This window comes from Lolium perenne, chromosome 5 (genome assembly GCF_019359855.2).
Source record: "Lolium perenne isolate Kyuss_39 chromosome 5, Kyuss_2.0, whole genome shotgun sequence".
Taxonomy (NCBI): Eukaryota; Viridiplantae; Streptophyta; class Magnoliopsida; order Poales; family Poaceae; genus Lolium; species Lolium perenne.
Genome location: NC_067248.2, coordinates 218,607,251 through 218,679,339, shown reverse-complemented (window position 1 = coordinate 218,679,339; position 72,089 = coordinate 218,607,251). Strand labels below are relative to the sequence as shown.

The following is a 72,089-nucleotide window of genomic DNA, read 5'->3' as shown; positions in this document are numbered from 1 at the left end:
TTTCCAGGTGCAGCTGAATTGACAACTCCGCTGTTAAGGCTTTCAAGTATTCTTTGTCTCCCCTTGTGTCGAATCAATAAATTGGGTTTTACTTCCCTCGAAGACTGTTGCGATCCCCTATACTTGTGGGTCATCACTAACCCTAAACCCTAGCTAACCCTAAAACCCTAATTAAACCCTATGTATAGGCCAACGACACTTAATTGTACGTGCATTGAGCAGGCCAGGGGGTGCCTCGCGGTCCTCTAATTAAATTAAATGTGCCATGCATTAACCCTAAACCATATATATGTAACTAACCCTAGCTAGCTAATCAACCCTACTTAATTAAAACACATAACCCTAAACTATACTAGCTAGCTATAACCCGATCTAATAAAAACATGCTCTATATGTAGCAGCTAGCTAGCAAACCGTAGATTAACACCAATTAAAATATACATGGCCTATATCGATCATGTTGTATAACATATCCCTGAGATTCATTAATTAATTATATAATTATCGTGATAAATTAATTAACTTGAATTTTGACAAGTTCTCTCGAATGAAAACACATTTGATTAAGTTGCCTCATAATATATATATATAATTAGTGTGCATGCATGGCCTACAATGCATTCGTGCATATATTTTAATGTATATTTGAACATATATATTCTTGGGGATTTCAGTCTCGATCTCTCTCTCTCGATCATCTATATATCGTTCGTGGCCCAAAAAACACACATATATACGCATGCACTTTATGCGTAAAGGCGCGGGTGCCTCTAATAATGTGTGTGCGCACTCGATCGATGATCCCTAAACCTTAAACAACCCCTAAAACCTTAAATCCCTAATCCCTAATAATCCCTAATCCCTAAACCCTAAACACCCTAAACACTAAACCCTAAACCCTAGACCCTAAACCCTAACCCTAACCCTAACCCTAACCCTAACCCTAAACCCTAGCTAACCCTAAACCCTAAACCCTAGACCCTAAACCACCCTAGACCCTAAACCCTAACCCTAACCCTAACCCTAACCCTAAACCCAAGCTAACCCTAAACCCTAATTAAACCCTATGTATAGGCCAACGACACTTAATTGTGCATCGAGCAGGCCAGGGGGTGCCTCGCGGTCCTCTAATTAAATTAAATGTGCCATGCATTAACCCTAAACCATATATATGTAACTAACCCTAGCTAATCAACCCTACTTAATTAAAACACATAACCCTAAACTGTACTAGCTAGCTATAACCCGATCTAATAAAAACATGCTCTATATATATCAGCTAGCTAGCAAACCGTAGATTAACACCAATTAAAATATACATGGCCTATATCAATTTTAATATATATTTGAACATATTCTAGGGGATTTCAATCTCTCTCTCTCGATCATCTATATATCGTTGTTGGTGGCAAAAAACACACACGTACATATATACGCATGCACTTTATGCGCAAAGGCGCGGGGTGCCTCTAATAATGTGTGTGCGCACTCGATCGATGATCCCTAAACCTTAAACAACCCTAAAACTCCCCTAAACCCTAAACACCCTAAACACTAAACCCTAGACCCTAAACACCCTAAACACTAAACCCTAAACCCTAGACCCTAAACACCGTAAACACTAAACCCTAAACCCTAAACCCTAAACACCCTAAACACTAATTAAACCCTAAACCCTAGACCCTAAACACCCTAAACTAAACCCTAGACCCTAGCTAAACACCCTAAACACTAAACCCTAAACCCTAAACCCTAGCTAACCCTAAACCCTAATTAAACCCTATATATAGGCCAACGACACTTAATTGTGCATCAAGCGAGGCCAGGGGTGCCTAGCTCGCGGTCCTCTAGTTAAATTAAATGTGCCATGCATTAACCCTAAACCATATATATAACTAACCCCTAGCTAATCAAACCCTAGTTCATTAAAACACATAACCCTAAACTATACTAGCTAGCTATAACCCGATCTAATAAAAACATGCTCGATCTATATATAGCAGCTAGCTAGCAAATTAAATGGTAGATTAACACTAATTAATATATACGACATGGCCTATATCGATCATATGTTGTATAACATCTCCCTGAGATTCATTAATTAATTATATAATTATCGATGATAAATTAATTAACTTGAATTTTGACAAGTTCTCTCGAATGAAAACACATTTGATTAAGTTTCCTCATAATATATATATAATTAGTGTGCATGCATGGCCTACCATGCATGCATTCGTGCATATATTTTAATATATATTTGAACATATTCTTGGGGATTTCAATCTTTCTCTCTCTCGATCATCTATATATCGTTGTTGGCCAAAAAAACACACACATATACACATGCACTTTATGCGCAAAGGCGCGTGTGCCTCTAATAATGTGTGTGTGCGCACTCGATCGATGATCCATAAACCTTAAACCCTAATTAAATAAACCCTAATCCCTAATCCCTAAACCCCTAAACACCATAAACATTAAACCCTAGACCCTAAACCCTAACCTCCTAACCCTAAACCCTAAACCCTAATTAAACCCTATATATAGGCCAATGACACTTAATTGTGCATCAAGCAGGCCAGGGGTGCCTTAGCTCGCGGTCCTCTAATTAAATTAAATGTGCCATGCATATATATATGTGTTTAATTTGGGGATTTCAATCGCTCTCTCGTATGTAGATCTCTCTCTACCTCTCTCTCTGTCTCTCTCTCTCTCTCTCGTTAATTGGTGGCCAACAACACACACATGCACTTTGTGCGCAAAGGCATGCGCCTCTAATAATGTGTGCTAGATCGATCAATCTAGTTTTGATTAATCATAGCACACAAATAAAGAAGTTGTATTTGAATCCACACAACCTAATCTAAAACACATAACCCCTAACATGGCCTAATTAATTAACCCCTTCTCTCTACCTAATTAGTGGAAATTGCACAAAATCAAAAGGGGTCCCTCACTAATTGTGCATATCTGCTAGATTGTGATAAACTTTTGCCCCATATGTATTTGGTGGATGGGTGCATCTTGGCATGTAAAACAATTAGTGTTTGCAAATGGCGTTGTCAAAATTTATGTACAAATGATTTCTTTCCATCCAAAGTGCATAAAATGGGAGTTTTAATGAAGAAAGTACAAATAAAACAGCTCAACATGCTTCCACACCCCGATTTCCACACGAAGTAGAGCATATTTAAAGGATAATTCCAGAGTTTTACTATTTTTCAAGAAACTTTGCTAATTTTCCCCCACTCACATGACTTTATGTCGATTTAATGAAAATATGGCGAATTTAAACTACATGGGCGGGATAGTTTGAATTGTGCGCGCGGCAAAGGGAACCGCCTATTCCTCAACCTTGTGCACGGCAAATTACACACGCAACTCCATTAAACGCCACCTACCGACCTTAATTATCACCCGGCGGCCCGGCCGCATGACCCCCACCCACCCCTACACAACTTATCCCCGTACGTGCGAAGAGCTTCCCCTCCCCGTCCCGTCCGTGCGAAGAAGAAGCATCCCCTCCCCGTCGTTCTTCTCGAGACGCACCGGCGGTCAAGTTGATCCACGGTAGGGCTGCTATCTCTAGCTCAATCATGTATCGGGCAAGACGGCCTAACGATTTATATTTTCTTGATGCTGCTAAAAAAATTCGTCGGTATGCTCGAACTAATTGGCACTTTATAGTTTTCCGCTCGATTTGTCATCGATCAATTTGTTCATTTGCGTGGGCATATAGAGTCGGTTACGCACTCGATCCGTTAATTTGCTGAAATGCCATGGCAGAGTTTTGTACACGATCTGTTTGCTAAAATGTCGATGGGCATTTTTTGTTTTGTACTCGACATGATTGCTGAAATGCATAATCATGTAGTATAGTTTTGTACTCGATGGATATACATTTCCTACTTCGCCTTAAATTAATCACCAACCACTGTATCTCATAATTAAACAGATGGACAGAACTTGGATACTGCATGGACACTTATGTTCCCCTTCATATATAAATGGTGTTCAACCCTTTATGGGGTTTATTAGAGCTCATGAAGGTCACAACCTGGACGTGTATTGCCCGCGCTGCACATGTATGAATGGTGAGAAGAGGCCTCACCCTGTAGTGGCGAGATCATTTACACATTTTTGGGATGGACCGCACATATGTTAGGCGGGTTTAGCATGGTGAACCATATAATGATCCTTTAGCAGAGAAGCGAGATCTTGCTCACACTGTATGTGTGCTGGCATATGTAGTTAATTATTTATATTGATGCTGCCGCTGTTTCAATCAATAGTTTGCATTGCTGTGCAAGGTTCTGTACTCAAATTTAACTTGTTGCAGATGGATGGACGGGAAGGAGAGAAAAAGCGCTTGCTTCAGGAAACGGATTTCAGCTCTGGGACATGTGCTGTGCCAGATGAGAAGGTAAATATGTAAAACGGCATTTGTTCAGGTTGCATCCCTTAGATGTTTGTCTAATCGGTTGATGTACTAATTGCAGAAGCATAGAGTTGAAGAGGTCTCTCAGTTTGATGGGAGATTTGAAGATGAATCTCAGTTTGATGCACCTATGGATGGTACTGATGACGAGCCTTTCATAGACGAAGGTCCTGCACCTGAGATTATCCAGCCTACAGAAGGAGGCCGTGGACCGAGTACACAGCTTTGCGTTGAAGTGGATGCACGCCGGAGATCATCGGGCGTCCGGGTAGTCTCAAGACCACCCAGCCCTGATGCACTGTGGATGATACCGATGACGAGCCTCTCATAGACGAAGGTCCTGCACCTGAGATTATCCAGCCTACGAGAAGGAGGCCGTGGACCGAGTACACAGCTTTGCGTTGAAGAGGATGCACACCGGAGATCATCGTGGGCGTCCCGGTAGTCTCAGGACCACCCAGCCCTGATGCAAAATGTTGAGCTACTTTATGATTCGTACTCTTATGTTCTGGTGCTGTAGTATGTTATGATTTGTACGCCTTTGGCGCTAGATTAAGCATTCAGTGGATGATCGTGTTGCAAAATTCAACACCCACACAATCAGTTCATCGTATGAGTAGTAGCACAATTACTTCTACAGTGATTCCTGCCAGCGCATTAGTTGGTAGCATGAAACACTTTCAGGTACTCCCCTCTGATTCATATTAATTGACTCAATTCTGTCTAGATATGGATGTATCTAGATGCATTTGTTAACTAGACTAACAAACTTGAGTCGATTAATATGAATCCGTGTAAACCGCCCTTGATCCTCGAGCAGCTAGTTTATTGACTCTGGACTCCAAGCCTCTCGCGGCAAGCCATCGACGAAGCTTTGACCAGATCTTGGCCCGCAATTTTTTGTGTGTGGCGAATAGCAAAGCTTTGACCAGTTCCTCTCGGGATGCAGCACGCCGGTGAGCTTGCACGGTTGCCATGAGCACTTTCCGGCGGAACTTCCTCTTCAGCGCCCTCAAGCCGCTGCTGCGAGACAGCACGCAGTGCCTCGAGGTGGACGGAATTCTGGATCTCAGGGTGGGGGGTCCGCATCGTCCGGGAACGATCTCCAGCGGGTTAACGAGGACATGCATGGCGGCCAGGGGATTTTTTTTTTTTTTTGGTTTGAGCTTGGGATTTGGGGTTTTTTCGGATAGGGGAGGAGGAACCGAGGAAGAGGAAGGAACAGCCGCGTGCTTGGCGCGTGGCGGTGTGCTTGAATTTTGAATTTTTGTGAAATGTTTCATTTCCCCGCTACAATTCGGGGGTTTCTTGACGCGCCAATGCATCCCGCCGGGCAGCTTCAAGTGAATTTGGGGTGCCACGCTATGGGCCCTAGTTTCAGTGAGACATGTAATGACTAGTCACATCAGTAAGTTCACTGTGTAATAAAATATGTTACCCCTCCCCTTTATGTAGCACCCCTTCTCTCCCGATCGAGTGCCGATTGCCGACGGATGCAAGCCGCTAGCTCGATCCCCTCCTTTCGCCTCCACCGTCCAGGCATCCAGCTTGGAGGGGCAAGCTGCATCTAGACCAAGCGGATTAGGTAGGACTAGTAATGTTCTTTCCTTTCTCGAGATCGGTTCTTTTTTCCTCTCCTCGATATCTTGCGCATCTCTTTCCTATTCTGGGCGAAGGGGTGTCTTTCTGGTCACCCTCGAGCTGGGAGTGATTGATGGGGGTGGGGGCGGGGGCTACCTTTGCTTGGATTGGGGTGTTCTTCCTTTATTTGTCGACATTTGCAACCTTTGTAGTTTCTGCTGATCCTCACTGTATCTTTTGTCAGCTTGTACAGGAAAGGTAAGACCTCGGCGGTGGGGGCAATGGAGCGTAAGGCCACCACGCATGTGGGCAGTTGGCTGAACCTGAGCTGCTTCCCCAGCCCAAAAGCGGTACTCCGTTTGCTTATCCACTCTTTACCTTTTAAGTGTCTCTCTGCATCCTCAATCTGTTCTGTTCTGGAATATGCTTAAAGTAGCACATGTCTTCGGGTGTTTGTGCGTAAAGCCTCTGTGACACCATGCTCTATATTCTCTCGTATCGGGTTGGTACCTCCGGGTTCCGTCTTTGAGGCTATGGGGAACGAGAATAGCGCCCCACCTGCTGCAGAGCATGGCCCGATCTGCAGCACAAGAAGCGAAATGCCACTGCCGAGCTGGGCAGGGACCGCCCAGGGGTAATTTTTTTAACCAACTTACCATGATGTAGTCTGAATCGATACTCCCTCGGATCCAAATTAATTGACTCAACTATCTGTAGATACGGATGTATCTAGATGTGTTTTAGCTCTAGATACTATCGCCTCCATCCCAAAGCTGTGGGCTTATATTATTTTTAGAAAGTCAAACTATACCATGTTTGACTAAGCTTTTACCAAAAATCAGTAACATGCAAAATACAAAATTAATATCATTAAATAGATAATAAAATATATTTTCCTACGGTATCTACACGGTATTATATTTGTTGATAGAATGTTCTAAAATTTTGGTCAAACTTTGCTTGTTTTGATTTCTCAAAAATAAATAAGGCTTAAGCTTTTGGATGGTGGTAGTACATTCATATCTAGACAAAGCTGAGTTAACTAGTTTTTTGTCTGTCCATAGCTAGTGTTCACGCTGCAAAAGGCTAAGAGCATCCACTATATGCATCGGTCTATCTCATACGGTAATTCAATATCACCGCCGAGGTCTGCCTTTTGTTTTGCTATTCATATGCAGACCGAAACTTTAGGGCCTTTACTCAAAAGGAAGATCAAAACTGCGGCTGATCGGGCTGCCGGTATGTTGATGCCGCCCCATCTTCTAAATGCCTCTACAAGCACAAGGCCGCGCGCCATTTGGTGGTGATCTTTTAATGAATATGGTATATTTTCTTAATCCACAAAATATGCCTTGATTTTTCTCTCGTTTATTGTCGGTTTTTTCTATGCTTGCCAAAAGTTTACAACAACAACAACAACAACCAAGCCTTTCAGTCCCAAACAAGTTGGGGTAGGCTAGAGTTGAAACCCATAAGATCTCGAAGCCAAAAGTTTAGAAACACCAAATTCGTTTGCTTACAATCATCATACAGTAATGTTCATCTACTCCAGTTCCCTAACCCAACAAAAAATGATGTTAATTACGATTTTTAGATTAAAAGAGCACCATTAGGCGCTGTTAATTACGACTTTGAGATTAAAATGTCATTTGCAATTGTTAATTACAATTTTGAGACAAATGGTTAGTTTAACCTCGATCTCTTCGCTCTCCATTTATCCCAACCGAACAAAAATTTAACCATTCCATTCCTCCTGAAATGGAACCATTCCATTCCATTCCACGCTGTTTCAGAACCGAACACACCCTTGCATTGTTGTGAACTGTTGTCCATACACGGCCATACCCTTCCACTTACATCCAGCACTATATGCATCAGTCTGTCTCAGAGTCATTCAATATCACTGCTGAGATCTGTTCCCATTCTTATGCAGGCTGAAAGCTGCCGCGCCTTTACTCAAGTGGATGCAAAATGAGGCTAATGAGGCTGCTGTGAGGACGATGGTGCCGGCACCATCTTCCGAAAACCTCTACAAGCACGAGGCCATGGGCCAGTGGGTGGTGACCTTTTAATGAATCTGGTATATTTTCTTAATCCACATACATGTTTTCATTATTATCTGTTTAATTACTGTTGGCTTTGTCTAATGCTTACCAAAAGTTCGAAACACTGCGTTTGCTTACAATCATCATACACTAATTTTTCACTTTTCACTGTCTCATCCAATTACATAAACCGTTGATTTCCATTGGCTTCTTTTGTAATCATTTGCATTGTTGTCAACTGTTCTCTATGCACAACCCTATTCTTCCACTTACACCCGCACTATTTGCATCAGTCTATCTCATAGATTTATTAAATATCAATGATGAGTTCTGTTGCTATTCATATGCAGGATGAAACTTCTGTGCCTCTACTCAAATGGATAAAAAATGATCCCGATGAGGCTGCTTGTGAAGACGATGGTGCCGCCACCATCTTCTCGAAAACCTCCTCAAGCACAAGGCCACGGGCCAGCTGGGTGGTACCCTTTTCGATAGCGGTATATTTTCTTAATCCTCATACATGATTTGATTTTTGTCTGTTTATTGCCGGCTTTGTCTAATGCTTACCAATAGTTCGTAAACACACACACCTATTCTTACACTTACATCCAGCACTATATGCATCGGTGTCTCATAGATTCATTTTATATATCACCTTGATGTCTGTTGCTCTTCAATTTTCATATGCGGTGAAACTGCTAACCCTTCATTGGTCAAAAGGATTGCAAGCTGCTGATGAGGCATCTGCAGAGGCTGCCACCAAGTTCTTGTCAGCCCCACCTTCTCGGATGCTTATATAAGCTCAAGTCCAAGGACCAGCCGGGCCGTAACCATCCAAGGGTTCGGGTATATTTTCTTAAGCCACATATACATGCCATGATTTATGTCTGATATTATCACCGGCTCTGTCTAATGCTTTTTGGAATTCGGAAACACCAAATTAGCATGCTTATATTCATCATACACTAATTTTTCACTGTTCAGTTTGTAACATAGTGTTATGCACTCGCTTGTCAACATTTGCATTGCTCTGAACTATGCACTTTACACAACCTAATTCTTCCACTTACATTCAGCACTACGCACCAGTAGTACCTCCCATGTTTCCTTCACCATCCCGATGCCGAGCTTGCGGGAATATGGCGGGCCCATGTACATACCCCGCATATAACACCTCCTATGGCTCTATCTACCTTTCTAGTAGCTCCTTCACGTAGTTACAGGTATGTATTCTCGGTGGTTTAGCATGAATTGGCATATAGTAAAGTCTTGTTTTTAGTCTTCCGCTTCTTACATTTGTATCAATTTTCACATGCAGACTGTACCTTGTGAACTTCGTCCAATGATTAACCAGATGTGTCCGCATGAAGGGTCTTTCACTATGCATGGCAATGGCAAATTGATAAACACCTACACGGTCTATGAGGTGTATGTCTACAAGACGCAGGCCATCACATATTTGTATGGACATGATTGGAGAAAGTTTGCTTTTGACTACGGTCTGAAGAAGGGCGACGAGCTGAGGATCAGAAACTCAAACGGGCGGATATACGTAGCGCTACGAGTTGGAGACACTTCCAAATATATAATATGTAACTTTTTTCTACTCATATCTTTTGATAACCGTTTACGAGCAGTTGTTCTAAACCAATCCCTCTGTTCTAGCTTGCTGGGTTTAACATGATCAAAGCTGCAGATCCCCTCATGGAACATCAGCGGATCTCACAAGGGGCAACCACACCAGCACCGGCACCGGCTTCCCACTCTCTGCATCGGCACCGGTTCCTGTACCAGCTCCGTTCTTGCATCTACCCAGCAGTCCCCTACATCAGCATTGGTTCTGTAGAGGCCCCATATACTACACACCGCCCAGGCTCTGCATCAAGACTTGGTTCCTCTAGCTGCACCGTTCTTCGCACCTTGCCCAATGAGTCTCTCTGCATCAGCACCGGTTCCTCTAGAGGCACCGTTATCGCACCCGCCCAGCAGTCTCCTGCATCGGCACTCAGCTCGTGTACCAGCCTCAGGCTCCCGCACCTGCCCCAGCCAGATCACCGAGGTCTCAGCTCATTGCTGTGGCCACCCGTGTGGTGACCAGGACGCATCTGAAGGCTATGTTCGTGAGTATATGACAGCATAACTGCTCTTATCTTGATGTCTTCTTTGCTCAAAGTCTCACATGGTTCAGTGCATTGGTGCCATTGACTTATTTTTGGTGGTATCTCTTGCTTTGAATCAGAAACTGCCTAAAAGTATCTCCAAGGATCTCAATGCTGGCCGAAGGGGCAAGATATCCCTCGTCATGGAGAGTGAAGGTCTCACCGTGGAGGGACGGTACTCCGTCAGTCCCACAGATGGCCGCTTGGCTGTTACTTCCAGGTGGAAAAAGTTCATTGACGGTGCCAAACTTCGCATTGGATCAAAGTTGAAGGTCAAGATCTTTCGATGCCGATGTGACATGCTGGTCATAAAGTTCGCGGTTGTCTAGTTCTGTTGCCCCATGAGCCCTTAGCAAATGCATTTGTAGTTATACTTATATAAGGTTATCTTATCTGAACTGCTAATTAATTGTATGGGTGGTAAAACTCTGGCAAGCTTTTGCTCTTAGCAAGTATGTATGTATGATCAGCTATTATGATAACTAATGTTTGTGTTCATCTTAATTTGCATTTCTGTTTTAGAAAAAAACTTAATTTCTATTTTGGCTGGCCTGTTAGAGAACTATCAGATTGAACCCACAACATGATTCAAATAGATTCATTACACCGAGCCACATGTCTTGACCTTGCTATACACTACTTCCATTAATCAGTGCAAGAAGGCTTACCTGAGCTGCCTGAACCATGGCAGATTCGAATCCACCTTATCTATCTAGAAATACAACCTTTGCAGAAAGAGGATCTGCAGTATGGGGAAGCTGACATTGGGGACCCATGAGCCAGCAGCGTCGTCAACGTTTTAAAGGTGGCAGGAGATCGAAAGAAAAAATAAGCCAAAAATCAGTTGGTAAACAAATTCAAGAAAAGAAACATTTACCTTTCTGAGAGGATGACATGCGGGACCCATGAGGCAGCAGCATCCTCAACTATTTCAAGGCGGCAGGGGATCAAAAGAAAAAAGGAAATAGCCAGAAATTAATTAGGGTCAAAAATAAATCCATCAAAGGAGACTTTTATTGTTCATAGAGGATGACATGTGGGACCGACTTGCCAGCTGCGTCATCATCGTTTCAAAGGGGGCAGGGGATCAAAAGAAAAAGGTAAATAGCCAGAAATTAGGGGAAAAAAATAAATCCAACAAAGGAAACTTTTATTGTTCATAGAGGATGACATGCGGGACCCATGAGCCAGCAGCTTCCTCAACGTTTCAAAGTCGGCATGAGATTGAAAGAAAAAGGCAAGTGACATAATATCAGGAGCCAAAAATAATCCAAGAAAAGAAACTTTATTGTACATAGAGGATGACATGCGGGTCCCATTTTGTAGCAGCGGTCTCAACGCTTCCAAGGCGGCACAGGACCGAAAGAAAAATGAAGTAGCCAGAAATCAGGGTGTGAAAAAAAATCCATGAAAAGAAAGATTTCAATTGGGCTGTATCTGGACATCTGGGCCTTCGAACTATCCTGCTGGGCCTTTTGACTCGTACAATTTCAGCCCACTCCAAAACAGGAAAGGTCGGATTTTTCTCAAAAAATAAAAAACAGGAAAGTCCTATGCTTAGCAAAAACAAAAAAAACAAGGAGATTCAACATATAAGTTTGTTTATGTAGATATAAAGATTTAATTTATCCTTTTGCAATAGCTCAGAGCGAAATACAACGTTTATTGTCTGCAAAATAAAATATCACATGTTTCTTGTACGGGGAGGCTGACATCGGGGACCCATGAGCCAGCAGCGTCGTCAACGTTTCAAAGGCGGCAGGGGATCGAAAATAAAAAAAGCCAAAAATCAGTTGGTAAAAAAATACAAGAAAAGAAAACATTTATCGTTCTGAGAGGATGACATGCGGGACCCATGAGGCAGCAGCATCCTCAACGTTTCAAAGTCGGCATGAGATCGAAAGAAAAAGCCAAGTGACATAATATCAGGAGCCAAAAATAATCCAAGAAAAGAAACTTTATTGTACATAGAGGATGACATGCGGGTCCCATTTTGTAGCAGCGGTCTCAACGTTTCCAAGGCGGCACAGGACCAAAAGAAAAATGAGGCAGCAGCATTCTCAACAATTCCAAGGCGGCAGGGGATCAAAAGAAAAAAAAGGAAATAGCCAGAAATTAATTAGGGGTCAAAAATAAATCCACCAAAGGAAACTTTTATTGTTCATAGAGGATGACATGTGGGACCGACCTGCCAACAGCGTCCTCATCGTTTCAAAGGGGCAGGGGATCAAAAGAAAAAGGCAAATAGCCAGAAATTAGGGGTCAAAAATAACTCCAAGAAAGGAAACTTTTATTGTTCGTAGAGGATGACATGCGGGACCCATGAGCCAGCAGCTTACTCAACGTTTCAAAGGTGGCATGAGATCGAAAGAAAAAGGCAAGTGACCAAATATCAGGAGCCAAAAATAATCCAAGATTTATTGTACATAGAGGATGACATGTGGGTCCCATTTTGCACCAGCGGTCTCAAAGTTTGAAATGCGGCTTCAGATCAAAAGAAAAAGAAAGTAGCTAGTAATTAGGGGTGAAAAAATCCAAGAAAAGAAAGTTGATGGACATAGAGGATGACATGCGGGTCCCTTGAGCCAACAACTTACTCAACGTTTCAAAGGGGGCAGGGGATCAAAAGAAAAAGGCAAGCCAAAAATCAGAGGGTGAAAAAAAATCCAACAAAGGAAACTTTTATAGCACATAGAGGATGACATGCGGGTCCCATGAGCCAGCAGGTTCCTCAACGTTTCAAACGTGGCATGAGATCGAAAGAAAAAGGCAAGTGACCAAATATGAGGTGCCAAAAAAACTCCAAGAAAAGAAAGTTGATTGCTCATAGAGGATGACATGCGGGTCCCATTTAGCTGCAGCGGTCTCACTGTTTGAGAGGCGGCAGGGGATCGAAAGAAAAAGGCAAGTGACCAAATATCAGGAGCCAAAAATAATTCAAGAAAAGAAAGTTTTATAGTCCATAGAGGATGACATGCGGGTCCTATTTAGCAGCAGCGGTATCACCGTTTGAGAGGCGGCAGGGGATCGAAAGAAAAAGGCAAGTGACCAAATATGAGGTGCCAAAAAAATCCAAGAAAAGAAAGTTTTATAGTACATAGAGGATGACATGCGGGTCCCATTTAGCAGCAGCGGTATCACCGTTTGAGAGGCGGCAGGGGATCGAAAGAAAAAGGCAAGTGACCAAATATGAGGTGCCAAAAAAATCCAAGAAAAGAAAGTTTTATAGTACATAGAGGATGACATGCGGGTCCCATTTAGCAGCAGCGGTATCACCGTTTGAGAGGCGGCAGGGGATCGAAAAAAAAAAAGGCAAGTGACCAAATATGAGGTGCCAAAAAAAACTCCAAGAAAAGAAAGTTGATTGCACATAGAGGATGACATGCGGGTCCCATTTAGCAGCAGCGGTCTCAACGTTTCCAAGGCGGCAAGGGATCAAAAGAAAAAGGAAGTAGCCAGAAATCAGGGGGTCAAAAAAAATTCAAGAATAGAAAGAATTTTGGTTCATAGAGGATGACATGCGGGACCCATGATCCTGCATCGTAAACGGCTCGATCGGAGAACGTTGAACGAGATGGCGCGATCTAGAAAAAAAACAATGCCAGAGAGGCTACCATCTGGGCCCTACATCCCTCGGCGGTGCGGATTTGCGTTGACTCGGCCGGCGAACCCGAGATTTCGAGATGCACCACGTCCCGGGCCACCATACGCGACGTTTTGGCCGCTTTCGTCGGGCTAGGTGGCCTCAAAAACGAGAAAAAAAAAGTTTTGACATGCACCACGGAGGGACCCAAAATCGTCGGCCATGGTACACCAGCAACCACGGCGCGACTTCAACTTCGTCGGCCATGGCAACTTTTCTTGTAGTGGTACATAAGATGTGACCGAATAAAAATATAGTTTCAAGAGAAGAAACCTGATAAATTGTTAATGAGGAAGGGGATGCCTTGGGCATCCCCAAGATTAGATGCTTGAGCCTTCTTGAAATATGCAGGGATGAACCACGGGGGCATCCCCAAGCTTAGACTTTTCACTCTTCTTGATCATAGTATATCATCCTCCTCTCTTGACCCTTGAAAACTTCCTCCACACCAAACTCGAAACAACTCATTAGAGGGTTAGTGCATAATCAAAATTTCACATGTTCAGAGGTGACACAATCATTCTTAACACTTCTGGACATTGCCCAATGCTACTGGAAGTCAATGAAACAAAGAAATCCATCCAACACAGCAAAAGAGGCAATGCGAAATAAAAGGCAGAATCTGTCAAAACAGAACACTCCGTAAATACGAATTTTTTAGAGGCACTGGACTTGCTCAGATAAAAATGCTCAAATTGAATGAAAGTTGCGTACATATCTGAGGATCACGCACATAAATTAGCAGATTTTTCTGAGTTACCTACAGAGAACCCTGCCCAAATTCATGACAGACAGAAATCTGTTTTTGCGCAATAATCCAAATCTAGTATGAACCTTGCTATCAAAGACTTTACTTGGCACAACAATGCAATAAAATAAAGATAAGGAGAGGTTGCTACAGTAGTAACAACTTCCAAGACTCAAATATAAAACAAAAGTACTGTAGCAAAATAAAAATATGGGTTATCTCCCAAGAAGTGCTTTCTTTATAGCCATTAAGATGGGCTCAGCAGTTTTAATGATGCACTCCCAAGAAATAAGAGTTGAAGCAAAAGAGAGCATCAAAAAGCAAATTGAAAACACATTTAAGTCTAACATGCTTCCTATGCATAGGAATCTTGTAAATAAACAAGTTCATGAAGAGCAAAGTAACTAGCATAGGAAGATAAAACCAGTGTAACTTCAAAAATTTCAGCATATAGAGAGGTGTTTTAGTAACATGAAAATTTCTACAACCATATTTTCCTCTCTCATAATAACTTTCAAAGGCATCATGAACAAACTCAACAATATAAGTATCACATAAAGCATTCTTATTCACATGCATAAAAGTATCATTACTCTCCACATAAGCATAATCAATTTTATTAGTTGTAGTGGGAGCAAATTCAACAAAGTAGCTATCATTATTATTCTCATCATCAAATATAGGAGGCATATTGTAATCATAATTAAACTTATCCTCCATAGTAGGCGGCACCAAAAGACCACTACCATTATAATCATCATATATGGGAGGCATATCATAATCAACATAAACTTTCTCCTCAATACCCGGAGGGCTAAAGAGATCATTTTCATCAAAACCGACCTCCCCAAGGTTAGAATTTTCTATATCATTAGCAACAATGGTGTTCAAAGCGTTCATACTAATATCATTGCTACTAGCATGCAAATAAGATTCCATAGGTTTTTTAATTTTCGCATTAAACCATTCATGTCTTGACTCAGGAAATTGTTTAAAAAGCTCACAGATGTTTTCCATTATGCCTTACTAGTGTTTAACAAGAAACAAAAAGATGCAATTGCAGGATCTAAAGGAAATAGCTTCGAGCACACACACAACGGCAACAGAAAAGTACTTAGTTACCTGGAACCGGAGTATGAGTGCCTTTTACCTTACCTCCCCGGCAACGGCGCCAGAAAATAGCTTGATGTCTACGGGTGCTTCTATTCTTGTAGACAGTGTTGGGCCTCCAAGAGCAGAGGTTTGTAGAACAGCAGCAAGTTTCCCTTAAGTGGATCACCCAAGGTTTATCGAACTCAGGGAGGAAGAGGTCAAAGATATCCCTCTCAAGCAACCCTGCAAATCACGATACAAGAAGTCTCTTGTGTCCCCAACACACCTAATACACTTGTCAGATGTATAGGTGCACTAGTTCGGCGAAGAGATAGTGAAATACAAGTGGTATGAATGAATATGAGCAGTAGTAACGGCGCCAGAAAAGTGCTTGCTGGCGTGCAGTTGATGGTAGTAATATTGCAGGAAGTAAAGATGCGATAAAAACGATAAACAAGCGATGATTGCAGTATTTGGAAACAAGGCCTAGGGATCATACTTTCACTAGTGGACACTCTCAACATTGATCACATAAATAAATAAGTTCTCTTCCTTTGTGCTACATATACTCTTGTTTGATAATGAACACCATTCGTTGTGTAGGGCTACAAGAGCACCTCAATGCCGGAGTTAACAAGCTCCACAACATTCGACATTCATATTTAAGTAACCTTTAGAGCATAATAGATCTTTGCAATTTAAACCGAGTACTAACATAGCATACACACTGTCACCTTTACACTATGAAGGGGGAATAAATCACATCAATACTATCATAGTAATAATTAACTCCATAACCTACAAGAGATTATGATCATAACCTACGCCAAGTACTACACGATGCACACACTGTCACCATTACACCGTGAAGGAGGAATAGATTACTTTAATAACATCACAAGAGTAGCACATAGACTAATAGTGATACAAAGCTCATATGAATCTCAATCATGTAAGGCAGCTCATGAGATCATTGTATTGAAGTACATAGGAGAGAGATTAACCACATAGCTACCGGTACAGCCCTTAGCCTCGATGGAGAACTACTCCCTCCTCATGGGAGACAGCAGCGGTGATGAAGATGGCGGTGGTGTCGATGGAGGAGCCTTCCGGGGGCACTTCCCCGTCCCGGCGGCGTGCCGGAACAGAGACTCCTGTCCCCCAGATCTTGGCTTCGCGATGGCGGCGGCTCTGGAAGGTTTCTCGTACCGTGGCTTTTCCGTCCCGAAGATTTAGGTCAGGGAGCTTTAAATAGGCGAAGAGGCGGAGTCGGAGGGGGTCTGGGGCCACCACACAACAGGGCGGCGCGGGCCCAGCCCTGGCCGCGCCGGCCCCATGTGTGGGCCCCCTGTGGCTCTCCTCTGGTGGCTCTCGGGTGTTCTGGAAGCTTCGTGGAATTCTAAGATGCTGGGTGTTGATTTCGTCCAATTCCGAGAATATTTCCTTACTAGGATTTCTGAAACCAAAAACAGCAGAAAACAGGAACTGGCCCTTCGGCATCTAGTTAATAGGTTAGTTCTGGAAAATGCATAATAATGATATAAAGTGTGAACAAAACATGTAGGTATTGTCATAAAACTAGCATGGAACATAAGAAATTATAGATACGTTTGAGACGTATCAAGGGCTCTACCAGTAGCTATGTGGTTAATCTCTCTCTCATGTACCCCAATACAATGATCTCATGAATTGCCTTGCATAATTGAGATCCATGTGATGAGCTTTGTATCACTATTAATCTATGTGCTACTCTAGTGATGTTATTAAAGTAGTCTATTCCTCCTTCATGATGTAAAGGTGACGATGTGTGCATCATGTAGTTCTTGACGTAGGTTATGATTGTAATCTCTTGTAGATTATGGAGTTAACTATTACTATGATAGTATTGATGCGATCTATTCCTCCTTTCATAGTGTGATGGTGACAGTGTGCATGCTATGTTAGTACTTGGTATAATTGCAATGATCTATTATGCACTCTAAGGTTATTTAAATATGAACATCAAATGTTGTGGAACTTGTTAACTCCGGCATTGAGGTGCTCTTGTAGCCCTACACAATTGATGGTGTTCATCATCCAACAAGAGAGTGTAGAGTGGTTTTATTATGTGATCAATGTTGAGAGTGTCCACTAGTGAAATTATGATCCCTAGGCCTTGTTTCCAAACATCGAATCTCCGTTTATTTACTGTTCTGTTGCATGTTTACTCGCTGCCATATTTTATTCAGATTGCTATTACCACTCATATACATCCATACTACCTGTATTTCACTATCTCTTCGCCGAACTAGTGCACCTATACATCTGACAAGTGTATTAGGTGTGTTTGGGACACAAGAGACTTCTTGTATCGTGATTGCAGGGTTGCTTGAGAGGGATATCTTTGACCTCTTCCTCTCTGAGTTCAATAAACCTTGGGTGATCTACTTAAGGGAAAACTTGCTGCTGTTCTACAAACCTCTGCTCTTGGAGGCCCAACACTGTCTACAGGAATAGAAGCGTGCGTAGACATCACACCTCTTCGTCCATTGCCGCTTCACCATCCGCATTTGGGGCCTCCTTAAAGAATGGGCAGGGCTCAATGAGCTTCACCCTATGCAATGTGCAAATCTCAACACGGCCGAGTGGTGGTCCTTCATGGCGGGAGGAGGCATGCCCAACCGCAAGGCCATGGCTTCTATCACCTTGCTAGTTGCTTGGGAAGTGTGGAATGAAAGGAATGCTAGGGTCTTCCGGGCTAAAAGCGCGCCGGCGCAAGTAGTCTTCGATAAGATTAAGCATGAGGCACGTTTATGGATTTTAGCGGGTGCCAAAAATATGGGCAATATAATGCCGCGAGAGTAATTCGTGTAAGCTTTATGTACTACTACTTGGCATGTTCTCTCATGTCGAACCTTCTTCTTAATTAATAGAATGGGGTAAAGCTTTTGCCCCCATTTCAAAAAAAAAAAAGACAATCTAGGAAAACATGACATGAATTAAGGGCTTGTTTGGTTCACGGCATTTATATAAGGTATAAATAGAAAAATGTAGGAAGAGAATGCCATGGCATTCTCAATCCTACAATAACTGAATTCACACAAAAAATGTATTGCATGTTGGTTGCACCGCGGAACAAACACATAAATTGTTGTGAAGGACCATGTGCGTTACATAGATTTCGTAGAAACAAAAGAAATTTTCATGAGGTTGGACCTAAGGGGAAAATTCCTATGGAACTGCATTGAAAGTAGACCATAGGAAAAAAATCTATGAATTCAAATCCTATGAACTAGAGAAGTTCTAGATGAATAATTTCGAAGGAATTGAATTCTCCAAAATTCATATAAAAATCATATTATTCTGAAAACGCGGGAATAGGAAAAGCAAAAGTTTGCACTATCATATTCATTTCAATCCTACATAGTTTTAGTGTTTGATTACACACATGAAAATCAAAGTATTATTTTCAAGAGGCTTGAGTGAAAGTTAAATTTCCTACGAACTGTATAAGGCAATGCTTAGGGAAAATTCTTTACGACTCAGTTCTATGAATTGAATGACTAATTTTTTTCTTGAAATAGAGGCTATGGTCCATCCTCCACATAAATCAAAACATACAACTTTTTTTATTAATTTATTCAACAAAGGACTAACAGAGTGTTTACATCATAAAAAGCACGAAGCCACCTAATAACCCTACAAAACCGACAATGGGTGATAAGATCATGTCAGCAACGTCTTGTGCACTGAAAAACTTGACCCCCTGCCCCCATCAACTAGAAACCGGAAGCATCTTATACCCTGAGACACCCTCTAGTCGTAACAGGAGCGCTCATCCGGTCTAGTAGGCTCTTATTTTTCGCGAAACACAGTACAGACGCAGACGCTCACAAATACGTACATACACTCACCTCTATGAACACACGCACATCCCTTTCCCTATGAGCACCTCCGAGAGACTGAGTCCAAGAAACTAATCCAGAAGGCCTTGAGATTGACGAAGTCACCACTAGCGTCTCGCTGTCAACGGGAGCATCACTTCCCACTATAGAATATTCTCCCTTTGTAAGACACCAAAATAAAGTGTTAAACATGGGGTTTTAAGTCTAGTGGGCTAGAGGTACCACTGCCCTTATAACCATCTAACGACAGGTTGGTTCTCTGGTCTAGTAGACTCTTAGTGAGCATCTCATGCACACGCTACAGAAGGCGTCAACTCCCGTTGAACCACTAAAATGGAGAAATTCTAAGAATTCTAATCTTGTAAACATCATATACATTTAAATCAAAGAGCATCTAACCGGTTAACGCTGTCAACAAGAGTAGTTGATTACTATGAAGACAACCCGTTGATATCATTGTGATGCACAATGGCCATCTATATTCCTAGTCGCCGGGTGTTCGGCACTTCTCTCTCAACCCCCCCCCCCCCCCCCCGCGTGTCGCACCCTGGGGCGGCACCGCGTCGTCAGAGCTCCCCACCGCGTTGCCACCCTTCACACCACTGCTGCCATCGGTTCTCGCCGCAGCGGCAAACCCTGCCACCGAAGGTGGTATGGGGAGGAGGTTTGCATTGCTGAGGATAGCCGCCATGGACACTAGAGTGGCGATGGTGGGCGCGTTGTCATGCAATGATCTAGGTGGCGTCTCTGGTTGTGGAGGTGGCAGAAGTCCTCTCCCTGCTGCGCCAAACGACGGTGGATGTACATGGCCGGGCCAGGCGATGGTGGCTAGATCTCGATCTGGGTGTCTCATGTACCGCCTCCCCGGTCCTCTTCACTGCGTGGTTGCGCCAGATCTAGTGGGGATCACCCCTGCTTTGCCACCACCATTCTTGTTGATGGCCTTGCCCTTTGGGCCGCTGGTAGGGGTTGGTGCGACGGATCTTGCATTTTCGGCGGGTGGCTTGGGGGATTCTTGCATGGGTTGAATAAAGGAGGGGGTCCTAGGATCCCTCTCATGCCATAGCAATGATCTGCTTGTTGTTGTCTGTCTTCATTGATCTGGCCGATTGTCGAGTTTCAGAAGGCTCCACCAGCGAACTCCCATGGACGACATGCCGGAGATTGCTGGATTGGATGGTATTCGGTCCGCACAACAATGATTTTTATGGTCGTTTGGTTTCAGAGGGACTGAGCGAAGCTCTGCAGTATATTGCCCCCATGGACATAGTTCATGATGAAGTCAGTTGCAGAGAATGGCATGGAAGCCGAGAGCTATGAACTAGTAATGGTGGTTCGAGTCCTGTGGGCGATGAGGTTTTGGCTTCGTGATTTCGTGACTTGGAGCAGCGACATCGGCAAGTGGGGACGACATCACATGAAATATTCAGAGTCTAAACTTGCAGGGTGAAAACCCAAGGTTTGCTTTTTATTGGTTATGCATGGCAATGATCTTGTTAAAGGCATTGTTTTGTGAGCGCGGGGCGTTTCTCCTGGGTGAAAACCTATGATCTAAGATCAGGGCGATGACGGCGCTCGTGCATTGTTCCCTTCCTGGAGGCATCTTTTTTTGGAGCAGATGGATTTCTGGTATTGTGTTGGTGTTGTTTGGGTCGCTGCTACAATGAATAGATCAGTGTAGCGGGATTTTTTTTCTTTTATGTAAGTCGTCTTCCTTTTCTAATTATGTGCATCCATATTGCTATTAGAGAACGTTGTTGGAGAGACTAGACGTAATTGATATCTTCACGATATTATTACATTCGCTTTATAAAAAAATCAATATTCACAGAACCGCAACCATGCTCACGTGTGATCTCAACAAATAAGGGAAAAACGCAGGTTAGAGTATGCAAGAGCTGGTTGGATGATGGCACTGAAGATCAAGATGTGCTTTTTTGTATTTTTTTCGTTTGCTTGTTCCTTAATGCTTGTAAGTTGTTCGTCTAGCACCCTGTAACTCTCCGTTTATGGATTTATGAAGTTAAAGCTGACCCTCGGGGCCTTACCTCAAAAAAAAAAAAAAAAAGGAGCTGGTTGTGTCTGGTGCTGACCAGTGGGAAGGCAGGCAAAACAAGGGAAGTGACCAGCCGTGTAGCCACGCCGCGGCGACGTTACGGCTTGTGGTTGGCCGGCGCGGGGACGTACGACCGGTTTCCGGTGCTTCCTCGATCCATGGCGAGCGATGAAGCCGGACGCGGCGTACGTCCTGTCACATTTCAGGCGCGGCGTCGCACTTCCGGCCGGCCAGGCAGGCGTGTGCCTTGGTGATCACCGGATGAGACGGGTTGGATGGGACCTGCGTCCCTATATGGATGCGTTGATAAACTTTCTTCGATCAGCGACCCGGATCACGAATCCGTGCTTGCAAGCATGATGCCTTGCGGACTCGATCTGGCTGCTCATGTCCTAGCTGAATTATTATGCACCATCTTTCTGAATTTTCTCTGCACTATCTAGAATTCTAGACACGATTAAGGAGTATTATTGAAGTGTTATTAACATAATATAGACTGAGTACTAGCCCGCTTTGTTTGCTTGTTCTCTGATTTGACTACCCAACATTATTTGTCCCCTTAATCCACTTTCCGTCATATATGTTGCACATTTTAGGTCACGGATCATGCATGTGTGACGTTGCTTTGTGCACACCAAAAGTAGTAGTAGCTGTTTCCTTCCTGGTCATAAACCGTCTAGCCGCCGATGACTTTCCTATGTAATCAACTGTTATGTGGTCTTGCATGCATTCGTGCAAGAAATACTGTAAACTGAGGCGCTTGAGACAATGACACGAGCTGATTCTAGCCTCAATTAGTGAAACGACTGCAGCCGCCAGGGCACTATTTCTTGTCAGCCAATATTATACACAGGCATGCAGGGGCAGGGGATCACCATTTCGAAAAAAAAATATTATACACAGGCCGCACGTAGAACGCTTATGCATCCTATTCGGATCAGTATGGACTTTGGAGTAGTGAGAAACATAGTAAAATTAGGAACGGAAGGAGATATCGTGCGTGTTGCCGCGTTTCGGGTGCCTCGAAAACCTGTATCATTATTCTAAGAGCATCTCCAATCACGTTCCCCAAACCGTCCCCCAAACGGCGTCGGATTAAGCGTTTGAAGGACGTGTTTCGTCCCCGCGTTTAGGGGACGTCGCTCCCCAGCCGCGCCCCCAAACGCCGCCCCCAAACATTAATTTTTTTTATATTTTTATTTTAATAAATAGAAGAAATATTACACAAACTAATAATTGAGAACGTGGTTTACATGAAGATATAGTTTGGAACATGGTTTTTCACAAACTAATACATAGTTTGAATCATGGTGGACACAAATATAAAATATTGGAAAAAAAAAACCTAACTAGGTCGTGCATCGAAGGTTTCGTGTGTTCGCTGCCAAGAAAGAACACTCGAGGGCACATCCAGTCACCCAAACTGGAAAATCCAGCTGGTGAGGGTGCCCCTGTTGGTTCTTCCGAGGAAGAACAACCAGAGTCCTTCGTGCATTTTTTCGCTGCGAAGAAACAACACTCTTCAGTCGTCGTCCTCGCCGGTGCTATCGATGTGGTAGTTCCGACGGCAACGCGTCTCGTCGAAGACCTTGACGCTCATGTCCCTGTCGCCTAAGTAGGAGAACACGAGCACGAAGCCGGCTTGGAGGATGTGGTGGCGCGCGAACTTCTCCCAGCCGATGTGGAGGTACATCTTGTGGCGCGCATCGTAGATCACGTCCACGATCCACCGGTAGTAGCCGCACGAATCCTCCCGCAGATGCAGCCTGCCGGGACGGTCGTCGCCGGCGATGAAGTCGGCGAAGCTGTCCGACAGCCTCTGGATGCCGCGTGGGTCGCCCTTGAGGATGAGGACGAACTCGATCAGCACGGGGCCCTCCGTGTCCATCTCCGACGATGAAGATGACGGCGTCGCAGGCGACGGCGTGCGTGCACCTCTGCCGCGGCCACGACCGCGAGCTCGATGTGCGCCTCTACCAGCAATGGCGTCGACTCTTGAGATGGTGGCGGCTAGGGTTGGGGAGAGAGGCACTAGGTTTTGTGTGTGAGAGGGACGATGAGAGGCGGCCCTTTTTATAGGCCGGAGGGAGGCGGGGGAGCGGTGATGCTCATTAACGCCGGCACGCATAGCAAGGCACGACGAGACGCTTCGCTGCGCCTCTGCGGGAACTGCACCGTCGCTGCGCGCCAATAACTTCGGTCGCGAGGTAGGCGACGGTTAGGTTAAAATTCAATGTGCCGCTGACGGGTCGGCCCCGCCACTCCCCACCTCGCATTTCGGTGTGTCCGGCGTCCCCGGTGCGTCCCCTGTGGGGCGGGGACGGCCTCGGGGCGCCGGACACCGTATCGGGACGTGCCGGACAAAAAGCGGCTTTGGGGGACGCGACTGGGAACATTTTATTGTCCGGCGCGCCCCAAATCCCTTTGGGGACGCGACTGGAGATGCTCTAACCTCTCCGAATGTTAAGAAGACCTCTGGATCATGCTTCAGACTTTACATCGTCGGATGGGCAGCGAGAGGCGATCAATTCTGTGAGCAGGAAACTTTTTCCAAGCGATCTATTTCGTGAACAGAATTTTCTTTTTATTATCATCAAAGAACAAGCACAAACATAATAAAGATCGGCTGTATGGGACGCCATTTTCAACAGTGGCAAGCAAAGTACCTAAATGGAGCTGCAAATGTGGCAACACGAGTGCATATTGCGATGCCATCGCAATCTCGCCTGGCATATCATCTCAATCTGATGGGGAGCTCTCTTTTCCTTCCGTTCACTCAATGGTCCTCACTAGTGGTCTTTACAACTTTGCCTCGAAATAACCGATCGCGCCTACTCGGAGAGAGATGTGCATATTCAGTTGTTCGGCGATTAGTTTTCGTTTGTGGACGGATGCTAAGAAATGCACACGAGGTGAGGAAATAAACGGCAATATGGTTTTCATCCTGTCATGATAAGATCAAGTGTCTAATACGGTAATATAGTCTTCAGAAACTACCTCCAGACAAGGTTTGCTGCGATGTTTGGAGTTGACTCCAAAATCCCCAAACCCAAAAATGTGACAGCAAGTAATGGACATCCCACAATCAGAAATTGGCACATTATTGTACCTGCCGCATTCTTTGTTCACTACTTCTGCAAGTGCAGACACAGCTTATCAGCATTTCACGGTTCGTATGTTTGCGATGTCCTATCACATGACATGAGTTTTTATCCACCCCAAACACGGCATCCAATTCTTGGGCTACTCGATTGGAATCCCGTTTCTTCCCAGATATGCCAGGACACAGGCGACCCATATCAGGCAAAACAAAAAAGCATGACGACCCTGGCAAAACGAAAAACGAAACGACCAATGTCCTTTCTGTCTCATCCTGACCCATAACATATATTCTTTCACCGCCTCATAAGTCACGACACTAAGTCTTTGCATGAACGGAGATGTACAGCTCGATCGAGCCCCCACAAGTAATATATGTGTCCTGGTAATTAGAGAGAAGATGAGGATAACAAAAGTATACAAGGCTGCAACCAGGCAAAAGCCGAAATTTCAGAGACATATAGAAGCATTGCTTAATGGCAACAAATGGCCAAGTGGAATCTCTATTTTATTTTAATTTTCTGAATACTCGCAATCGAAAATGCTCATACGTATCACTGTGATTCTACATGAAAAGCTCAAATAAGATTGGCTATCGCGCCTCGCATCGCATTGAATTCGTTGCATTGATAATTGGTTTGCCTCAGCTTCTTTATTTAACCGAACATATATTTAATTGCTTTGCAATCCACCTTTTGAACCATATGGTGGTTGTTGGCTTCAAATCCTATCTCATTTTTAAGCGTTGATGCTCAGTTCTAACCATCAGCACGAACAAACTCGGCGACTGTTCCGGTTCACAAAAGGTAGATCGTTCTTTTATTTTTCGAGAAACAAATCTTACTTTTATTGAATACATAAAGCTAGATCTTTGAGCCGCATGAACATACAATACAAAAATTATAAGGAAAACGACGTACGCATTCTGCAAGGACATCCCAAGATGCAAGTGTTTTAGTACATTATTCGTGGTGATCGTGCATGGTTAAGTGTCGTATTAGTGGCGCTCCCTCTCTTGCTCTCGGTGCTGCGGCTGCCACTTCTGACAGAACGGGAGCCCAACAGACTATCCGTTTCAGTGTCGCATCAATCATCCAAAAATCTTCTGCTTTCCTAGAGCGGGTAGCAGCTAACTGGCGAGAGAAACCGGTTCCACCGTCTATTTGGGTGCTTTCTAATCTCAGAATTGTTTAAACAAAGGTTTGATGGAGCCACCTGTTTAACTTGATTTTCTATGTGATTTGGTTGTCAATTAAAGTTCTGAAAGGCGTGTATGGCTTGCATCAAATCCACTAATGTGACTAGTTTATGGTAAGGATTCAGGAAAATCCTTTAGATGGTTGATTTTCAATTACTTTTTCTACCTCACACCTACTGAAATGGACTACTAGAATATCTTGTTTTTTTCGATAAAAGGATGTATTAATATCGATAGATACCAATTACATCCAGTCTCTGCAACAACGCAATACCCTAATGGTACTACGGATGCACACAACCAAAAAAGAAAAAAAGAAAACTAATAAAAAGAAGTCCCGCTACGGTATTCCACTCCTAGCAACAACAGTACAACCACCACAAAGACAGCACTTGAAATCCAAGCTCTCCACCAACGATATCTCCAAGAAGGGAACGGTGCACAAGCGTCATGTCGCCCGATCAAAAGATCTTAGATTTTCACCCTGGAGATAGTCCACGCTGTCAAAACAATGCCTTCAACAAGACCATTGTCAGGCACAACCAATTAATGCCAGACCTTGGATTTTCACCCTGAAAGGTAGGACTGGGAACTTCAACTGTGTTGCTGTCCCCACTTTCATACCGCTGTTACAATACCCAGAATACCAAGAAAATCCCTCAACAACACCACAACTCGATCCTCCACAGTTAGTCCTCCAATTCAGCCTTCAAAAAATTCTCTGTCTATGATACACCATGGACAAGAATGTCATCTGCTGGCAACACAGAATAGAGCTTCGTGTCGCTCCCTCTGGAACCAAACGGTCGGAATAAAAGCATGGGTGAGCACGACCGAATACCTCCCAAACCAGCAAACTCGAGGCACGAGCACAACGGAACATTCCAAACTCAACATCCAGCCAAATCTAGACAGACATGCATAAGGAAGATCTTCGTCCTGGCGCGCGAGAGATCCGAGGACCACCACCTTTATTCAAGCCGAACGAGCAGAGCCCCCACGCGACCCGCCGGAAACCTCACATGGTTAGGAGCCACGATCCATCAACCAGCTCCAACCCAGACGGGGAGCAGCCACCGACCACCTCAAGGAAGGAACCTCCGCAGCGAAGTCACGAAAGCCCATATCGGGCCCGAGGTGGCCCAGATCAGGCCCGCGGAGGCCCAAATCAAACCCGCCCTTCTCCTCCTTCACCCAAGCCGGTAGGCAGCGGGATACACCGCCACACACTGCATCGCAGAGATGGCTGGCAGTCACCGCCGCCTCGTCGAAAAGGGTGTTGCCACGTCCCGCTCTCCCTGCCAAAGCACCACCATCGCTACTGATCTCCTCTACTCCCCGCCGAGCTCTGCCGCACCACCGTTGCCTCGCCATGCTCCAGCAACCATCGCCAAAGTTGCGCCACCGGACCAGCTTTCCCCCGCTGTTGCCCCTGTGAAGCCTCGTCTCCTCGCGAAGGAGGGCCTGCCGAGTCCCCCCGCCTTCGATGACCGAGCGCAGCCGCGGACGCCGGCAGCGGCCGGAGAGACGAGATCTGGGTGTTACCAAGGTTAGGGTTTGGGGAGCCCCAGAGCAGCCTCGCGCGAGGTGGCCCGAGGGGCATCGCCTTTAAAATGGGAAGAATTTCCCTTCTCGGCCTCTGCACCAACTAGGGTTGCACACAGCCATATGCATGAGTATTAAGATTTTTAATCTTGGTGAAAGATTAAAGCATAGTCCTCAAGATTAAAGCTCCTTGTACCCGAGTCATTGTAGATGGGACTAAGGGAGCCAGGAGCTAGTGCGCATGTGAGAACCTGTCAAACCAGTTTCTTGGACTTACTCTCTTGAAGGCGCTCATAAAGATAGCATGTGCGTGCGTGCATTCATAGAGGTGATTATACGCTATGTTTTACAAAAAAAAACAATACACAATGAAATAAGGTCTTATTTTTGCCAACCACAACATCATTAATGCAAATCAACAAGCCTTGATGAAGAGCGTACTGACGTATGCTTTTTGTACCAAATATAGCACTCCCTTGGTGGAAAGCTTTTCTATGTGCAATATGTGTGTATTTAACAATGCATATATGTATATCTATTTTCTGAAACCTGACTTCGCTAATGCATGCCCAGAGTTAGTCTCCAAGCACACAAACTGATTAAATAACCCGGGGTAGAGCATACAGCCAGCAAAGCTCACCAGACACCTATATCAACAAAAAACTCCCCACACAAAACATAAAGACAGCCAGAGCCCGCACTCACAAAGGCAGTGAAATAAGTGGCGCCTCGGGAGCCCGAGACTTTGTTGCGCTTCACGACACCTGAAAAAGTGTGGCGCACATTGTCACGCGCGAGGCGAAATGCATAGCTACATACACGGGTACACGCTCGTCAGCTCGACAGCGAGGGTGCACCCAAGCGAGGGATCCCATCTCCTGTCACAGTGGTGGCGACGGACATTCCCGCCGTCTCGTGTCGCCGGCGTATAGGCTCCGGCCACCCTAGGTCCCACCTGCCGGTGATGCCTGCACATACGGTCGTTTCATGATAGCTGATACCGCTCGTGTCGACCCTCGTGTGACCTGCGCTAAAACGAATGAGTTTAGTCTGATGGCTATGTGGTCATTCGTCTCCTTAATATAATCGTGATTAGGATAGTAGTTGCTGCCTTTCCCCTACTGATTAGTGCCCTAATGGCTCTCGTTATCCCCCCATCATATATCCACATTCATGTTAGTGCGGTGACGAACTTAATTTGGTTTCATCAAGTAGATTAATCCCAAAGTTGTGTACGTAGGCAGACTTTAGCGTACGTGCCAAAGTTTGTTTGCGTCACCTGTTGGGTGACCAACTTGCATGCCCTTATTTTTACTTTTTAGTGTGTGTTAAATTCTTTAGTTTTGCCTAATTTCTTTATGAGTATAATAAATGTCAAATCTTGGCAATTTGCAAGTGCGTTAAAGTTAAGTGTCAGATTTAGCCGAACATTCTCGAAGATTTGTGGGGAGATTTAGTGCAGCGTTTTAGAGTAGCAGAGATGCGTATGAGAGCTGGTATTCAGGGGCTCAGGGCTTATCCTAATCAGTCCAATGAAAGTCTCTTTGGAGGTAAAAGTATGCTTCCATCCAAATCTAATTAGACTGGTAATAAATTAAGGAGATGTGTGGAGCTATGCTTTATGCCAAATAAGGAATCGTGTTGTGGGCCCACAAGGTGAAACGTATCTGCAAAAGGTTGAACATTCAGACAGTGAGTTTAGTCGGGTCTTGTTTAACCTTCTTTCTAGAATTCTAGAATGCAAGACAACTGTGTATCAATCTTTCCATTTCCAGTGTTCCAGATAAAACCGTAGGATTGTGATGACATGTTATAACGCAAGAAAACCTGCATAATCTGTAAATAAAACCATTTGGTTGCACCACAAGCACAGGCAGATTCTGCATCCCTGCAGCCTGGGCATTACCTGGGCTTGCTGGATTGATGTTGGCTACATCAGTGCAAACTACATATTTATAAGGCCTCAGATGCGAAACATCACACAAGGTATGAATAGGAATACAATATTATGGCATGTTCAATCCTACCATGATTGGAAACACAGGAATTTGTATTGCATGTTGTCTGGCTTCGCTACGGGAAAAACATAAAAATTGTTGTCAAGAATTCTTGATTTACATAGTTTTCGTAGAAACAAAGCAATTTTCATGAGGTTGGACCTAATGGAAAAGTTTATATGGATATGCATTCAAAGCAGACCATTGGAAAAAAATCCTAGGAATTTAAATCCTATAAACCAAAGGAGCTCTATAGGAATAATTCCTAAGAAATTAAATAATCCAAAAAATTATGAAATTTCTTTAAACCAAACAAGCCCAACTCTTTGATTCAGGGCTCCTGTGATTCATAGGATAGAAAAAATATAGGAATAAAAACCATTCGTGTCATGCATACTTGAAACCTACGGGAAGATGGAGTGATTGTAGCAAAGGAATTTTTCATGAGATATGACCTAATGTTTTTTATATAAAATTTGCATTACAAGATTCCTATAGGATTAGTTCATGTAGGATTGTTCATTTGAATGAAACAAATTGTGTAGGAACTTTTCCTATATGATCCAAATGCTACACAAATCCTATGAATCAAAGGGGCCCTCATAGTATTCTGAAAAGGCCGGAATAGGAAAGGAAAAACTTTGCACTTCCATTTTAATCCTAGATAATTTTAGTGTGTTTGATTACATCACATGAAAATTGAAGTATTACAAAAGGTTTGAGTGAAAGTTAAATTTCATATGAACTGTATATGGCAATGCCTAGGGAAAATTCTATATAACTTGGTTCTAGGAATCAAATGACTGAAATAGAGAAATTATAAGAATTATAATCTTGTAAACTTCATATACAGTAATCACTTAATTAAATCAAAAGAGCCCCAAACTAGATAACGCTATCAGATTACTATGCAGACAGCTCGTTGATATCATTATGACGTAATGACATCAATATTCCCACCACCGCAGCCACTCGCGCATGTGATCTCAACAAATAAACAAACACGTAGGTCAGAGCATCTTCATCGACGCCTTCTAAATAGATGTCGGCGGGTGCGTAAGCACCTACTCCCTCCATTTAGGGCAGCTGCCCCACACCAGCGATCCCAAACCCCCTCACGTCGCATGAAAAATTATTTTTTCAGAATTTCATAAAATTTAAAACATGTCGGATTTCATTTGAATTTGTAGAAAGTTTACTAAATTTAAAGTAAAAGGCGCTAAAAACCCTAATCTAATAACGGCGGTTAAAATCATTGTAGCCCAAGCAATTGTCATCGTGGCTGCCGTCGTCGTCATCTGAGCTGAAGTCGAAGTCGTCGTCATCCTCCACCTTTATCGCAACCGCTAGTGCCGGTGCCAGAGCCGGAGCACCCCTTTTGAGGTCTACGCCATTACCGCTGGCAAATGCCGACCACCACTCTGCTTGTTGTTCGGTCTCCGCCGGCACATCCTCGTTGAACAATCGGTTCAGCAGCAAATGCTAGCTAGGCACATCTTCTAGATCGTCGGTGTTGTAGTAGGCCGACTGCATCTCGAGCTCCACCACCCACCATTTCTTCTACAGTGGAGGAGGCAGCAGAACTGGCGCCCTCTAGGGCCCGAGGTAGAGGCGACCGTGTGGTGGTGAATGGGGCTCCTCCTTCTTCACCTTCGACCCCTTCTTAGAGGGAAGGGGCGCCATCTCTGACAAACATCATGTTGCAGATGACAATCCCGCTGGCTCGTCTCAGTGTCAGGTAGAGAGCCAAGCGTTCCATCCTTTGGAGCTAGAGCCGGAGCACGACGAGGCTGAGTGGGCGGCGGCGTTGACGGATAATGCCATGGGAAACCAGACTCGTCTGTGGTGGAGAAGCTGGCATCGGCGGCTAGGATTTTTGGATGAGAGAGCGCGGGGAATGGGTGGAGACCACGCGGGCGGGTGGCGTCCATGCACATTGGGGCGCGTTTGGTAGACTGTAGGGCCCTTCTTTGCATTGGATGAGAAGCGAAATAAGCCGTTTGGTTACCTGAAGACGTCTGCGTTGTTGAACGAACCGAGTTTTAAAGCACCTCCTGGGTAGGCCCTGGAGGAACGTCCGAAATGGCAGTTTCTGTGGAGCCTGGCCTATTGTCATGAGAAGACTGCACGCGTGGAGAAGGGAGACCAAAACGCCCTTCGGGAACACGTGGCATTACTAGCCTCACCGCCCCCACTCTCCTTCGTCTCACTTGCCTCTTCACTCTCACCGCTCCAAATTGTCACATCGCCAAGGTGGTTCCTCTACCGCCGACAAATCTGCCACACCACCGCCAGGAGGAGCAGCGGGACCGGAGGAGGAGACGACGGCAAGAACCACCACGACCTCGGACGCAACCTGCATCGAGCTCCTCACCGGCATCTCAAGTTCGGGCTCGAACTCGACCTCGTCCTCGACCTGACCAATGGTGATAAGCTCCTCTTACTCTTACCTTCATCGTTGTTGTGTGACAACAGACCATGCTTCACCATTTGTGACGACATGCAGATTAGATATGCTAGGGTTTCCGTTACGATTGGGTTTAGATAGACCATTGCTTGGTGTTCGTTGTGATTGCTTGTTGTTCGTGTCGATTGCTTGGTGTTCACGGTTGCGATTTGCTTAGGTCTACTAGTGTAATCTGCAATCACAGTAGATCATTTTCTAGATTGGACTGAGATTGGTCAAACTGTCTGATGTGAATGCAAATAGTGGAAGGGTTTTTTGTAGGGTTCGATGCATGAAAAACAAAAAAATTCTATCGCAAAGACTAATAAATCCAAGATCCAATCTATGGAAAAGCCAAGATCTAATCTATGAGATCGGAGCAACGAGATAGATGAGAAACTAACCCTCGTAGATCCAAAGCCTTAACGACATCAGATCTCGTGGTTGATGTAGACGATCCTTCCAGTACTGCAATCCGGCAGCACTTCCTTACACGGTCACACGTACGGTGTCGATGACGTCCTTCCTCTCCCAGTTCCAGCGGGCAGCGTAGGTGGTAGATCCCCTCGAAATCCCAGCAGCACGATGGTGTGGTGGTGGAGGTGGAGGAGAAATTCCTGCAGGGCTTCGCCAAGCCTGCGCAGGAAGAAGGAGGAGGGAGAGAGGGGTGGCTAGGGTTTGGGGAAGCATGTGCTGCGCCCCAACCCTCCCCTCCCTCTTATATAGGTGTGGGGGGCTGCCTTGTCCCCTCCTCCAAGCCCTAGGGTCAGCCAAAACAAGGGGAAACTTCCCCCTCCCCCCCCCCCCCCCAAATTAAGTCCCTATTTTCAAGGGATTTGATCTTGTCCACTTGATCCAGCCACATGGGCCTTGGGGGCTGGTGTGCCTGGCCCATGTGGGCCTATGTGACCCCTCCGGGCCATGTTGGTCATCCGGGATAGGTGGGCCCCACTATGGTACCCTCCGGAACCTTCTAAAACCTCTGGTACAATACCGAAAAATCCTAAACTTTTCTAGTAACCCTGAAAATGACTTCCCATATATGAATGTTATTCTCCGGACTATTCCGGACCTCCTCGTGATGTATTGGATCCCATCCGAGACTCCAAACAACATGCGGTCTCCATCTCATATTCCATATCTATTATACAACATCGAACCTTAAGTGTGTCATCGTACGGTTCGTGAACTATGCAGACATGATCGAGACTCCTCTCCGATCAATAACCAATAGTGGGACCTAGAGATCCATAATAGCTCCCACATATTCAACGATAACTTAGTGATCGAATGAACCATTAACATACGATATTGATTCCCTTTGTCGTGCGATACTTTACTTATCCGAGGTTTGATCATCGGTATCTCTATACCTAGTTCAACCTCGTTACCGACAAGTACTCTTTACTCGTACCGTGGTATGTCATCTCTCGTGACCTTGTCACATGATTGCAAGCTAATTAGATGACATTCCACTGAGAGGGCCCGGAGCATATCTATCCGTCATCAGGATGGACAAATCCCACTCTTGATCCATATGCCCCAACTCATACTTTCTGAATACGTAATCTCATCTTTATAACCACTCATTTACGCAGTGGTCTTTGATGTAATCAAAGTAGCCATCTGGTGTAAGTGATTTACATGATCTCATGGTCGAAGGACTAGGTTACTATGTACCGAAAGCTTATAGCAAGTTGAACTTAATGACTTGATCTTATGCTATGCTTACTATGGGTGTGTGTCCATCACATCATTCACCTAATGATATGATCTTGTTATTAATAACATCCAATGTTCATAATCAGGAAACCATGATCATCTATTAATCAACAAGCTAGCTTAACAAGAGGCTTACTAGGGACTCTGGTTGTTTACACAACACACATGTATTAATGTTTCTGGTTAATACAATTATAGCATGGGATGTAAACATTTATCATGAACACTAAGATATAACAATAAAAACTTTTATTATTGCCTCTTGGGCATATCTCCAACATTTTTTTGCTTGAATTTTGCATGTTGTGATTGTTGTGCCAAAGATTAAGCTGAGTCGGGCTAGTTTGTTCAGACCCGAGCGCAAGACGAGATAGACGAGTTGAAGAATGAGGTTGCTCTGCTCAAGAATGTGGAGAGAACTCAAGCACAAGTTATGAGGTCTAAGAAACAAGAATTGAAGGCAGAAAGAAATGCGTTGATGGCTAAAAAGAGAAAGTTAGAGTATGACATATACGATCTGCTCTAAGTGAATTTTACAAACAAAGATAAACTCAAAAGTATGAGCACTATTTGTGACGAGGCGATGAATGTGTTGTAGATGTAGTGTAGGAGATTCTTCTAATGGTTGAGCTAGGTAGAATTTGTAATGTACCCTAAGTAGCATTTGTAATGTACACTGGCCTGAATTGTAATGTACCCTAAGTACCACTCGTAATATACCCTATTTGAACTGGTACTTGTGTTGTTCGTGCTTGAATTAGGCTGATAGTTATAACCAGGGATCATAGTATGGGGAGATGATTGATCAGAACATATGACATGACTGAACATGACCATGCTCACTGGTTCTGATCAAACATCTCCTCCCCTCATATTATGAGGCCTATGGTACCTTGCTTTGCATGTTTCGGCTTCTTCAATCCTGCATTGGCCAATGATTCAACAATGGCCCAACAAAAGGCAAGGTGCTACCCTCAAACTTAGTTGTATGTGCTATATTCTTTGCACAATAGACTTAGTTTGCGGATAATATCCTTTTGCATGCCGTGTTACCCAATGTATGAGGCCTCTTTTTGGTTTGTCTTCCGTGTTGGCCAATGCTTCAACAACGTCACAACGGAAGGTAATGTGATGCCGTCAAACTAAGTCGTGTGTGCCATATTCCTTGCGCATTAAACTTAGTTTGTGGACAGTCCTTCTGCCTACCGTGTGACCCAATATATAAGGCATCTTCTTGGTTTGTCTTATGTGTTGGCCAATGATTCAACAATGGCACAATAAAAGGCAATGTGCTGCCTTCAAACTTAGTCGTGTGTGTCACTTTCCTTGCACACTAGACTTAGTTTGGGGGTAGTCTCTTTGCCTGCCGTGTGACCAAATGTATGAGGTCTCTTTTGGTTTTTCTTCCGCGTTGGCTAATTATTCAAATATGGCACCATGGAAGGGAAGGTGATGGCCTCAAATTTAGTCATGTGTGCCATAATCATTGCACGCTACACTTAGTTTGTGACCACTCCCTATGTCTGCCTTCTGACCCAATGTATGAGGCCTTTTGTGCTTCGCTAATTCTGCATTGGCCTATGATTCAATAATGGCACAACGGAAGGCAAGGTGCTGCCCTCAAACTTAGTCGTGTGTGTCACATTACTTGCACACTAGACTTAGTTTAAGCATGGTCCCCTGCGCTGCCGTGTGAGCCAATATATGAGGACTCACTAATGTTTTTCATGTTCGTTTTCTTCTATACTTGTGAGCAACCACACCTCTAATGGCATATGTTGTTGTTGCAGACTGAGAAGATCATGCTTGGAGCACCTGCTAAGATTCTCGTGGCCCGTTTGGAGCGCACAGGGGGTTCTTCTTCCTGGCGTAGTGGTGCAATAATTCGGCCCAGGCTACCAAATATGCCTTTGATGGCGCGGGAAGCTCGGCCGTCGCCGCGTGCAACGAATGAGCATCATCTTGTCGCATTGCCGCCTAGAGAATTGGTGCGCCCATTGAAGCCTATGACCGTCCTTCTTCACATGGGCATTTAAAATGTGGCGCGCTGATTTGTCTCGCTACTAGAACAACTTCACAACCCAAATCTTATGTATCGCGAGGCACCGGCGTGTCCGTTTCACGTCGTAGGGGGCGGCAAGAATGTGCCACTGATTTTATTAGGCTAAAAAACGTGTCAATGCTTTATTAAATGTGTTAGTATTAGCTAAAAATACTGCCGGTTTTTAAATACTATGAAAATATTATTGAGCGCGGCCAGTGAAGATGCTCTGAGATTATACAAGAGCTGGTCGTGTCTGCTGACCGGTGGAAAGGCAGGTAAAACAAGGGAAGTGACCGGCCGTGTCCCAACTGGCCGGGTGGGTGGGTGGGCGAGGCGCGTCGGCGTATGGAGCGCGAACGCACGCCGCACCCCGCGAGGTTAGGGCATCTCCAGCGCCGCGACGTAAACAGACGCTGAGCGGCTATTTTTATCCGCCGTGATCAGAAATGCGTCTGGGCCTGTTCCAGGAGAGCGACGCAAAGTGATCGGGTCGTCCGCGGAGACGCAAACCTGGCCCAAATATACGCCCGGTTTGCGTCTCCGCGGACGCTCGGCGGTCGCGGAATCTGTCTGCGTTAGGTACATCCGGGCCCGGTCGGCAGTGACTAGGTAAGCAAAAGATTTTTTTCATCACTATTGATTGGCCAAAAGGACCATCTTTACAGAGATGGTTAGTCAAGTTAACCTAAAACAACAACGGCCGTACCTACTCGCCGTCGCGCGGCCTACACCGGCCTCGGTTACTCGCAGTCGCGCGCCCTACTACTGGCCGTCGGAAGGGCTGGCGCCGTCGTTGAAGCGGGAGCGCTTCGCGCACTCCGCGCGCCGCGCACGCCGGCCAACGGACATCTCGTCCTGTCGCCTGCGCCGTTCGAGGGCCTCGGCCAGGCTGCTCTCCCACAGGGCCACCGCCTGGGCCTCCGCCACCTTGGCAGCCCCCGCCTCCGCCGCCGCCTGGACCGCCGCCGCCCGCGCCTCCTCCTCCGCCTAGACCGCCGCCTGGATCGCCGCTATGTCGGCGACGAAGCGGGCCCTGTCCCTAGCCGCCGCCGCCACCGCTTCGTCCCTGGCGGCGATGGCGGCCTCCAGCTCGCGGTTCTCCTGCTCGACCCGCGTGGGAGCTGCAGCGAGTCCAGGTCGGAGCACATTAACCCCCCAGCCATGGCCAACGCATAGCTGTGGGCTTCCTCCTCCGCCAGCCAAGCCTGACGGCGCTGGGCGTTCCCAGCCAGGAACTCGAAGGACGCGATCAGAATCCGCTGGTCGCCGGCGCACTCGAAGCGCATGGGCACGGGGACATCGTCGTCCGCGATGTCGTGGATGACGGTGTCGGCCGGAGGGGCCGCGATGGCCGCCCGCTCCTCCGCGAGCTCGGCCCTGGCGTCGGCGAGCTCGGCCATGGCATTGGCGATCTCCGCCCTGGTCGTCGCGAGGCGCCCTTCCGCGCGCTCTGCCGCCTCCGCGACCTCCGCTTCCGCCGCCGCCACCTCCAGGTCCAGCTGCTGCGCCTCAACGCCGGCGGCGGCTACCTCGTCCTCCTCCTCCGGGTGGAGCTGACGGCACATGTGAACAACGTGCTCCCAATTCATGTGGTCGGCCATGGATGTATGGTAGCTTGAGGTGTGCCCATCGCCCCCGCCGGTGTCCACCATATATAGTCACGGCGGGGCGGGAAACGGCGTTGGCGCGCAGGGCGTTTCCCGCGCTCGAAACGCCGGCGAAACTTGCCAATGTATTGGGCAAGCGCGAGAACGATCGTCGTTGCGCGGGAACAGTTAATCGCCGGCGGCAGTCCTCGACGGGACGTAAAACGCCATTAGCGACCTTGACGTTGTCCCCGGTAAAAAAATGCGTCAGCACCGCTGGAGGTACCCAAAACGCAAACGGTCGCCCTGGACCACATCGCGTCCACGGACCGACGCAAACGGACATTTCGAACGTCCGAAATGCGTCGGCCCGCTGGAGATGCCCTTACGGCTTGTGGTTGGCGGGCGCAGGAACGAGTGAACGACCGGTTTCCGGTGCTTCCCCTATCCATGCATGGCGAGCAGCCGAGCAACGAAGCCGGACACGGCGTACGTCCTGTCACATTTCAGTCGCGTCGTCGACTCGTCGCACTTCCGGCCGACCAGGCAGGCGTGTTCCTTGATGACCACCGAACGGGACGGGTTTGATGGGACCTGCGTGCCATATCTGTTAGGTTCTGGGAGGATGTGTGGTTGGGGGATACTCCATTATCCCATCAATATCCGGCTCTTTATAATATTGTTCAACATAAAAATGTGTTAGTATCGACTGTGCTTGCTACTAATCCTATTAATATTTCTTTTAGAAGAGGTTTGAATGACAATAAGTGGGTACAATGGTTACTTCTATGCCAACGATTAATTACAATTGATTTAACAACTGAACCTGATAAGTTTATTTGGAAGCTTACGGATTCGGGCATTTTTTCGGTCAAGTCTATGTACCTTGATTGGATGAATGGCCATACTATTTATCTTCGCAAGTACCTATGGAAGTTAAAGATTCCTTTGAAAATTAAAATTTTTATGTGGTTCCTTAGTAATAAAGTGCTATTAACTAAGGATAATTTAGCCAAACGGAAGTGGAAAGGATGCCAAAAATGTTGTTTCTGTGATTCCATGGAAACTGTTAATCATTTGTTTCTCCATTGCCCTTTTGCGAAGATAATATGGCGTATGATGTACCTTACTTATAATATTCCTCCACCTGCTAATACTACTAATATGTTCAGTAGATGGCTGAATGGGGTGAGGAAAGAGGACAAACAAAAAATTAGAATGGGTGTCTCAGCTCTTTGTTGGGCTATTTGGAGAACTAGAAATGATATCATCTTTAACAAACAAAGTGGAACTAATTTTTTGCAGGTTATCCGGCGAGCTGCCCATTCAATTCAACAATGGGTTTTACTCCTCCCAGTGGAGCAGCGGGAGGATATGGTTATTGGATGCAACCGGATGCTAGTGGTTGCGCAGGACTTCTTTTTCCAGGCTACTGGGTGGCGGCATTTTAATAGAATAGCAAATGCATAGCTTTTCTGTTTGCCATATTTTCAGTTGGTTGATTCTTGTATCGACCTTAGCTATTCCGTGGTTGTAATAAGTGATGTTGAATTGGTTGTGACTTGATACTTTTATTAATAAAGCAAGCCGTGTGCATCTATTGATGCAGAGGCTGGGGCTATGCTCCTTTTTCGAAAAAAAAAATATATGTATGCGTTGATAAACTTTCTTCGATCCATCGGTGTGTCAGCGCCACCGGCCGCGAATAGTGCTTGCGAAGCTGCAAGCATGATGCTGGGCGGACTCTGATGTTGCTCATGTCTTATCTGAATTATTGCTTATGTACATCTTCTTCACTTTCCTCAAAACTGAAATCTGCACTATCTAGTATCTACACACGATTTCGAAAAGGAAAACGCCGACCCGGCGACTGTCGTCGTGGGGTAACAACAGATACCATAGAATGGCCTAAGTTGGAACGAATATGAGCTAGAGGATGCGGGGAGGGTTTGGTTAACAGGGAAATGGAGAAAAGAAACCAGTATGTATTGATGAACTTGGCCCTTGGCCAGAAGTTGAAGATGTACAGTACAAAATTTCTTCTACTTGCTACTGAACAGCCTATCTTCTCTCTAGGTCCATCTCTGTCTACCCCGCGCAGGGGGTGCCCCCTCTCCTTATATAGGGTAGAGGGTGGCTTACAAGGGAAGAAACCCTAATGAAATCTTGGATGAGCTAAGCCACTTTATAAAGCTACTTTGGCCCAGCTGGCACCGGTTCTGTCTTTAATCAGCGAGTGATGATCTCGTCAGGTATCTTTTACGTCATCTTCTGCTTTGGCGCCAGGGCTTCGATTAAAGCTGAAGTGCTTCGCTCATCCTTGTCCTTTAGTCCTCGATGGAATCTTTGACTGAAGTGCCGACAAGCTATAGTGATCCTCTACCGGTTTGCCGGTACCTTTACCTCTGAGTTTCGGTACCTTTCCCGTACTCCGGTGTACCCCTCATGGGATACCGGTTTGTACCAGCTCCACTTAGCTGAACTTAACTTTTGAATCCGAATCACTCTTTATCCGGTTTGCTGCTACCATATTATGGCTTATTTGTCATAGTCTTGGCCTACCGGGGGCATCCCCCCGACAGCGACCGATCCTACGCTGTTCTTTATGGGCTGCTTTTTCGGTCCAACACTGGAGATTGTAAAAATTTGTTGTAAAATCACACGACATAATTTGTAAGATTTTTCTAAGTGATATGTTACGAAAATGTGTGTTTCTTAACATGTTGTAAACGCATGAATTTTTGTTGTAATTATCTGTGATTTTTGGTGTAAATTTTTTATTCATGGACACCATTTTTTCAATGTAGCATATGCTCGCTAATTTTGTAACAATTGCGTATAAATTTTGTAGCGAAATCATATCAAAAATGTTGTAATGTTTTCCTGATGTTTGCCACATGTTTGTGATTTTTGTTGTAATCACTTGTGCTTTATTGTTGAAATACTTGGTAAATTTTTGTTGTCAATCAATATGTAGTAAAATAAAATGTTTTCATTTTTTTGTTAAAATAGCTAATGATTTTTGTTGTAAATCAATCTATTGCAAAAATATTATTGTTTAACCTCTTTTTGTAACATTAATTTTTTTAAAAAAATGATGTGGTGCCTTCGTTGTAATATCGAAAAAAAAATGTACACATGGGTGAGATGTTTTTATTGTAAAACTCTTTGTTCAAGTAATAAATCACCATGGTGGCATTTTTATGTAAATACCGGGATAGTTAGGGGCAGCAGAGTATACACGATGTGGTTTAACTGAAGAAGGTGGGACGGTGGGTTGATTTCTCAAAACTTGAGGTGCTAAAATGCAAAACATTTGCTGTTGCTATTTCTGGCCGGTAGATTGCGATCCAACAGTCGGGACAGCAACCGATTCTTTTAGCCCACATTGGGCGACCGAGCTGAGCGCTGCCCTTTTAAAAATTATTATTGAAGTGTTAGTATACATAAATGTACTCGCTCCGACCCGATGTATAGGTTCTGCGCGCATCTTTAGATCATCAAAATTATAAATATAAATTAACGGAACTGCTAGTTCTCAGCAGCTTAGCGTTTGTCAATTGAGTTACAACCGAGATTTTTCTAATTTCAAGTTGGGTTATAACTTGGATTTTTAAATCGCCTGTGACTTAGTGAGTTCTAACCCAGAAAATGGTTCACTTACTATAAAAATTATGGGATGATATCACTTGACTAAGATTTAAGTTAATTCTCAATCGACTGAGAATTAGTCACACCCAAAAATTATGCTATAACAGAAAAATTATAATGTTAGAAAGTATAATATCCTAAGCTTCTAATCATATATTTTTTTAGTATATATATCATGTAATTAAATTGATGATCTAGGGATATGTGTAGAGCCTATACAACGAACCAGAGATAGTACAAGTTTTTTTTAAAAAGGGGAAACGTTTTATTTAAATGATTATTCCAAGTCTTACAAAATGTTCAGAATAAATGTTGCACTCAAGTCTTATTACGAATCATGTACCTGAAAGCATGAAAATATGATAAGCCATCGGAAGATTATAAATAACACATCATGTATTATCATCAACATGTTAATCTGCGATCAAGCTGCCAACCAAATTGGTTGTACGTATCCCGGGCAACCATTGCCAAGCAGCTCCACCCAATATCTATATCTCGGCACTCCTCCAACGGCTGGAGATAAGAGCACATATGGATTCAGTGGGTAGCCACAGGTATAATCTGCAGAAATGATGAGAAACATTTTCTGTTAAAGATACAATTATTTCGGACATGTCAAATCCCCCATAACAAAGCACATACTGGCACTCTAATCCGGGATGTTTCTTTCTTTGCTACCCCATGCAACCAATTACCCAAGAAAGCTTTGTGATACTTGTGGGAAGATAAATATTTAAAACCATCTAAACAATGTGCCACACGATTTAGTAAAAGGGCAGGTAGTAAATAAATGTTTATTGTTTCACCACGATCACAAAAACGACATTTTGTACTCCCGTTTCAATTAAGATTAGCCAAATTATCTTTCGTAAGTACACGTTTTTTTTTGTAAAGAAACCACATAAAAATCCTAATCTTAAGTGGCACTTCTATTTTTCCAAAGGCTTTTACGAAGGAAAGAGTGTTATCATTTATCATATCAAGATACAATGATTTGACCGTGAACTTTCCATTTATAGTTAGATTCAATTTAAAAACATCCTCTTGTGTCAATAAATGAACATGCGTGAGTCTTGCAACTAAATGCAGCCATCTTTCTCTTGTTACCGGATAAAACCCTTCTAAAACCTATGTTTAGAGGGGCGGTGGAGAGAGCATTCGCTAATGTATCATTCTTGCGGTTTAAAAATCGGGATTTCTATTTTCGTGCCCCTGGTTCGTTAGTTGTGCTCAGTTTTCCCCAGCCTCTTAACTTTTCCTCAGTTTTCTCCTCCCTCCCTCGTAGACGCTCGGATGGGACGGTTGCCGTCAGGTCAGAGGCCTTACCGTTACCGTTAATCTGACGGGTGGGGCTGCACAGAGGGCAGTTCCTCTCTGACCGTCTCGTGCTGACGGGTAGCCATCCATCTGTCGCTGACGCGTGGGCCGTTTTATTTCCTGATTGTATACGCGGTGCTGCCAATGACAAATGTGGCCGCTCTATAGGGCTGCCGCAGCCAATGACCAGTGGGGTCGTCTATTTTTCAGGAAAAGACATATATAACCGCTCTGTGGGACTGCCGCAGCCAATGACCAGTGGGGTCGTCTATTTTTCAGGAAAAGACATATATTACCGCTCTGTGGCTGCCGCAGCCAATGACCGGTGGGGTCTTTTATTTATTTAGAGAAAATCATATATTCCCGCTCTGGGCCTCCGCAGCCAATGATCGCTGGGGTCGTCTATTTATTTAGAGAATATCATATAGAGCCGCTCTATGGGGCCGCCTCAACCAATGGCAGGTGACTATTTTCGCAGCTTAATCCAAAGTGAATCTTATGCTAAACATGGTGCTTCCCGACGGTGACCTAGCAGTGGCAGCGAGCATAGCCGTTCTGACCATGCCGATATCGGCATCGTTTGGAGGCTGTGGTGCTCGAATCATGGTGGAAATTGCGATATAATTTTTTAAATGCATAATATATAGGAAAATAGCTAGATCTCTAAATCGATGCATATGAAGCTACATATATATTCTTGGTCATAATCCCCTTATCTAAAGGGGATGGATGCATGGCATCACGTCGTCGTCGCTTTCATCGTCAGTATCTTCGTCGTCCGAGTAGTAGTACTTCCTGCACATTGTTCCGTCGAACACCTTCACTGTGAGCACATCATCGCCTTCATATTTGAAGTGTACGAAGCAGCCGAAATCCACACCGTGCGCGATGGTAAAATTCTCCCAGCCCTTGTCGAGGTACATCCGGCCTTGCCGAAATCCACTCTTTTTTGGAATTTTTTGCACATTAAATAACTCATTTAACTGGTTAATCTCATTTGTTGACTCTCTGTTGACCAGCCACTTGAGGGTAAAACTGAGTATATTGCACTAGCCAGTATTAGCACTCAAGGGGAAAACTGAGCACACAAAAAATGCTAGTATATGACTCGAGGGTATACCTGAGTATATCTAAATTTCCAGGGTTAGACTCGAGGACGCGTGTTGCGGTGCAGAAGTGGAAGACGTGCCATTGTTGACGCATGTCGCGGTGCAAACGTGCACTAGTGGACGCGTGGGAAGCGGGTCGCATTTAGGACGCGTAAGCCCCTCTCTCCCTCCCTCTGCACACAGTACGTCTCATTCTCGCTCACGCACGAAACCACGCCTCTCACGTCCCATCAACTTCTCCAAATTGAAGGAAAAACCCCAACCGCCGTACGAGCCCTGCCGGCGCTGGAGAAGAAGAATGCGCCGGCGGCCATCGCCCCCGAGCCCGTCGCCTCCGAGGTCGTCGCCTCCGAGCCCGTCGCATCCGAGCCCGTCGCCTTCGAGCCCATGGCCTCCGAGCCCATCGCCTTCGAGCCCGTCGCCGCCGAACCCGTCGCCTCAGAGCCCGTCGCCTCCGAGCCCGTCGCCGCCGAGCCCGTCGCCTCCGAGGGCGGCGCATCCAAGCGCGGCGCCTCCGTGAGCTGGGCCTCTCTCATGGGTGACGGACCACTTCACAAGATCGGCGAATGCTTACTAGCGAATGAGGAGTATGTGGACGCCTACTCTGCTATGAGGCAAGTCTGTAGAAATTGGCGCTCAGGTTTACCTGAGCCCGACGTGCACCTGCACGAATGGATCATGGTAGACCACGCCCTTCCACGCGCCGCTGAGTTCACCTTCCTGCAACTCGGCACATCCCGCTACGTCACCATAGATCTATCGGAAGTTCGTGCAAGGTTCAAATTCCTCCAAATTCCTTCATATCTATAGGGTTAATCTATTCTTATTTTCAATCTTAGTGCTGAATGTTATCTTCATCAATATATTTTAGATACTACTTCGTCGGCTTTTGCCGTGGCCTTGATGTCTACGGGTGCTTCTATTCTTGTAGACAGTGTTGGGCCTCCAAGAGCAGAGGTTTGTAGAACAGCAGCAAGTTTCCCTTAAGTGGATCACCCAAGGTTTATCGAACTCAGGGAGGAAGAGGTCAAAGATATCCCTCTCAAGCAACCCTGCAATCACGATACAAGAAGTCTCTTGTGTCCCCAACACACCTAATACACTTGTCAGATGTATAGGTGCACTAGTTCGGCGAAGAGATAGTGAAATACAAGTAGTATGGATGTATATGAGTGGTAATAGCAATCTGAATAAAATATGGCAGCGAGTAAACATGCAATAGAACAGTAAATAAACAGAGTTTTAGTGTTTGGAAACAAGGCCTAGGGATCATACTTTCACTAGTGGACACTCTCAACATTGCAATCATAAAGGAATATAAATAAGCACTTCACTATGATATTCTGAATTACTCTCTGGCAAGATAACGAACTCTAATTCATCATGTAGGCAAACCTTAAAGATGTATTCCCAAGTACTAATGAACACCCCATGCTGTCACTTTGAGCATTCATAAGAGGTACTAACACACCACAATTTCATAGAGACATCCAACTCAAATCATAACTCAGTGAATAAGTATTCTGTGAAATATAGCCTAAGAGACCCACACGGTACACACACTGTCACCTTTACACACGTGGGACAAGGAGTCTCCGGAGATCACATAAGTAAAATCCACTTGAATAGCATAACGCCATCTAGATTACAAACTCATCATATGGATCTCAATCATGTAAGGCAGCTCATGAGATCATTGTATTGAAGTACATGGGAGAGAGATATGAATCACATAGCTACCGGTACAGCCCTTAGCCTCGATGGAGAACTACTCCCTCCTCATGGGAGACAACAGCGGTGATGAAGATGGCGGTGGTGTCGATGGAGATGCCTTCCGGGGGCACTTCCCCGTCCCGGCGACGTGCCGGAACAGAGACTCATGTCCCCCAGATCTTGGCTTCGCGATGGCGGCAGCTCTGGAAGGTTTCTCGTACCGTGGCTTTTCCGTATCGAAGATTTAGGTCAGGGACCTTTAAATAGGCGAAGAGGCGGAGTCGGAGGGGGTACGGAGCCGCCACACAATAGGGGGGCGCCCCCCTTGGGCCTCGCCACCACCCTGTGTGGGGCCCACCTGGCTCTCCTCTGGCCCCTCTCCGGTGTTCTGGAAGCTTCGTGGAATTATAAGATGTTGGGCATTGATTTCGTCCAATTCCGAGAATATTTCCTTACTAGGATTTCTGAAACCAAAAACAGCAGAAAACAGGAACTGGCACTTCGGCATCTCGTCAATAGGTTAGTTCCGAAAAATGCATAATAATGACATAAAGTGTGTATAAAACATGTGAGTATCATCATAAAAGTAGCATGGAACATAAGAAATTATAGATACGTTTGAGACGTATCAAGCATCCCCAAGCTTAGTTCCTACTCGTCCTCGAGTAGGTAAACGATAACAAGGATAATTTCTGAAGTGACATGCTATCATAATCTTGATCATACTATTGTAAAGCATATGAGATGAATGCAGCGACTCGAAGCAATAGTAAAGACAATGAGTAAACAACTGAATCATATAGCAAAGACTTTTCATGAATAATACTTTCAAGACAAACATCAATAAGACTTGCATAAGAGTTACTCATAAAGCAATAAATTCAAAGTAGAAGGCATTGAAGCAACACAAAGGATGATTAAGTTTCAGCGGTTGCTTTCAACTTCAACATGTATATCTCATGGATAATTGTCAACATAAAGCAATATAACAAGTGCAATAGGTAAACATGTAAGAATCAATGCACAGTTGACACAAGTGTTTGCTTCTGAGATAGAAAGAATAGATAAACTGACTCAACAATAAAGTAGAAGATTGGCCCTTCGCAGAGGGAAGCAGGGATTAAATCATGTGCTAGAGCTTTTTAAGTTTTGAAATCATATAGAGAGCATAAAAGTAAAGTTTTGAGAGGTGTTTGTTGTTGTCAACGAATGGTAATGGGTACTCTAACTACCTTATCAACCAGACTTTCAAGAGCGGCTCCCATGAAGGACGTTATCTCTACCAGCAAGGTAGATCATCCCTCTTCTCTTTTGTTTACACATGTATTTTAGTTTCATTATTTATGGATGACACTCCTCCCAACCTTTTGCTTACACAAGCCATGGCTAACCGAATCCTCGGGTGCCTTCCAACATTCACATACCATGAAAGAGTGTCTATTTGCAAAATTAAGTTGCTTACTGATAGATCAGGGCAAAGCATGTGAAGAGAATTACTAATGCAAGTTAATTAATTGGGGCTGGGAACCCCATTGCCAGCTCTTTTTGCAAAATTATTGGATAAGCCGATGAAGCCACTAGTCCATTGGTGAAAGTCTGTCAAAAGTAAATGACATGATCGAAAGATAAAACACCACATACTTACTCATGAGCTATAAAACATTGACACAAATAAGAGATAATAGCTTTTGAATTGTTTAAAGGTAGCACATGAAGTATTTGCTTGGAATGGCAGAGAAATACCATGTGGTAGGTAGGTATGGTGGCCACAAATGGCATAGTTTTTGGCTCAAGGATTTGGATGCACGAGAAGAATTCCCTCTCAATACAAGGCTAGGCTAGCAAGGTTGTTTGAAGCAAACTCAAGTATAAAAGGTGCAGCAAGACTCACATATGAACATATTGTAAGCATTATAAGACTTTACATCGTCTCCTTGTTGTTCAAACACCTTAACCAGAAAATATCTAGACTCTAGAGAAACTAATCATGCAAACCAAATTTTAACAAGCTCTATGTAGTTCTTCATTAATAGGTGCAAAGTACATGATGCAAGAGCTTAAACATGATCTATATGAGCACAAAAATTGCCAAGTATCAAATTATTCAAGACATTATACCAATTACCGCATGCAACATTTTCTGTTTCCAACCATATAACAATGAACGAAGCAGTTTCAACCTTCGCCATGAACATTAAGAATAAAGCTAAGAACACTTGTGTTCATATGCAACAGCGGAGCGTGTCTCTCTCCCACACAAGCATGATGGATCAGATCTTATTCAAACACAAAACAAAAATAAAAGCACACAGACGCTCCAAGTAAAGCACATAAGATGTGACCGAATAAAAATATAGTTTCAAGAGAAGTGACCTGATAAGTTGTCGATGAAGAAGGGGATGCCTTGGGCATCCCCAAGCTTAGATGCTTGAGTCTTCTTTAAATATGCAGGGATGAACCATGTGGGCATCCCCAAGCTTAGACTCTTCACTCTTCTTGATCATAGTATATCATCCTCCTCTCTTGACCCTTGAAAACTTCCTCCACACCAAACTCAAAACAAACTCATTAAAGGGTTAGTGCATAATCAAAAATTCACATGTTCAGAGGTGACACAATCATTCTTAACACTTCTGGACATTGCTCAAAGCTACTGGAAGTTAATGGAACAAAGAAATCCATCCAACACAGCAAAAGAGGCAGTGCGAAATAAAAGGCAGAATCTGTCAAAACAGAATAGTCCGTAAAGACGAATTTTTTTTAGGCACTGGACTTGCTAAAATGAAAATGCTCAAATTGAATGAAAGTTGCGTACATAACTGAGGATCACGCACGTAAATTGGCAGATTTTTCTGAGTTACCTACAGAGAACCCTGCCCAAATTCGTGACAGCAAGAAATCTGTTTCTCCGCAATAATCCAAATCTAGTATTGACTTTACTATCAAAGACTTTACTTGGCACAACAATAAAATAAAATAAGATAAGGAGAGGTTGCTACAGTAGTAACAACTTCCAAGACACAAATATATAAAACAAAAGTACTGTAGTAAAATAAAAACATGGGTTATCTCCCAAGAAGTGCTTTCTTTATAGCCATTAAGATGGGCTCAGCAGTTTTAATGATGCACTCGCAAGAAATAAGAGTTGAAGCAAAAGAGAGCATCAAGAAGAAAATTCAAAACAAATTTAAGCCTAACCCACTTCCTATGGAAAGGAATCTTGTAAATAAACAAGTCATGTAGGCATAATGCAACAAGCATAGGAAAACTAGACAAGCGCAACTTCAAGATTTTCAGCATATAGAGAGGTGTTTTAGTAATATGAAAACTTCTACAACCATATTTTCCTCTCTCATAATGATTTTCAGTAGCATCATGAACAAACTCAACAATATAACTATCAAATGAAACATTCTTATCATGAGTCTCATGCATAAAATAATTGCTACTCCCAACATAAGCATAGTCATTCTTATCAATTGTAGTGGGAGCAAATTCAACAAAGTAGCTATCATTATTATTCTCATCATCAAATATAGGAGGCACAGTATAATCATAATAAGTTTTATCCTCCATAGTAGGCGGCACCAAAAGACCACTATCATTATAATCATCATATATGGGAGGCATATCATAATCAACATAAACTTTCTCCTCAATACCCGGAGGGCTAAAGAGATCATTTTCATCAAAACCGACCTCCCCAAGCTTAGAATTTTCTATATCATTATCAACAATGGTGTTCAAAGCGTTCATACTAATATTACTACTAGCATGCAAATAAGGTTCCATAGGTTTTTTAATTTTCGCATTAAACCATTCATGTCTTGACTCAGGAAATAGTATAAAAAGCTCACAGATGTTTTCCATTATGCCTTACTAGTGTTTAACAAGAAACAAAAAGATGCAATTGCAGGATCTAAAGGAAATAGCTTCGAGCACACACACAACGGCAACAGAAAAGTACTTAGTTACCTGGGACCGGAGTATGAGTGCCTTTTATCTTACCTCCCCGGCAACGGCGCCAGAAAAGTGTTTGATGTCTACGGGTGCTTCTATTCTTGTAGACAGTGTTGGGCCTCCAAGAGCAGAGGTTTGTAGAACAGCAGCAAGTTTCCCTTAAGTGGATCACCCAAGGTTTATCGAACTCATGGAGGAAGAGGTCAAAGATATCCCTCTCAAGCAACCCTGCAATCATGATACAAGAAGTCTCTTGTGTCCCCAACACACCTAATACACTTGTCAGATGTATAGGTGCACTAGTTCGGCGAAGAGATAGTGAAATACAAGTAGTATGGATGTATATGAGTGGTAATAGCAATCTGAATAAAATATGGCAGCGAGTAAACATGCAACATAACAGTAAATAAACGGAGTTTCAGTGTTTGGAAACAAGGCCTAGGGATCATACTTTCACTAGTGGACACTCTCAACATTGCAATCATAAAGGAATATAAATAAGCACTTCACTATGCTATTCTGAATTACTCTCTGGCAAGATAACGAATTCTAATTCATCATGTAGGCAAACCTTAAAGATGTATTCCCAAGTACTAATGAACACCCCACGCTGTCACTTTGAGCATTCATAGGAGGTACTAACACACCACAATTTCATAGAGACATCCAACTCAAATCATAACTCAGTGAATAAGTATTCTGTGAAATATAGCCTAAGAGACCCACACGGTGCACACACTGTCACCTTTACACACGTGGGACAAGGAGTCTCCGGAGATCACATAAGTAAAATCCACTTGAATAGCATAACGACATCTACATTACAAACTCATCATATGGATCTCAATCATGTAAGGCAGCTCATGAGATCATTGTATTGAAGTACATGGGAGAGAGATATGAACCACATAGCTACCGGTACAGCCCTTAGCCTCGATGGAGAACTACTCCCTCCTCATGGGAGACAGCAGCGGTGATGAAGATGGCGGTGGTGTCGATGGAGATGCCTTCCGGGGGCACTTCCCCGTCCCGGCGGCGTGCCGGAACAGAGACTCCTGTCCCTCAGATCTTGGCTTCGCGATGGCGGCGGCTCTGGAAGGTTTCTCGTACCGTGGCTTTTCCGTATCGAAGATTTAGGTCAGGGACCTTTAAATAGGCGAAGAGGCGGAGTCGGTGACAAGGTATCAACTTGTCAATGCCTATGGATTGTAGGCTAGGGTTTAGTTGGAAGTAGAGGGTAAGTAGATCTCGAAGGTTTCAGCCGAAAAGTACTCGACGATTGTGAAAACTAGGGTTTGTAGACAATGATTCGATTATCTCTTCGTCCCTCGACTCCCCCTTTATATAGGAGGTGGAGCCGAGGGATTCGTGCTATACAAGTTACAGAGTCCGGGACGGTTTCTAACTCATCCCGCCAGATTACAAATAACACTTCCTATTACAACTCTTAACTTTCCTTAATATATCTTGGGCTCCCGAATCTTCTTATTCTTCGGGTAGTGGGCCTTCAGTAAACCCCGGGTACTATCTTCGGCAGGCCCATTTGGGATGCCTATGTCAGTCGGAGGGGGTACGGAGCCGCCACACAATAGGGGGCGCGCCTCCCCTTGGGCCACGCCACCACCCTGTGTGGGGCCCACCTGGCTCTCCTCTGGCCCCTCTCCGGTGTTCTGGAAGCTTCGTGGAATTATAAGATGTTGGGCGTTGATTTCGTCCAATTCCGAGAATATTTCCTTACTAGGATTTCTGAAACCAAAAATAGCAGAAAACAGGAACTGGCACTTCGGCATCTCGTCAATAGGTTAGTTCCAGAAAATGCATAATAATGACATAAAGTGTGTATAAAACATGTGAGTATCATCATAAAAGTAGCATGGAACATAAGAAATTATAGATACGTTTGAGACGTATCAGGCGTCATCGTGCTTGCCCAGAAGAACCCGCCGCACAAGATACGGCTTCTGAACCCACACACAAAGGCATCGAACACTATGTTTGAGGCGCAGATGCCATCTTTTTTTCTGGATTCAGTCGCTGTAATCAAATCCCCGACTATGGTCTTCGTTTGCTCACATTACCCGAACAAAATTAGTTGGGTCGATGAGAGCACTCCAACTAAGGATATATATGAAGATTGGGGAGATGGAAGTTTTTCGATCGAGAACCATGGTTTGCGTTGCATTACCCCGTTCAATGGTGAACTGTATGCAATAGTTGTGGACAATTTTGAGTCCGGAAGAATAGTGTGCACCAATGTACAGTTGCAGCAGCGCGCGAGCACTGTCAAGATGGAGACACTAATTTCATTTCTACAACTTGGAAATGACAAGTTCTATCTTGTGAAGTCGGATGGTGATCTGCTGCTTGTGTTGTTGGACAACATGCTTTTGGAGGACCAACCATTGGTGTACCGTGTGGACACTCAGAGCCACTCTCTCCATCCGGTCAGTAACATTGGCAGTCATGCCTTCTTCGTGCATTATATCCGGTGTATCTCCGTCGACACCAGAGTGCACCCGACACTTCGACCTGGCTGCATCTACTACGCCGATTTGGGTTATATCAGAGAGTACATTCATGATACAAAGGCCTGGGATGAGTGGCCACGATATGTCGATAGAATGGGAAACTACGGTCTGAGATATGAACGCAGGCCATACCGTCTGGAGGATGTATTGGCCGCACACTGCAGACGGAAGGAGTTCAATGAATATTTCCTTGGGATAATGCACGAATGGGGCGACGAAGAAATATATGAGCAATGAGGAATCTTCTTGTTGGCCATACATTGTGTGCGTCTTGTATTTTTTTCAGCTTAGTTTGTCGTGAACATTAACAACATTATTATTGACTGCTTTTGGCTGTTGTATGCGGTTTATGTACTATACTTAGTTTTCTGATTATGCTGCTGTGAATTTATCATATACTAGCTTCTAGATTTGCTGCCATATTGGGCAAAAAACGAGGGCCAAAAGGCCGAAATAGAAACTTATCTAGATTTGATACTAATTTGGTGAAAAAGACAGAGAGAGAAAGAGGGGAAAAGGTGCTCTTAAAAATGCCAATTTGGGCCGAGAGAGACAAAACCCAGCTCCTGCTCACGTGCAACCAAATGCTATCTCGTCCTGTCCCACGCAGTCCCTTTCTATCAGCCCCACGCGACGCGGGCCCACACGACGCGGCCCCACACGTCAGCACGGAACGGTCAACTTAACGGGAATCCTGCCGTCTGAGCTGCTTATGCGGGTTTCAAACAAGGACTTGGGGAAAACTGAGAAAAAACTAAGGAGCTGGGGAAAACTGAGCACAACTAAGGAACCGAGGGCACGAAAACAGAAATCCCTTAAAAATATTGTACAAGGAGGAATATTGTTCTGCGAGGGGCTTATTCCCTAACCAAACATCTTCCCATAACCCCGTGTTCATCCCATTGCCAACTTCAAAGGAGCCTCTAGAAAATAAATCAGTTTCTACATTCATGAGGTTTTTCCAGAAAGGCGAGTTAGTTTGTTTTAGCTGAAACCAGAGACAAGGTTTTGGATTGAAGGTATTTGTTGCATAAAAGCTTTTGCCAAACTCACTACTCGTTTAAAAGCTTAAATAGCCAGTTACCAAGTAAACATTTATTCTCCAACTCTAAAACCTCAACTTCCAACCCGACATGTTCCTTGGGTCTGCAAAACATATTCCATTTAGTCGGTACTTCTTTTTGTGGCCATCACTTTGTCAAAAGAAGTGGGATCTAAAGTAGTCTAATATCCTTTGTGCCGATTTAGGTATTTCAAGAAAGGATAACATGAATATAGGTAGACTTGTTAGACATAATTGATAAGAATTAGACGATCGCCATATGATAGCAGTTTTCCTAACCAACTACTTATTTTTTTCCCAAAGCGGTCTTCCGCAGGTTTCCATTCCCTATTTTTCACTCTCCGGAAGTGGATTAGAATCCCCAAGTATCTAATTAGGAAAGCTCCAGCTTCACAATCGAAAAGAATTCTGTAATCATCTTTCATAGCCTTTGCCTTTTCAAAACAAAAGATTTCACTCTTCTGAAAAATTATTTGAAGGCCGGATAATTGTTCAAATATGCATAAGATAAACTTCATATTAAGTGGATTTCTTAAATCATGTTCCATAAAAATAATAGTATCATTTGTAAACTGCAGAATAGAGACTCCTCCTTCAACCAGATGTGGAATAGGTAGTACAAGCTAACTGAGTAAACTGCAGAAAAAAAAACACCGCTATCAGGGAAAAATTGTCAAAGGCCATTTAGAAGTATTATTGAAGTTGTTTCAAAAAAAAAAAGTATTATTGAAGTGCTTGTTCTTGTGGGTTCTTTTAGCAATTAGTGTTCTTATGTTTATTTGACTACTCAATTGCCTCTTGATTCGTTTTAGAACTAGATACATTTTAATATAGATAAATCTACGACATTTTTCCGGGATGGAGGGAGCAGCTATATTTTCTTCTGGTCACTAGCAGTGCGGCAGCCGTTGCATTTTCCTACTGTAAACCTGGACGCACTTGAGACAATGACACATGCATAGCATGTGGACTGAACACACGCGATTTAGCGAAAGGGAACGGGCTGGTCCTAGCCTTAGAGTATGTGTAACAGACCCTTTAAAAGGGCAAAACCCGTATAATAATCGCCGGTATATGGGGTAGGGCTCTACCCGGCCGTCTAGCAGACCCCGTAAAACAGGCCCCCGTATCGATTTTTTACAGTTTCGGCTAAGGGGTGGCTTTTGGCCCCTTACTTGTACGGGGCGGGAGGCTGAATACAGGGCCAACCCCTCACTCATGGCGGGCTGAAATTTCAGCACATAGCAACTGCTTCTGCGCATAATCTCGCCGGAATCCGGCCAAATTCCGGCGAGCTGCGGTCGAGGGTGGCGGCACGGGGCTAGGGACGGCGGCACGCGAGACTGGGGCGATGGCAGGGCGGCGCGTGGGCCGGAGCGGGCGGCCAGTCATGGCCATGGCGGGCGTCCGGAGCGGGCGCGGCAGCGTGGCTCTGCCGACGGACGCGGCGGCCGTGGCTCGCGCGCGGCCCGTGGCGGCGGCGGCCCGGCCGAGCGCGCCTGGCCGTGGCGGGCGGGGCGGGCGGCCGTGGGCCGGCGGCGATGGCCGGCGGCAGGCGCGGCGGCGGGGGCCGGCCGGGACAGGGCAGGGGCTAGGCAGGGGCTGGGGCTAGAGGAGGAAGAAGGAGAGGATGAAGAAGAGGAAAAAAATTAATTTAACATATTTGGAAATATTCCCTTTTACAGTTTAGGCATACGGGGTCTGCTAGCTCGGACGAGTTTTCGGCCGGCGAAAAGTGAATACAGGATCCTCTACTCACGTTTTAAGGGGCGAAAAAATACGGGACCCGTTAGACATGCTCTTAACATACACTGGCACGAGCTGATTCTAGCCTTAATTAGTGAAACGACTGCAGCCGCCAGGGCACTATTTCTTGTCAGCTAATATTTTACTTTCTTGTCAGCCAATATTATACACCCGGCCGCATGTAGCACGAATGTCATGTATCATGTGCATCCAATTCTGTAAATTAATGTTAAGAAGTCCTTTGGTTCATGCTAACTCAGACTCTGTCGTCAGCAGAACAGCAACGGGCGATCAATTTCGTGAACAGAGTTTCGTTTTGTTATCATCAGAGAGAGAGAGAGAGAGAGAGAGAGAGAGAGAGAGAGAGAGAGCGAGGGAGGGAGGGAGGGAGAGAGAGAGAGAGAGAGAGAGAGAGAGAGAGAGAGAGAGAGAGAGAGAGAGAGAGAGCAAAAGCAGACTTTTTTCTGGAGAGAATAATGAAAGCACGAACATAGGAGACCGGCCGTATGATGCACCATTTTCAACATAGCCTTAACAGTGGCAGGCAAAGTAGCTGAATGGAACCGAAAATGTGGCAACACGATTACACGAATGCATATTGCGACGCGGCCGGAATCTCACCCTGCATATCATCTCAAGCTGATGGTGAGCTCTCTTTTCCTTGCGTTCACTCATGGTCTTTGCAACTTTGCCTTGAAGTAGACGGTGTCGATCGTACCTACTTGAAGCAACATGTGTATTATCCAGTTCTTCACTAACTTGTTTTTGTTTGTGGATGGTAAGAAATGCACATGAGCTGGGAAAAGGATACAATGCTTATGTTTTTTTATCTAGACATTTTAGGTCAGGTATCTAAAATTCTAATAAAGTCCACTTTTCGTTCAAGAACTCTTGAGCAAGATTCATCTTAAAGTCTCGTCCTCCATTTCAAAAAAAGAAATCTAAATCTTCTATTGTTACCGGTCTATTACTGGCCTTACTAGCAAAAAAACACCACTTTTCTCAAAGGTCATGTAAAAGTTGATAAATTTCAGTAAATTCATGACATTTTTTGTCAAAAGGTGCCTCAACTTCTATGTCTGCCGATGGTAAAAAAATCATGTAAACTCAACAAAAAAAAAAGGTAAAAATTCCTATATTTCCACGTACCCTCCTCAAAGCTCAAAAAACAATATATGTCATACTCTTAGCCAAAATCTTGCTTTTAGATGCTAACATAACATGTACTGACATTGATCTCTCCCTTCTGCATGCTTTGTCCTAACTCGGGCAGTAAGTTCGAGTGGGATACTTGATTTGTACATTAAGAAAATGTCATGAAAATTTGAAAGAAAATATAAAATTGAATGGACGCCTATCCCCCACTCAGCTCTCTTTGGATTAACCACAGGGCGACAACCCTGTGAATCTATGAGAGAAGAGGCATGAATTGGGAGTTGTAAACCTACAGGCGTCGTAACGGCCGTTTGGGAGATTTCTTCTATGAAATTGATACACCTTTCTGTGGCATACTCCGTATTACCTAAAAAAAGAGAAGCAAACAAAGACGAGATCAATTTCCATTATAACCATAACGGGAATCACACAAAAGCAACCAAGTGCAACAGGAAAGATAGCGCCCCCTACTGATAGCGAAAATTTGCAGACTTTTTCTACTAGGTCTGCAAATTTTGACATGCAGAGATATATACAAATGTATTACATAAAAAGGATCACAAAAGGCAAACTGGCAACCTAAGTTTCTGGACCGACGAAGCGAACCCTAGTAACCAACCGATCAGCACTGGAACCAAACTTCAAGCCCTTCAACTTTCGTTGTTGAAATATTTTGAGTTGACCAAAAAAAATGCGAACCCAAAAAAGTGGCAACAACAAATGGATGTCCCATAATAAGAGAGTGGAACATTATTGCACCTACCACATTCTTTTTCACTAACTTTTGCAAGTGCATAGTCAATTTATCTGCATTTCACGGATCGTGTGTTTCCAATGTCCAATCATATGACACGAGCTTTTATCCACCCCAAAACTCGGCATCCAATTCTTGGACTACTCAATTAGAATCCCGTTTCTATAGGGGCTTCCCAGATATATATGCTAGGCCACAGGCTACCCATATCAGGCAAAGCAAAAACATCACGACCCAAGTCAGACATTCCTGTCTCGCACTAACCCTTGGCTCATATTCTTTCACCGCCTCATGAGTTGTTGCATGAATGGAGATGCAAGCACGATCAAATCCTCAGGATTAACATAAGTGACCTGGTAACTGGAGAGAAGATGAGGATTACCAAAGGAGACAAGATTGCAGCCAGGCAAAAGCTGAAATTCCAGAAACATATAAAAGCATTTTTGGCAACAAATGACCAAGTAACATCTCTGTTTTATTCTAATTTGCCTGTCTTTTTAGCGGAAATGCCCAAAAAGCTACGGTGTCATAGCATTGAGTTGTGTCTGAATGGAACGCGTCGCTGCATTTTATATTTCTAAAGATGCGGATGTGGCTATTTCTCAGCCCTGCCAGGATGTTGTTTCAGTCAAGGACTCGGTTTGTGCACTTCATATCTCGAGTCGGATGGCTAGCTAGCTTCTCCCAAGTCGAGTCCAACTCTACATGTCAAGCCGGCCGGCTAGCTGCTGCGCCAGGTACTACTATAATTATACAACTATGACCTACTTTGTCCGTCATCAGGCAGGGCAATAATTGGGATCTTGCCGTAATCCTCAAAACAAGACGCTCTGCAATGGCGTCGGTCGTTCAGACCGAGAGGCTTCACACCAACGGCGACAGCAGCAGCGCTCCTATCGTCGACGATGGCTTTCTCCCCACGGACGTGCTGCGCGACATCCTGCTGCGCCTCCCCGCCAAGCCGCTCTGCCGGCTCCGCGCCGTCTGCCGGTCATGGCGCTCCCTCCTCTCCGACTCGTGGTTCGCCGCCGCCCACGAGGCCCGTCAGCAACCGCTCATCGCCGCGTACAAGTGGAAGCCGTTTGATCAAGTGGAGGACTATGTGGTCAAGCCACAGGACATCCAAATTCTGGACACCTCCGGCCACCTCGTGAGGCAGATGTGTGTCGAGAATTGCGTCCTGGACTATCGTTCGTATGAGATCTGTACGAATCTCGACCTACTGTGCGTGGAAGGGCGCGACGAGCGCCTCCGCGTGCTCGACCCAGCCACCGGCGGCGTTTCCCTCTTGCCCGACGTCGCCATCGTCAATCATGTCCCATACGAATACGCGTCCTACTACACCACGTACGCGGTAGGCCGGGACATCTCGACGGGAGAAACCAAAGTGCTGGCCATCACCCGAGAGGAGGCGTACCGCGTCCGCGCCAGAACTTTCTGCTCTGTGCTTACCCTCGGCGACGCCGATGGGTGGAGGGAGACTGGTTACCCCCCGACCACCGCCGTTCACGCAAGCTCTGGGATTACGGCCCTCGTCAAAGGGGTCTTCTACTTCCTGGTCGTCCAAGAAATCGCGGCGTACGACTTCGGGAAGGAGAAGTGGCGGCCGGATCTTCTGCACCTCCCGCTGCCAATCGAGGGGCAGCATTTCTTGGCTGAGCTAAGTGACACCTTGGTTGCATCCTACCACCGTAGCGACACCTCCATGGATTTGTGGTTCCTCACAGACTCCGACAAGGTTATCTGGTCGAAGCAATACACGATCAACATGCCGCCATATCAAGCTTCCTCGAGCACGCGTGGCGGAACTACCGTCCGCCCCTTGTGGTCGCTGGATGATGGCAGGATTGCTTTCTTAGTCTGGCAGTCCTATGATGGAAAGACAGTTGAGTTCATACGGGTGTATGATCCGACAACACACGCTTACATTGATGGGGATGAGATGCCAACCGACTACTCATTTCACGCTGTGTACAAAGGAAGCTTACTTACATCTTCTCTAGATAAGAAATTAAGCATGTACCCGACTACCATTTGACCGGCCAGGATACATTTAAGGTTGTTACCGTTTTTCTAAGCAGATTTATAGTTAGCTGACCCGCGTCTTGCAATCAAAATGTAAGATCGTGATTTCACATATTTACATGCTTATTATCATGTGTCCATTAGTCACATCTTACCACAGGTTCTCATTTTGTTGACCAACGTTTTCCCAAAGGAATTATAAATTGTTGATTCTAACCGTACAGTAGGTAATGAGATACGTGAAGCCACAAATTACCGAACAAAACTCTCGTAGAAGTTATGGAAGTACATAAGGAGATGCACACGAAGCTATATTTCATGGATAAACTCGTCAGCACATAGGGTTTAGGTTTAGCAATTTATGGTTAGATACTCTGGTTAGAAAGTGAGCCTAGCTTAACTGGTTGGGGAGTGGATGTAAAGACCTAGCACTTGAGTTTAAATCCTCGCGGACGCGAATTTATGTTCCTATTTATATTTGAGGCCTAGGCTAGACTTGCGATCGGCTGAAGGGCGCTGTTGGCGTGGTCTTCTTCGCCTAGTGTCTCTGGCTTTGCCTCGACCGTCCCGCCACATTGTTGGGGACCGATCTGAATATCTGAATAAAGGCGGCGGTCCTAGGATTCTTCTCACACCAAGTTTGAAGATCTGTCCGGAGGCTTGTTCCCACCATTCTGAATGGATTGTCGTGTCCCGGAAGGCCCTACCGACGAAATTCATTGTGCGAATAATACCTGAAGATTGTTGTATTGGGTGGTTTCGGTTGTGGCACCCATGTTTTTTATTTGGCCGTTTGGTTTCAGAGGGAGCGCTTCGAAGCACTGCTGGTTGTTAATATCATGGAGCTTGTTTTCTTTCCATGGTGCTAGCGGAGAAGGTCATGAAGCCGAGATCGGTGAAATAGCAATGGTGGTCGGATCTTGGTTGTGAGGTGAAATTTGCTTGGTGCTTCGCAACTTCAAATAGCGACTGGTATGTGGGGGCGACTGCACATGAGAAGTTCAGAGTCTTATCTTTCAGGGTGAAAATTCAAGATTTGGTCTTAATTGGTTGTACCTGGCAATGTTCTTATTGAAGGCATTGTTTTGAAAGTAAGGACTTTCTTCAAGGTGAAAACCTAAGATCAGGCGACGACAGCGTTTGTGCACTGTTTCTTTCTTGCAGGTATCACTTATGGAGAAGCTGATCTTCTGGTGTTGTCTTGTTGGTGTCAGCGTTGCTGTTTCAAGTTAAGGATCTCTGTAGCAGCACTTTTCTTTTTGTAATTTTTCTCTCTCTTTCGGTTGTGTGCATCATTTATGCCATTAGAGCATGATGTTGTTGAAGAGGCTGGGTGTAATTGGTATCTTCGCGGTATTAATATATGCTCTTTATCGAAAAAAGATACTTTGGTCGGTTGATTTCTGTCCAACGTAACTTGTTGCTTGTTTAATTAATTGGCTTGTGCTTCCATAGACCATCTAAATATTAAAACAGTTTAAATCCTCTAAGGGGTATCTTAATGTCGTTTAATCTCAGTCATCCTACTTTTAATGGCGAACATATATCGTTTAATCTTATGTTGTATCTGCCTCTTCATTTGAAAAGAGCTCATATTTAATTACTTTGTAATCCACCTTTTGAACTATATATGGTGGTTGTTGGCTTCAAATCCTATCTCATTTTGAGGCGTTGATGCTAAGTTCTAACTAGCACCACAAAGAAACTCAGACGACTATTCCGGTTCGCAAAAGCTAGATCTTTCTTTTATTTTTCGACCACCAGATCTTTCTTTTATTGAACATATAAAAGCTAGATCTTTGAGCCACATAGACGTAGAATACAAAAACTATAAGGAAAACGAGAGATGCAAGTTGCTTAGTATATTATTCGTGGTGATAGTGCTCCCTCCCTAGCTCTCGTGGTTAAGTGTCGTATTAGTGGCGCTCCCTCTCTCGCTCTCGGTGCTGCGGCGGCCACTCTGACAGAACGGGAACCCAACAGACTGTCCGTTTTAGCGTCACCTCAATCATCCAAAAATCTTCTGCTTTCCCAGAGCGGGTAGCAGCTCATTCTATGGCGTCACCTTGCCGACCGAACTAATTAGCGGATGAGATGCTGCTGCCACAGATAGAGCAACTGTATTCCGTCCTGTTTGTGGACAAAGCAGATGAAGGACTGGACTGAAGGATGCGGGGCACGTGCATGCATAATTTCTAGCAAATCTAAAGAGAACAGCAGTTGAAACCAGATTGTTAGATTTCAGGTGGGGGGTATAATATAGTGCAAAAAAAATTATTATTGGGTTCCAAAGTTCTAAAAAAATGTAATTCTTGCACGGGTATCGACCAAGACATAAAAATTCTCAGTCAACCGTTTTGAAAAGACCCTTATACGTCCATTTTCTTGAGCTGGTTGCTATGTCGTTGTTCTCATTTTGTTTGTTGTTTTTTATCTTGAATTGTTTTTACTTGTGATATAAAGGTTTTGATGTTGGCATCTTCTCCTGTTCAACTTGATTTTATGTGTTTTAGTTGTCAATTAAAGGCTTGAGAGCGGCACATCTAATGGGGCTACTATATGGTAAGGATTGTACAATCTTCTAATGGGGCTACTATATGGTAAGGATTGTACAATCCTTTAGATGGTTAATGTGCTATGAATTTTGCTACCTCAGGAGCTACTGAGATGAAGTGTAGTTCAAGTAAATTTGTTCAGATTCACTTATTCAGTACCTAACCCAATTCTTTGAGATAAAGATACAGAATTTGAGCTAACATCATGCCTTATAGTCCACAAGGGTTGTGTCTGACCCTTCCATGTCTAAATAAGCAAGTGCTATGGCGTTCCTGAGGTATATCAGATCACCACACCTTTTCTTTCGAAAATCAGGACATGCATCCTTGTAGGTTCGACACCATGCATGATAATGATCCAAAGTTGGGTTAACTAATCAAAGGAGTCGTGATCGGTGAACCTCTTAGGTGTCGAACTTGCACGGTCCATGCTGGCACATGTAAAATTTATATAATACAAGCTGATCCCCTTCACAGGCTCTCTAGTGGCCTAACAATTTCTGTTCGTTATTCCCACAGTGGCTACATCTTCATCCATCAAGCAGCTGTCCCTATGGTGGATCTCATGCATGCCACTCGAATTAGGCACAAGAGTTTCAGTCTGTAAACTAATGTGAGTGATGAGAAAAGCTAAAGGCCGAACATCCAGTTGGGTTACTGATAGAAAAAGAAGCGAGATTTGGCAATGGATTAACCAGAATAAAATTTAATTGCCTCAGACAAGACTACTCATGCAGGTCAAGTCATGGAATATGGAAGCAAGAGGGAGAAAGAAAACATCAATGTTCTCTTGCAAAGGCAAAGGTAAACTGATGGAAGATTAATGTATACAGGCATATTATTGTTTGGATATAGTTGGCCTTGAAGGAGAAAGGTGGTGTGCCTCATGGCCATGTACCAAATCGACAAAACTAAAGCCATAAAACTCTACTACGCAAAAAACAAGGCGAGGAGAAGTGGAGTCGTGGAGGCTGGAGAGAGAGAAGGTGTCTTCTCACTCTAGAATGAGGCAAGCAAAGCCGCCTTTCTCTTCCACGCTATAAAAAGCCCTCACACGAACCCATTCCCTCCTCCGCTCATCCAGAGAAGCACAACCAAACCAAGCGGCCACATCTACTTCTGGACTCTGAGCTCAGCTCTCTCCACCACTCTCCATCTCCAGTGAGATCAAGCGAGCAAGCAAGTGAAGCAACACCATGATGCACCATTACCATGGCGAGGTGGCCAGCCTGCACTGCCTCTCGCCTCCCAACCCACTGTTCCACAACACTCACTACCACCACAGCAGCATGCTCACAACCGTGACGCCGCCTCCTCCTTTCCACTTCTCAGCAACTACCTACGACTACAACGAACCTATCGAGGAAGCACTGGCTGCCATCGGTAACAGTCCTGCCAGTTCTGATGGGGCAGATGTCATCCACAGTGGGGTGGCGGTGGTGGCAGAGGAGAAGGAGCGGAAGCGGCGGAGGATGGTCTCCAACCGCGAGTCAGCGAGGCGCTCACGCATGCGCAAGCAGCGGCAGCTCAGTGAGCTGTGGGCACAGGTCGTCCACCTCCGCAGCGCCAACCGCCACCTCCTCGACGAGCTCAACCGCGCAATGAGGAGCTGCAGCGACATGCTCCGCGACACCGACCGGCTCAGCAGTGAGAAGGCCGAGCTGGAGACCAAGCTCGAGCAGCTCATGCAAGCACAGAAGAACAGCAACGCCTTCCTGAGCTCGTCCTCAGAACCATACCAAAATACTACCACTGCTACTGAATAGATCATTCCTATCTTATCTCCTCATTTTAACTGCGAGGATTGTTATCATTAGTATACTCCAATAAGACATGTGTTGAGGTGGTTTCATCGGCTTAAACTGATACTTAATTTTAAATCTTTGGGTATATCCTTACTGCCCGCTAGTGACATCCTTTTGTCTAGATTAATATGGATTGGGTGTAACTGAGGAGTTGCCATCAATAGACAATACATAGTGCAGTAGCAACAGCATGATACAGATGCTGAAACGTGAAACCGCTGCAAACCAGTGTGGACTGTGGAATGAGAAACCATACCTTTGGGTTCTTTCAAAAAAAATTGCCCCTTTCCACTGAAAATGATGTGGTGGGTGGGCTACTGGGATGCATATGTTTCCGCTGCAAGCTTTGCATGCTTCTGCGTTTCTCAGTACCTGCAAAAAAAAACAGTACTTCCATGAGAAACTGGTAAATATATTGTTTTGATCAAATCATGTGATGAACTAAATCAAACATATGAATAGTCTGCTGATGCTTTCTGGACTGAATTCACTCGAAATTTATGCACAAAAAAGGTACTGAACTCATATCTGAGAGTTGAGACAAACAAAATCCTTGTTTTAACTTCAACGAACAAAACACATAAAAAAATCATTAAGTTTATGTTATATGAGACAAAGATAAATGATCTCACATGCAAATATGGAACTGTTAGGCATGCAGATAAAGAATTTATGGAAAACAGATGTGTGGGCAGTAAACTTACACATCAAATCCACTGAGCTCAACAAAGATTCCAATATCCTAAATCAGGGTACAAAACAATTTTGAATCATTATACACACTTTTAATGGCAAGTCTAAGAATACAAAATCCTAAACAAAAATGTGCAGTCTCGAAACATAAATGGAAAGTAGTGTTGCGGGGATTCAACATGAAAAATATGCAAGTCACATGGACAGTCAGTTTGACTTTTCCTGTTATCCAGATAACTAGGTGCCAAAATTGTCATTGAAAAATAGCTAAGCAAAACTAACATGCTTCAGGTACAAGCATTCATTTTAAATTTGCAGTTGGCATGCTGTCATCAACTCAACTATCCAAGCTGCGTGAGCATGTCAATACAAAATGTAAAAGCATATGCCAGTGCAAGGTGCTCACGTCATAGGGACAATGCAAAGGTGATCATAATTGCTTTTAAAAGCAAGAGCTTTGATACATACTTACATGGGTGGACAGCCAGAGACAAGCACAATATACTGTCTTTGCAGTGGTGAAGATGGAACTTTCATGTAAATTCCAAATGATGTTTAAATAACCAACATTCAGATGGTGATATTCACAAACAGTGCAAAAAGGAAATCAGGGAAACGAAAAGCAGTATTGAAATTTGAGCATAAAAAAGAGATGAAAAATAGAAAACCGTGAAGTGCAAATAAAAGCACCTGAGCGTGCTTTCTAGAGCTATCTATGACGTATCATCACAATATGAAAGAGTAGCTTTTCATCTATTTGGATACCACAGTATGTTACTAGAAAAAAAATTCAAGGTGCAGAGTGAAACTAGGAATAGCAACCAGTTAATGTTCTGCTCTGATTCATCTAATTAAATATCAAGAATACAATGATTCTTCACAACAGATGAGGCTGAAACAGGTTAAGTGAAATAAAACTAGCAAAGTTTACAAACATCTGCTGGACCGATTTTTGTTTCATGATAACTCACATGTCTTCATATTTCAGAGGAACATACAACAACCTCACTAGCCTAATTTTATCCCATCAGGTCTCCTTGGATGGCTGTCTCTTGCTAGGTGTTAGATTGTTTTCTGCTGCCAAAGCATTTGCATTATTCTTCGGAGAGGCCTCAGCTACTATAGATGGGGAGTCGTTCTTGGCAGAGGAGTCTGGTACCAAAGATGGAGAATCCTTCATCTCATGGCTGTTCTTATCTCGGAAAAAAATTGTTGGGTTCGTGAACGAACTTGTACATGGCCACCTACGAACGAAAAATGCAGATGGTTGTTATATTCACATTTGAGATAGTTAATCAAAAGCACAGAGGATTAAGAAACATACCTGCTTGATTGGATAGTTTGGCCATCAACAATAGTTTCTGCTTCAAAGATTTTTCCTATTAACAGAACAAAGAAAATGAAGAATTAACCATTGAAATACAGTCTAACAGCAAAAATAAAGGCCAGATAATATAGGCCCATTAATAACTATAATGATCAGGAAAGGTCATTATAATTATTTACAATAAGTAAACACATAAAAAGGGAGAAAAACAACAGTACATTCAAGGGAGTTTAGGGTTCAGATACTTGTGCATTTTGAAATCTTATAAACAAATCATAAAAATCAATAGCAAATACAAATCAATAACTGTTCTCAATACCGAAATTCAAAAAGGCCTATGTACATAAAAAAAGTGCAGTAACTATTTTTTAATAAACAATAGCAGAAACCAAAACTCAATGAACTAAATATTTAACAATGGATCGCTTTTCAAGATGGATACATATACTAGCTTCCTAGTTATTCATTGACTGCAAATAGTAATTTTACTCTTGGGGCCTCCCTATAGTAATGGTTTAAAAAAAGATGGAATAATAGATAAGGATGTAACTGAAACATATACAGCTATTCATCATTTACACAAGTTTGTAGACTAGCTCTGCTAGTGTTCACTATTGACTTCTGAAAAAGGCCAATATGCAAATGGACCTAAAAGACCACCCTAGTAATGCGCTGTCCCATTCCATAAAGTCACTTTTTCTACTCTTTTCCCCTGAGAGTCCATTTAAGTAGAGTTAGCTAGTGGACACGAGTAAAGTAAATGAAAATTCCCAAAAAAAGGGCAGCTTATCAGAAAATGTGAACATAAAGTATATGTTTATTGTAAATAACTTCCAATAGGTATGCTCACATAACCATATAGATTCGTAGTCGTTTCAATATGTTGATCAACTGACTTGTTAACACTAAAAAGGCTAATTCATAAAGCAAATCCACGTACCATGTCTACTCAGTGCTGACTAGTAAGTCACATGCCCACATAAGAAGAAACAATGGATCATTCTCAATTTGGAGTGCCAAAGTAGGCATAAACCTCAAATATAACATGCACTTCAGAGAAGTAACCAAAATAATTGTGAGAGTGCTACTTGTAGATAAGTAAATTAGAATTAAAAGCCAAACCATATGTGAGAAACCATGTGGAAGATACAATTGGCAAAAGGATAGCTTTGGTTCTTGTTGAAACTTAGGGTCACTGGTAGTAAGCTAGCTCATTTAATCTATAAGGATGTGGTCTTTGGTGGAGATATTTAAACTTCGTGTATTAGATTCTCAGCTATTGATATCCGGCCAACTTGCGAATGAAGATGAATAAGTACCTCCATCAAAAGCCTTATTAGAGAAGTATTTAGCCTTCAAACGGGCTGCCAGTATAGCTTGGTATTTGTTTACTTTCTGTTCATGTTCATGTTCCTGGGTTTCCTCTTCCCTGCACATGATAATGCAAAACAATTATATTCATGTTTTATGATTTCACATGACAACAACAAACATAAGCTGAACTACATAACAAATGAGTAATTGTGCTCCGTCAAGGATGGGCTAAGATGTTCTAAATTCATGAGCAATTTGACCTTGAGGTAATGTGGAAGGGTAATTTGTCAGTCTCAGAGAACATGTGTATAATCGTATTCATTTTATCTGGTAAAACTGCGAATGATCTGAGATTTTCGATGAGAAAAAATCAAATAATCGATGGCAAAATAAGGCCTCCTTGATTTCTGCCATTGCCTCATTGGTTTACCTTATTGTGCTAGGTACAGATCTATTAAAGTGATATGGCACTTATGCTTGCATAAATAAGAAATATACCATTTCTGCTCACAAAAAAGAAGTGACATGCCACTTCTACTCGCAAAAAAGAACTGATACGACATGTCAAAAGATAGTCAAACTTATATGCCAACTGAATCAAAACTAAGTCTAGCACAAATCTATGGAATGGTATCAGCAAGCGGATATGCGGGTTACTACTTTTTAATAAAAATCCAAATTCAGTCTCATAACTGTATTGCTAATTACTTTCAATAAAAATTATTTCAATAAAATCTGCAGCAGATTTGTTGAACACAACCTTAGATTTTGTGTTCGACATAATCTGCACTAACAATTTATTGACAGGCGTAAAAATACCTATCAATAAATATTTATTGGTGGCACCTAGACTCTAAAGAATAGAATACATGACAGTATGGCATTAAACATGTGATGGATCAAAATCAAACAAAAGAAAAAGCGTGTAGGCATGAAGACTAACGTTCTGCGCCTTTCACTACAGGGTGAAAGGCTTCATATTTTCTTAAGAGCTGCATATGCTTAATAAGAACAAGAGCAAATTTGGCTAGTGGCTCGTGGCAAGATCCTCACTGCCGACAACTTCACAATCCACGGATTGCCAGAAGACCCGATTTGCAAACTCTGCCACATCCACCAAGAAACGGAGCAGCTCCTATGCCATGGCTGATCCTTTCACGACAACGGTTCGAGAGAGGGTGATCCAGTGGATTGATTGGCAGGGCTGGAACCCAATTCAGCCACGGCGGACTTTGCGACATGGTGGGAGTCGGCGAATCCATTGCAGATCTCTCAAAGTTAACATCATGCCATTACAAGCAGAATCATCATCTGCAACATTTGGGGAGTTTTAAGGAGCAAAATGGCAATTCAGCCCTATCGAGAGTGGAGGTAGCTACTCTCATTCAGGAAGAGATGTTGCATAGGGGGGCTAAACTACACGCTCAGGACCTGGTGACCTTGCCATAGTTAGGGGGCACCGGCGATTGACGTGCCTTTGTTTCCAATGGCATCTTCCGACTTCCGAGGTGCCCTGTAATTGCATTCTTCATTTCTATCTAATCGGGTGCCAGATCGACTGCCTCTTCCCTAAAAAAACACATAATGAGATGCTACCATACCATGTGCAGTGCGCAAAAAGAAAACTACAACAATTGATGATGTACTGCTCACGTGGTGAACTAATAACATTAACATCATGCCATTTGGGGAGGAAGGCAAGCCGAATTGTCAAAAACTGAAAGAGACGAGAGGGAAGAGGCCCCTGGCTTATTTTTATAGAAGGTTTTGTGAGTACAACCTGGTGTTGCAAGCACGGAGACTCGAACCCAGGCAGGTGGGCTTGCAATGCAGCCCATGCCAATATTCCGGGCAAAGCCACGGTTCTCAGGCAACCAGAATCATCATGTACAGTACTTGGGGAGAGCGAAATTGAAGTGTCTTCGCAATCTGGCCCAATCGAGAGTGGAGGTAGCTGTTCTCATTAAGGAGGAGATGACACATAGTAGGGCCTACTAGGGTCGGAACCGACCTACTCATGCAGGTGTTGATGCTGGAACGGGTACCTGGGCCAGACTAAGCGAGCCCGGAAGCAAACACATCGGAGCTCTACACGTCACGGTGCTAGAATAGAGACGTGGGCCATGAGGTCCAGGGAGCGAAACATGCAGGAAGGCGCCAACACGCGGGACTGGACCACGCACTATTGCTCGGAGCAACCTATGCTCTTCATTTCTAGGGAGCTTAGTTCTCTTAGAAGATGCCCACACCCAGGAGGCCAGGACCTTGCCATAGTTTTTTTCGAAATGAAGGATGACCCCCAGCCTCTGCATCGAAAAGAGCATATATCAAGATAACCCGAAGCCACCACTCAACACCTACAATCCTGACAATGAGAGAAGATCATGTCAGCAGGGCCTTGTGCCCTGAAAACATGGAAAAAAAACCATCAGCTAGATACCGGGAACTATCGCATACCCTCCCTCTAGGTGAAACGGGACCTTGCCATAGTTAAGAGGATAGGCGGCTGCGCGCCATATTTGCAGCCTCTTCGGAGGTCCCCTGTAAATACATTCCCTGCTTCTATGCAACCAAACGACAGATCGACTGCACTTCCTCTCAAAATAATAATGATCAACTGCACATATGCGCGGTGTGCAAAAGGAAAAAACTAAAATATTGAGAGATGCACTCCTTAAGGGGTGAATAGAAAACATCATATATATAGGTTCCTAATATAGATCAGCAGCAAAAAAGGCAAAACCGCCTCACCTCACTCCAGGTTCGGACTTGATTTGGATCATGGTTACTCGATGTCCAGCTGAACCGCTCGGGGAAGATAAGCTGCAAAACGGATCCGCGATAACTGGATGCGTTATTAGAGAGAAAGATGCAACACGTATTTGATTAACAGCTAACGGAATAAGGCCAGAGCAGGACTAAAAGACCAGCGCAAGCAAAGTTAGGGTTCGTCACCTTGGATGAGATGCTTCAATGGAGTCCTAGTGGATCTCCAACTTCATGGCGGCCCAGCACGACGGGGGTGCACGAGGACGGCGGAGAGTATGGTGGAAATCCGTCGAGGTCGCGAGCTGCGGTGGAGGGATGGAGGCGAGGAAGCGGAAGGAGAGGCGAACTGGGGAGTGGAGCAGGGAAGGCAGAGGAGAAGTGATGGGACTGAGAGTCAACTCGGAAAGGTCAGATGCTTTTATTTGACTCTACTTTGGTGGGCCACTGGGCCAGCCGGACCGGACCTAAGGGCATCTCCGGCCCGACGCATTCTATCGTGGGCCATCCGAGCCCGGTCCACGCGGACCGGTGGACAGGCTGCACACGCTCCAGCGGGCCGACCCAAACGAATCGCCCGTCTGATCAGATCCATCCATTCACCAAATTTGGCGAATGGATGCGTCAGCGTGGAAGATGTGCGGATCGCGTTGGTGTCCGCCCATCGGTCGTTGGACCCGGTTTGTAAGTGTCACATTACATTAGTTAATTGATTCGTTAGGATCCGACAACCAGTCACAAAAATAATGGTCGCTACTACATCGACCCCTACACGTCTACTCCTAGCCACCGTTGAGGTTGTCCTCATCCATGGCCGCTCGTGCAGCCCGTATGGCTTCATCTTGGCGGCGTTGCATGGCTATGGAGCGGTGGCGGTCCTGCGCGCCGAAGATCCCAGTGGTGATAGCCTGATGGGCCTGATGGCTGGCCAAGGCGGCAATGATCTCGGCCTCGCAGTGTGCGCTCATCTCCTCCTCCACTGCTGTCGTGGCCCGCTTCGCCACCTCTGTTGTTGCCGCCACCGCCGTGTCGGCAGTCGACACTGCAGCCCGCTCCGCGCCGATTGACATTCTTATCGCCCTCGTCCTGGGTGGGAAATGGTCACCGGGCGCGCGAAGTTTTTTGGCCACGACGGAAACAGGAAACGATTGCGAGCAGGAAACCGGAGCCACTGTGGGCGGAAATTATCTACGGCGCGCGAAGTGGGCGAAGGCCATTAGCGTCCCATCAACATTAAAGGCAGATCTAATCGTTGACAGCGGGCGGGGGGCACTTTGGATCGGTCCGATGGACGTACCACCCAACCAAAACAGATATGCACCACCAACTATCCGCGAACCGATACAAACAAACAGAAACAGATCAAATGGGTTGCGTTTTGGGTCAGCCCACTGAAGAGGTCCTAAAGCATGCTGCGGGGCTTGATCGAGCGCGAGGAGAGCGATAGAACGAGTAAACCACCGGTGGCGGCGATCCGCCGGATCGAGGGAAGGGAAGAGGAACTGCGGGAGGGATTAGAAGCAGATTCCACATGCATGTGCAGGCCTAGCTTCCCCTACCAGACCGATGGGCCGTGTCGTGCCGAGCTGGCCGTTACAGGCCTATCACGAGGGCTGGCGTGCCACCATGCATAAGCACGGCCCAACGATCAGTGCAGCAAACCGATATTTCGCAACTAGTTGCGGGTACACCTTTTTTTCTTTAACAATTATAAATATTTTAAAAAATGTAAACTAAAATTCTGGATATATATTGCATTGTATCTTGTGCATCTGAAAAGTTTCATCAATAAACATGATAATATATGACCTGTGTAAAAAGAGAAGACATTGTAAATAGTGTCACCTACTATTTACACATCATTTGTTTTTTTGTGTGGATCATATATTGTCATATTTTGTGATGAAACTTCACATAGTGCACAAGATACAACACAATATATGTTCAAAATTTTAGTTTCCAATATTTTTCAATCTAGAAAAAAAAAATCCAAACCTATTGTCTCACTAGTGCCTATCCTCCATCTCACGCCCCCCGCGTCGCCCTCCTCTGGCGACCGGGGGGGAAACCCTAGCCGCCGCGCCAGTTAACCCCCGCCACCTCTCCTCCCTGCTTCGCCGCCGCCGGAGGGGGGCCGGCAAAGCCGCGCGCCCCCCGGGGAAGGTGGCGGCGGGGCGGTTTTTCCTCTCCCCCCGCGTCCCTGGCGAGAGGGAGCTCGTCGAAGCGCGGGCGGGCGGCGGCGCGGCGCCAGGTCCGGTGGCTTTGGCGCGCGGCAGGGACGTCGCGCGGTCGAGAGCGCGGTGGCTTGCGGCGCGGCGCGTGGCGGAGCTCGGCGGTGGAAGCGGCGGCGCTCGGGCGAATGGGCTCAGCGGGCAGGCGGCGGCGGTGGTGACGGCGCGCGGTCGGGGAGCGCGCAGCGTGGCGGAGCTTGGCGGTGGTGCGGCGGCGCGAGCGTTGCGGCGGGCGCTCGGGCCCGGAATGGGCTCGGCGGGCTGGCCGGGTTCACCTGTTCGCGCGGGCTCGGTCGTGGTCGCCGGGGATGCGGCGTGGCTCTTCTTCTGGTCCGCTCCGTCGTTCTTTGTTGGGGAGGGCGCGGTTCTGGATGGCGGGGTGGCGGCCATGTGGTTGTGTTCGTTGCGCAAGTCTGCGGTCTTCGGCGTTCGTCTTCAGGCCTCGTGTCAGTGTTGGTCGGCGTCCCCTCTATGTGGCGTTCCGGCTGCGCCCACGGCGCTCTTCGGCGGTTCTCCGATGGCTACAGGTTGTGTAGCGCGACGGCGGCTAGGGGTTGGCCATGAAGTTGCTGCGAGGAGTCGAGCTTTTTGAGGCTGCGAGGTGGGGTACGTGCGGCGTCTCTCCGGGGGTCGCGTTGCGGTGGTTGAAGTTGGTGGCTTGTGCCGGTCCTTGTTTGGGCGGGCGCGAGGTCTTGGGACTCCCTGCTAGGCGAAAGCTTTGTCTTGGCGAAAGGCCAGGACCGACGACGGTGACGCCCGTGGGCGCCGCTTCCTTCTTGAAGGCATCGTCGAAGCGGGTGTTTCTGATCTCCGCCCGGGTTCTCCGGGGGAAACCCTAGATCCTTAGCGGGATCGGGCGTGGGCGGCGCTCTTGTGTCGCTTTGCCTCTTGGGGCCGCGCTTTGGACGTCCACCGGAGTGAGGGTCTTGCAGAGTGTTTTGGTGGTTCGGCGGAGGCGGGCTCGTCTTCGGCCAGGAGGGGCGCGGCCTCGGGGCCGGCGTGGTAGTTGGGAGCGATGTCTCCGGTCTTTCGCCTCCGCCTGTTGCGTTGAGGTGTGGTGTCGACCTGTTTGGTCGTCGACCCGTGTG

General features: G+C 44.9%; 3 protein-coding genes across 3 annotated transcripts; 2 read left to right on the top strand and 1 right to left on the bottom strand.

The window, feature by feature from the left end:
• The first annotated feature begins 57,120 nt into the window (after nt 1–57,120).
• On the top strand, nt 57,121–58,323 carry LOC127298229 (putative F-box protein At3g23260). The gene has a single exon (XM_051328142.2). The coding sequence runs from the start codon at nt 57,121–57,123 to the stop codon at nt 58,321–58,323; it is 1,203 nt and encodes a 400-aa protein (XP_051184102.1).
• A 3,628-nt stretch (nt 58,324–61,951) lies between these two features.
• Nucleotides 61,952–62,967, top strand: LOC127298228 (uncharacterized). The gene has a single exon (XM_051328141.2). The coding sequence runs from the start codon at nt 62,062–62,064 to the stop codon at nt 62,629–62,631; it is 570 nt and encodes a 189-aa protein (XP_051184101.1). The 5' UTR covers nt 61,952–62,061; the 3' UTR covers nt 62,632–62,967.
• A 1,211-nt stretch (nt 62,968–64,178) lies between these two features.
• LOC127301960 (uncharacterized) lies at nt 64,179–69,176 on the bottom strand. The gene is made up of 5 exons (XM_051332269.2): nt 68,960–69,176; nt 68,756–68,827; nt 66,010–66,119; nt 64,688–64,742; nt 64,179–64,607 (listed from the first exon to the last, which is right to left on the bottom strand). Exons 2-5 carry the CDS (start codon nt 68,785–68,787, stop codon nt 64,391–64,393), a joined length of 414 nt encoding a protein of 137 aa, XP_051188229.1. The 5' UTR covers nt 68,788–68,827; nt 68,960–69,176; the 3' UTR covers nt 64,179–64,390.
• Nucleotides 69,177–72,089: the final 2,913 nt, after the last annotated feature.

Coding starts and splice junctions, on each gene's coding strand:
- LOC127298229 (XM_051328142.2), top strand. CDS start 57,121: ATGGCGTCGGTCGTTCAGACCGAGAGGCTTCACACCAACGGCGACAGC.
- LOC127298228 (XM_051328141.2), top strand. CDS start 62,062: ATGATGCACCATTACCATGGCGAGGTGGCCAGCCTGCACTGCCTCTCG.
- LOC127301960 (XM_051332269.2), bottom strand. CDS start 68,787: ATGATCCAAATCAAGTCCGAACCTGGAGTGAG. Junction 66,120..68,755: donor AAGTCCGAACCTGGAGTGAG/GTGAGGCGGTTT, acceptor TATCATGTGCAG/GGAAGAGGAAACCCAGGAAC. Junction 64,743..66,009: donor TAATAAGGCTTTTGATGGAG/GTACTTATTCAT, acceptor TTCTGTTAATAG/GAAAAATCTTTGAAGCAGAA.